At 46.2% G+C, this 67,578-nt stretch overlaps 1 long non-coding RNA gene across 1 annotated transcript; it reads right to left on the reverse strand.

Annotated features, from left to right (window-relative positions):
* Positions 1-10,815: 10,815 nt before the first annotated feature.
* Positions 10,816-59,516, reverse strand: LOC112444863 (uncharacterized). Its single transcript, XR_009493394.1, has 2 exons — positions 31,889-59,516; positions 10,816-17,065 (listed from the first exon to the last, which is right to left on the reverse strand). It is a non-coding gene; the product is annotated as an uncharacterized lncRNA (long non-coding RNA).
* Between the last annotated feature and the right edge of the window lie 8,062 nt (positions 59,517-67,578).

The raw sequence follows: 67,578 nt of genomic DNA on the forward strand, positions 1-67,578 counted from the left end.
CGTATGCTGTCTGCCCAATTCTGTATCTTTGGAGAAATGTCCTTTCACCTTTGCCCATTGAAAAAATGGTTTATTTTTTGTTGTTGATTTATGGGAGTTATTTACATATTCTGAATATTGACCTCTTATCAGATACATGGTTTCAAACATGTTTTTCCATTCCATAGGTTGCCTTTTCACTGTTGATTGTGTCTGTTGATGCACAGAAGGTTCTAATTTTGATGTAATTCAATTTATCTGTTTTTACTTTTGTTTCCCCTGCTTTTGGTGTCATGTCCAAGAAACTGTTGCCATGTTGAATGTTATAAAGTATTTATTGTTACTTTATTTTAAAACTACTTACATGGTCAGCCTGTATTTATGTAATAACTTTTTAGTCTATTTTACCACTTGATTTACCATTTGTATTTTTTCTTTGACCATTTACCATTTAAAATTTCTATATTGATTTTTATAAAGATCATGAATTCCTTGTATAGTTGGGAAGGGAAGCTTTTGCCAGTGATTATCAAACTTACTCTCATTTTTTCCTTTTATTGTTGTGCTTAGAAAGTATTATACAAAGACATTTTAAAGATTGATGTAACAAGACTAATAATAACAATGAATTAAGACTGTTGGGTTTGCTTCTGATTACTTTTTCTTTAGCAGCTAAACATGTGTGTACTCCCACCTTACAGTAAATGCTGTCCTCCATTTAAGGAGTTATGTATCCAGCCTACTTGATGTCTCTAAACTAATTACACTGATAAAGTTGAATTATCAGAGTTGAATTATCAGACTTCAAGTAAATACTGTCATCACTCTTTTGTTCCAGGTCTGTCAGTATTAGCTTCTTGTCATTATCTGCCTGAATCTGCTTCTCAAATTTTTAGTCTCTAGTTTTTGTTGTTTCTAATCAAATGCTTTGGATTGTAATGACTTAGTGTTCATTATAAAATCTAGTAAGTGGAAGATATGATACTCCTTAAGACAAGACTATTCCTTCTCTTTGTTGGAACTTGAGCAGACAGAACTGGGCTAATCTTTGGTTCGAGACATAAAACATGGCTGTCGTTTTTTTGGTTCCATGATGTTTTAATGCTGTGGCAAACATTTCTGAATCTTCTAGTATATAACTAGGACTTGTAGACACTGACTTTGGCCACCTGTGTGGTTCTGCTCGTTCCCCTTCCTGCCTCCCTCTAAGCCAAAGTGGTTATGATCCTGAATACTAAGTTTTTCTTTTACTTATTCTTTTCTCATCTAACTTTGGAAAAAGGAAAAAACTTACCTAAATGAACTATAATTTTCATTTTAGTAGTTTTTAACTTTATAGAAAAAGTATATAAGTTTCTGGAATTTTCTCATTTAATGATGTTACCATTCATCCTTTACCTTAGTGTGTAGTTGTTTTGGAGCCTCTCATGTGACTATATGGACATAGTTAATGATTCCATTTTTCCCATTGTTTTTTATTATGGTCAGTGTCATTGGATAAGTGGTAGGTGGATGCTCTCTTATACAGAATTAAAGTTTGACTAGGTTGTCATTTCCAAACACCACCCCCTGACCCCAGCCCCTACCACCTTGAGTGCTGTTTCCTGCTAGACGTTTTTCTGTACACTTTTATCCACATCTAATATTAAAAAATCTATGTAAGTGGTAAAATACTGTTTTATAGCATATATCATTACTGACTTGCTTTTTTCACTTGGCAGTAGGGAGATTCCCATGAGTACGTGTTGAACTGCCAGCCTTGTATTAAGCTGCTGGGCACTAGTCCTTCACTTGGACGTTCCATGGGTTATTTAGAGCTTCTGCTGCTGATGGATATTTACACTCTTTCCAGTCCTTTTGGATGCTGTGTGATCATTGTCAGACACACCCTGTGTGCATACACATGAATGTTTCTCAGAGTCGGTACCAAAATGTCAGACGTTGTATACTCAATTCTGCCCCGTTCTCCAGAGTGGGCGTACAAATGTGCTTGCCAGAGTGTAGTGCGTATGTCCATGTCCTCTTAGACAGTCTGAAGAGCAAGCTCTGAAATTCCTGCTAGATGCTGTCTTTGATCTGTCGTGTTCACAGTGACCCACTGAGACTCTAATGGGTACAGTGGACTCCTGTCATCTGTGGGTTTACATTTGTGGGCTTGAAGCTGATGGAGGTGCCAGATCCAAGGCATATCATCATTGGTAATCTTCTTGAGGTATAATTTTGTAAATTATTCATGTCATGAGGCTGCTGAGAGTACCCAGCCGAACACTCTCCATCCACGTCACCCTGTGGCTTTGTTCTCCACTTGTCTGCATTGCAGCAACTCTCGAAGGGACCAAAACCTGGAAGATTTAGGTAAGTTCGTGGCTAATGTCACTATACTGTGTACTGTATAATGGATGGGACTGTGGAGTGTATGTTTGTGGCAGAATTTATATTAATCCCTTTATAAATCACTGGTTTTGCATTTAAATTTTAAACACTGTGTAAAAAAACATAGAAGATGTTTCTCTGTAGTTCTTCTCCCAAGAATAGTTACTAATAGAAACTTCATTTATTGTCCTTCAGAGATTTCCCCTCTGTGGACATACAACAGTTTTATCCTATTATCTGCTCAATCGCAAACATGTGGTGTGACTGTTCTGCAACATCTTTATTATTTTCATGATTCTATAATATTTACTTAATCTTTAGTCATCTTAACCATTTTCCTGTTGATGAGTTTTTAAGGTGGTTTCCAGGGTTTTCTGGCCTACAAACAGTGCTGCAGTGAGCGTCTGACAAATACTTTTCTGTGCATGTGCTATGCCAGCCCTCGGGTCATGATGCTGCAGGAAGCGTGAGTTCCAGGCACACCTGCTCCAAACGCCCTGCGCCCAGCTCGCCTGCCCTGGTGCTGTCCAGGTCTGGGGCTCACAGTCTTGTGCGGTGGGTTGAGAGTTTCTGCTGCCCAAGTAGAATAATGCTGGTCTTCTCCTAATGTGCTGTGGAGTTCAGTTGAAACTGCTTGTTCATACCAGATTTTAACTGAAGATGGTATCCGACTTTTTAGCACAAAACAAGGACAGGCCTAACAAACCTCAGTCTTTTCCAGTGTTCTTCCCCTAAGGTTGAAAAACAAACTTCTAGAAAAGCAGTTGTGACATTTGCAAAATTACCTTATGCGTTTGGTCTGTTGAAACCTGACTGGCCGCTGTCTGTAGGCATTTCTCTCCTCAGGGGAAAGAGGTGTGTTCAGGTGAGGCACAGTGTGCTCCCTGTCTTCTCAGCGCTGCCTTGGCTGCTTTCTGGTTTAGGTGCATGCTCGCTCTCCTCTGAGAGGCCACCCGATGGCGGGAACACAGGTGTGAATCCCTCTGTCTCTCACTCTCCTTGTAGGGTCACGAGGAGTTCGGGATCTGTCCCCCAGCCTTGTTCTCTCCTCGCAGCTTCTGGGGTGATTGCTGCAATGTCCCCCTTACTCTTCTTTCGATGTGACAACTGTGTGACCCGCCGTCTGGGTGTCAGATCCAGGCTCTGCCTCTGCCCTGAGCTGACCCTAAGGGCAAAGACTCCTCTAATTCAACTTAAAGGTGTAAAAAATGTTCAAAGTAAAACCTGCACATGTTAAAATCCAAACCCATGAGAGTTACTGTGATGTGTTTTCCTCTAACCCCGGCCTCCCTGTCCCGTAGAGACTGCTATTGTGGCCAGGTAGTTGCTGGAGTTTTCTGGAGAGCTCTTGTATGCACTTTGCTGTGAGGCCCTGATAAACCACAGGCCCTGTGTTACTCCGCGTGGTTCAGATAACGGTGCACTGAGCTCACTGTGCACCTGTGCTCTTGTCTGCCGTGGGCACTCCAGTGTCTGCGTGCAGGTCCGTGTTTGAATTGCCCATTCCCCTTTTGAGGAACAACTAAGGTTGTTTCCAGCAACTTTTACTGTATGTACATCTATGCTAAGTGTCAGTTTCTATGTGTTTCTATGTACATGGCAGCTATATCTGTGCCGTACGCTTCTTTTGAGGGAAATTCTGGCCCGTAGTTCTTCCTTTCCAAACATGAGGGAGCCATCAGCTTACACTCCAGGAAGGCTGTTCTGGTTGACCATTTCCTACACCTTTACTGACACTGTTCTTGAACTTGGTTATTTGTCTGTGTGAAAAGTAAAAACAGTTATTTCATTGCAGTTTTGATTTGCATTTCTATTGGGGTGTGTACTTAGGGAATTTTAAGAGCTCTTAGGGCTCCCCTTGTGGCTCAGCTGGTAAAGAAGAGCTCTTAACATATTAGTTAATAACCCTTTGTGATTTGTTTGTCATTTACCTTTAGATTTTATGCTTCTAGATTTTTTGGTGTTCAAGAGTTTTAAATATATTTAAGCTTTTTTATGAGTGTTTTCTTTTATGACTTCTGGATTTTATGAGAGGAAATGGCAACCCACTCCAGTACTCTTGCCTGAAAAATCCCAAGGATGGAGGATCCTGGTAGGCTACAGTCCATGGGATCGCAAAGAGGTGGACACGACTGAGCGGCTTCACTTTCTGTCTTTCAGAAAGACTAATCCAGCTCAAGATTATTTTTTGTTAAACCTTGTGTTTTACCCAGTTCTTTTAAGATTTTATTTTTATTTGAATCTTAGCTCCATCTGGACTTAATCTTGTCATAATGAGTGACTGGTAATCAGCCTATCATCCCTCCATGACTTACTGGTTTATGTACCTGTTCACCATTTATCTGTCCATGTTCCAGTTCCAGTTTTCAATACTGTAGTTCTGTGCCTCATTATACGGTGAAGATAGGCCCGCCTCATTATTTCACTCCCAGATTTTCCTGGGGGTTCTTGCCTGTTTCCTTTTCCTTCCGTATGATGTCTTCACGCTGTTGTCTCCCTGTGCGAGGATAAGGCATGTCCTCCTGTTTACTCCCGTTATTTTGATTTGGGTCCATAGGATGTGGAAAGCTGTGGTCCATTAGACTGATCTTAATCTGTCTGTTATTAATATTTTCATGACTCTGTAACGGTTACTCTCACACATTTGTATGACTATTTTAGCCATTTTCTTCCTGTGTGTCTGGGCGTCCTAACCTGCTTCGAGAGAGCCCCCAGCAGCCACCCTCATGACCACCCCCATCACAGTACTTACATGTTTTTCTGCTGGTCTCTGCTGAGCCTAATGGGTACTTGTCACTATTGAACTGACGATGTCCTGTTCAGTGGACTTTACAGGTGAAATGCTCCAAAACATACTGCCAACAATGCCAATAGCTTTCTGCAGACCCAGCGTGAAGAATGAATTGGGCATGTTCTAGGAGGTGACCTCCTAGGAAGGGAGTTCAGCAGGAGGGTTTGCATTCTGAACCTCTGTCCCTGTGTGGCTGACTCCTGTCAGCTAGGATGATCTGTGTACCCAGAATGTCAAGGGGAATTCTGTCCTGGAAAGCAGCGCCTGACCCTGAACTGCCTTTTTCTCCTGTCAACGCCTGACAGACTGTTTACAGAATGTCTTGCATGCTTTCCTGCCTTATCAGAGTGGTTATGCAAACTAGAATTTACCATTGCTTTAGCGTCTCAAGGCCGCCATCCACAGCCATGTTGTCCTGTCTGGCACACGGCAGTTGATTTGGGGTCTGCTTCAGTGGCCTGTTTGTCCCCTCGCTGACCACCCTCCCCAGCGCAGCCCTTCCTCAGGGTTGGCCCACCCCTCCTGTACCAGACTTGCGGTGTCTGTACTAGGGGCGGACTGGAGGTGACTGGAGGTGAGACAGCCAGGCCTTCCCTTCAGTTATTTTACTGTTTCACCTGTGCGTCAGTGGTGGCCTGCGTCTCTTCAGAGGTAATGTGTATGGGTTTGTTTTTCAACCCAACACAATTCTGTTTTCTGATTATGATTTTTTTCTCATTTACTGTTGAAATACACCAGGATGCTTTTCTTTGTCTTGGAAGATGTCGTTGTGCAGAAACCTGATTGTTTCCTTAGGGGAATTTCTTACTGGTGACATTACTGGCTCAGTGGGCATGGCCAGTGTGAAGGCTTTGGTCTCACGTTTCTGAGTGCCTTCTTGAAAGGCCAGCACACTTCAGCCCGGCCCTGCCCTTTTCTTGGCAGTTTAAGCCAAACTGATAGGCAGTTTAAGCAGTGTCTTAGTGTTTTAATTTGCACATATGACTCTGTAGGGCTGAATATACACTATCTGTGTTTGTTAGTTGGTCTCTCCATCTGCTTTGTGCTTCACTTTTATTTTCATCGCTTCCTGAGAATCCTTTTTTATGTTGAGGACATTTACTGTAGATAACTACAAAATGTTTTTAAAGTTTGTAATTTGCTTTTTAAGTTTACATCTTGGATCTTGCTGTTGGTTTTAAATTTTGTAACCAAATCTGATTTTATCATTAGGGTTATGTACTTCGGCGTCACTGCACAGCCTGTGAGATCTTAGTTCGAATCCAGACCCCTGCAGTGGAAACGCAGAGTTGTAACCACTGACCTACCAGGGAAGTCCTTTTTCTGGTTCTTTTTTGGTTTCATTTTTGACATTTAACGTTTTACTCCATCTAGAAGTTTTGGTGTACCGTATGAGGTAAGAATCTAATTTAGATCTTTTGAAATGGTTAACAAATTTTCCCACACCTTTACTAAATAATTGCTCTCTCTACTGATTTGTTAATTATGGGCTAAATACTCTGAATCTGTTCATGAACTCTTCAGTCTGCTCCACTGATGTCTTTCCTTGTGCCAACCCAATGTTTTAAGTATTTAGCTTTATAATATCTGCTTTAATATAAGTAATACAGGCCCCCACCATTCTTTTTTCAAGTATTTGGATTTTATTGGAGTTGAATTGCATTTATATATATATGTTACTGAAACTTCCCGTTTAGGAACTGGCCTCCCTGTTACTTCAGGATAGGATGATTTTCACCTCTCTTGGGAATTTTAGACTTCATTCAAATTAAGCACGTTTATAAAGTATGTTCCTAGAAGTATTCTGTATTGTGGTTGGATACATTTTCCTATTAAACTTTCTGACTATGGTAGCATATGGTAAGACTGGTTTTATGTATTTTATAAACAAACACATTGAACTTCATTACTAGAGCCGGTTGAGATGCAATATAGCATCTTGGCTAAAAGTGTGGACTTTTGAGTTGGGTGACCCTACTTTCACGCTGGGCCTGCCTCATTTCTGTGTGACCATCTCTCTGCCTCGGTTTTCCCATCTGTACAGGGAGGGGAGTGCTAATCGTATTATCTGTGGAGAAGTGGGATGAGGACTAACGGAGCAATGTAAGCTTTGTGCTTGGTGCTGGCCTGCCATGGCATGAGCACTGTTCAAAGTGGTTTCCAAGTAACTAACGTCATCTTTAATCATATTATCCATATGATTTATTCCGTTTTCATGCTTCTCTCCTGTCTTGTTTGCATTGGCTGTAATTACATTGTGATCCTGTTCCCTTCTGAGCCACCCATTAGCAAATGGAGGAGGCCACGCAGGCAGCCCACACCAGGTTGCCCAAGGGAGTGATTGTTCTGCTGGTGGTCCTCAAGGCGAGTTGGGGTGATCTGCTGATATACATTTTAAATTTCAATATTTATGTATTTTTTTAACATGTACTTGGAAATTCCTTGTTTTCCACTTGTGGTAATACAAAGTTTCCTTTTAACTAGATTTATTTTTCCTTTTTTAACTGAAATATTCACAGTACCGTAAAATTCTTGCTTTCAAAGTGTATGATTAAGTGGGTTTTAGTATGTTCAGTGGAGAAGGCAATGGCACCCCACTCCAGTACTTTTGCCTAGAAAATCCCATGGACGGAGGAGCCTGGTAGGCTGCAGTCCATGGGGTCAATAGAGTTGGACACGACTGAGCGGCTTCACTTTCACTTTTCACTTTCATGCATTGGAGAAGGAAATGGCAACCCACTCCAGTGTTCTTGCCTGGAGAATCCCAGGGATGGGAAGCCTGGTGGGCTGCTGTCTATGGGGTTGCACAGTTGGACACGACTGAAGTGACGCAGCAGCAGTATGTTCAGTATGTTGTGAATGTGCTGTGTGTTCACATTAGTTCACATGCACTAATGTTCCATTTCCATTATCCATTTCCAGAACGTTTCATTATTTCAAACAGAAGTTCTCTACCCTTGCAGTTTCCCATCTTCCAACCCTACCCCCCCGATCCCTGGTTCCTTTATTACACTCTCTGGCTCTGTGAATTTGCCTTTTCTTGATACCTTGTATAAGTGGAACCATACGATGTTTGTCCTTTTGTGTCTGTCTTATTTAGTGTGGTGTTTTCAAGGTTCATTCATGTTGTGGCAGGCAATAATATTTCTTTTTGTGACTGAGTAATATTTCATGGTATGGATATACCATATTTGTTTATCCATTCATCAGTTGGACATTTGAATTGTCCCACCATTTGTGCAATTAGAAGTAATTCTTCTGTGAACATTTGTCTACAAGTTCTTGTGAAAACACAAGTTTTAAGTTCTCGTGTATACCTAGGCGTGGAACTGCTGGTTCATACAACAACTCTGTTTAACTTTAACCAGAGTGTTTCTCAGTGGAGCTATGCTGTTTTACATTCCCATCAGTAATTTACGAGGGTTCCAGTTTTCCCACATTCTTGCCAACACTTGTTCTTACCTTTTTGGTTGTAGCCATCTGAGTGAAAATGATGGTGGCATCTCATAATTTTGATTTGCCTTTCTGTGATGACTGATAACGTCAAGCACATTTTTAACGTGTTTGTTAGCCACGTGTGTATCTTCTTTAAGGAAGTGTCTATACTGATCCTTTGCCATCTTTTCAATTGGGTGTTTGTCTTCTCATCGTTGAGCTGTGAGTTCTTTCTATATTCTGGATGCTATACCCTTATCTGATATATGATCTCCTCATGTTTTCTCCCATTCTGTAGGTTGCAACTCTACTTTCTTGATACTGTCTTTTGAAATAAGTTAATTTATATTTTAAAAGTTAGTTGATTTAAGTGGGGGAAATAGGACTGCTGTATTCAGATGTGGCAAAAAGATGTGTGAATTACGGTTTGGGAAAGTGTCTTCTGTGAAACCACAAGCGTTTGGGGAAAAAAAGAGTGTGAACCTTAAATGAGAAGTAAGTGAATGAGGAGCACCGTCCCTCCATACTGATGTCAGCGGGTTCACTGCTAGATGCACTGGGATCATTTGTTAGTAGATTATGAGGAAGCTTCTATTGTATTTTTTAAATCAGTGATAGGGATTTATTAATGTCTTTTCTGCATCTTTTGAGATGGAGCATCAGGGTTTTCTCCTTGCATTTTCTAATGATTAAGAATTAATGGGATGGTAAGCCCTCCTTTGACTTCTGAAACAAACTTTTCCAGGCCTGGAGCTCTATTTTGTTGACAGAAATGAACCAGAGGGTCGACTTTGACTTGGGGCCTTGCCAGGCAGGCAGGTGTGGGGATCTCAGGAAAGGCAGACATAACTTCAGGGCATTGGTTTGAGCTCAGCTCTGATAGCTGGTCCCTGTTCCCTGCTTTGGTGCTTATGGGCACATGCTTTTGGCCAAATTCCTTAAATTCTTAAAGCCAATTTCCTGAGAATGGGGGTAAAAACAGTGCATCGCTCTCCAAAGGTGTGAAGCTGAAGTGAGGGGTGCATGTGTGAAGCTGAAGTGAGGGGGCGGCGCCACCCTTCCTGTCCCTTATGACAGAAACACCTAAGGATAGAAAGTTCCCAGCCTTCTCTTCCCAGATCGCACACAGTGGGGTGTTTGCCACTTCTTTGTGGAGGTTGAGTGATTCTTTGAAAACTCAGTCCTGGACTAGTCAATATTTCTATCTGATCATACACTTTTTAGGTTTATTTTCTAAGAAAATCACGTCATTCATATGTATTAGTGTGCAATATCCTTTTACATTTTATTTACATTTTAATATCCTTATGAGTAGTTTTCTTCACTTTGTTCTTTGTTTTAAATGAACTTATTGCTGACTGTGCTGAGTCCTCGTTGTCGTGCACGGGCTGTCTCTAGCTGCGGTAAGCTTGGGCTGCTCTCTAGTTGCCCGCGCAGAATCCTCACTGTCAGTGGTTTCTCCCGTTGTGGAGCCCCAGCTCCAGGGCAGGTGAGCTCAGCAGTTGTGGAGCACGGGCTTAGCTGTCCGGTGGCATGTGGAACCTTCCTGGACCAGGGATCACACCTGTGTCCCCTGCAGGTGGACTCCGAACCACTGGACCACCACGAAGTCCTTCACTATGTTCTTCCTACTGGTTTTTCTTTTTCTTGAATAGTCTTTTAAGAACTCTATTTTATTGACCTTTCCAAAGAAGCAGCTTTAGATAAAATAACCAGTTCTACTGCTTTCATTTTGTAATTCATAAATTTCTGCTTTTATTTCATTCTTCTCTCTGGCTTTCCTTGGACTTTGTTCTGTTACTCTCTTTCTAGAGTCTTGCATACCTCATTCACTCATGTTCAGACTCACACACTTTCAACAACGGAAGGAGGTGGAGAATGGCACAGGGTGGCTGTGGCCTGAGGTCCTGCTCCAGCCCTGTGGCTCTGTCATCCCTGTGACCTTGGACAGGGCCCTCAACTACTGGGCTGTGGGGCCTAAGAGAGGCTACTGATGCCACCCAGGAGGATGTACCAATGCCAGCTGGTGGCTGGGGCCTGGCAGACACACAGGGAATTCAGCAAAGAGAAGCAGTGAGCTGCTGTCGCCTCCTTCAAGCTTTGACTTCTAACGTTCATCTCCATGGCCAGACCCTGAGCTGGTCCCCAGGAACACAGGTAAACATGACGACTGGCCCTGCCTTCATGGTACACGTTGTTTTTTAACTATGGTAATCAGGCTGTGGTTTACTGAATGGTTACTTGAAGAAGTGACGAGAAGTAGTTCTAAACACTACTGCTTTTTTGAATCTATGGCTCCCTTTGTTCATTGCTTAAAGTGTTATTTTTATAAATGTTCCACGGCACTCAAGAAGGTATTCTCTGATACGTTCCACATTCTGGATCAGTCCTTCTGTGTGTTTTTTGGTCTGGTTCAAATCCAGTCTTTTTGTATGAGGAATGTGGTTACACTCTCAGCACCTCTTCTGGTTCTCCTCACGTCCCCCAAGATGGTTCAGCAGCTCTGTTCTCTGTGTTTTGCTGCAGCATCATTGGAACAAGATCTGCCTGTTTGACTGCTGCCTGCTTGGAATTCCCTTTGTCTGATGTAGACAGGGCAGACCTTCACCCCACCCCACCCCCGGCCGGGCCATGTCTCATTTGCATTTGACTGAAGTACCTGTGGAGAGTATTTTCAACTGGAATTTGAAACTATTTTTACGCCTTTCTGCCTATGTATGTGTGTTCACTTTACATTGTTAAATTGGTGCTATTTTGCTTTTTCCACTTGAGGTCACGTTGTGGGCACAGTTACCCTCTGAAAGCATGCACCTGCTCTAGTTGAGGCCCCTGGGCATCCCAGGTGGGAGACTGTTACTGGTGCCTTGTGAGCCACAGCAGCTGGGGCCCAGCATTTTGTGATGACAGATGACTGTCACAGACGCCTTTGGGCAAATCCCTCATGGCCTTGCATTCCCCACTGGAACCCCAAAGGGAAGCAGCAGTTGCCTAGTGCTCCTTGCTCACTGCCCTGTGCCCCCCAGATGGCTCTCAGTGGCCAGTGACGCGCTTACATTTGCTCACTGACTATGAGTGTGTGGTGGTTTCTTGACACCACCTTAATTTCAACCCTTTAGTCGGTGGCACGTTTCCCTGTGTAGATCACCCCCTGGGTTTCCCAAAGTACAAACAGTGAGGGCCTTGTCACTAACGTGTCAAATTAACTCTTTGCTCATCTTGCAGAGTGTGTTTTGACTACCCCCATTTCTGGGGCCTTTTAAGGTCAGAGCTTTGTTGCTTCTTCATCAGGTTGGGACTTAGATGGCCATGCACGTCTCTCTCTCTCCTGCTGCAATAAGTAAGTGCTGCCTTTTGTTGTGTGTTTGGGGGGGGTGAGTTGAAGGAAGGCTGTGAGGGGAGATGGGCTAGAGAGAGGGAAAGGGACACAAGGGATGTGGGTGAGGGGATGGAGGCTCGGGTCACAGGCCTGGCTCTGAGCCCGCCTGGTGGGCCCCAGGCCTTGGGGTGTGGGGTGTGTGTGAACGGGGTCAGCTCCGCTCACACCTCTCAGCCTGATGTTTGTGGCCCCGAGCAGGTCTGGGTCCTCTCTGAGCCTCTCAGCCTTTCATCTGGACTTTGCAAAGGAAGGGGCTTCTGAGCTTCTCGGGGCTGACAGCAGGGGGCCAGGAGCCCTCTCCCTTTGAGAGGCCGGGGCAGAACTTCTGGATGAAGATTACGGAGCTGGGAGGGGTGCACCCACTGGACCAGTCGTGGGCCCAGGGGAGGCAGAGCCTGGCCTGGGAGCAGTGGGTGCTGCGGGCAGGGGGCTGAGAGGGAGAGCTGCGGGAGGTGCTGGCCAGGGTCCACAGTGAGCCCCTTGTACCTCTGGACCCTGGAACGCAGGCCCCACTGAGTCGGTGAGAGGAGAGACTGGTGGGGACCCTGTGCTTCCGACTTCGTCTTCCAGTCAAGGCAGTTCCCAGGAGGGATTCCACAGATGACGATGGCTGAGACGGAGGACAGCAGGCGAGGCAGGTGGGCATGTCTCTGACCCCAGGCAGCCGGGGCACAGCAGACCTGCAGGACCGTTGGCATTGGTGCTAGGCCTGAGTGCTCAAGTTTCCCCTGGCTCTTAGATTTCCTGTTGTGATGAAAGACTTAAGATTTTTGTCTTTCATCCTAAAAGTAATCTGCATAGAGTTAAAAAATCAAGCCATGGAAAAGCTAGAAAACAAAAGTAAAATTCCTTTCCCTCACCCATCCCAGCCCTACTACGCAGAAGTGACTTCTCAAGTGTCTCAGGGTCTCGGAGGTTTCTGCACCCATACACATCCTGTCACCGCTGGCCCTGTCCTAGAAGCATCAGGATTGTAACTCGTGGGTGGGTTTGCCCGTCGGATGTCACGTGCTCCCGGACGCTGTGCAGCGCAACACGACAGCAGACACATCTCTGTGAAGCTGAGGGGACGCGTGTCCCCTGGCTGTGCCTGTGAAAGGGGTGTCCGGGGAGGACTGAGCCTGGGGGACGGGGAGCACGGAGCCGCCGCAGGTGTTTCTTTTCCTAGATGCGGCTCATGGCCGCATCCAGGTTTTGCTTTTCACCTTTGAGTCTGTGAGAAAATGAGCAGGAAAAAGCAAAAGGCGCTGGTGGTGGCACGCCTGGCACTGCTGGGCTGGGGTTCGAGTCCCTGCAGCGTCCCTGCTTCCTTCCGGCTCCCCACTCCAGGCCCTTCCCGCCTCATCAGGCATCATGGTCCCCAAGGAGAGAGGTGTGGGGGTGGGGCACCCAGGGCCTCTCCCAGGAGCCCTCCAGCCCCGCTCGGCCCCTCAACCCCTGGAGGGGCCTGGCTGAGACAGCAGACATGGAAGGTGGCTGGAGCTCAAGGGCTCTACAGGTTGCAGCCCCCCTCCCCCAGGCCACGTGTGGTGGGCGGACGTGGAAAGGGGAGGACAGCCAGGGTGTGCTCCCCACCTGGCCTTATCCACCCAGGGCTCCTGGGATCAACTCACCACTGCCCTCCTCTCTGCTTCTGAGGGCCAGGAAGGGCTGGGTGGACAAGGTAGGCCTGGCCGAAGTGGGCAGGTCGTGGAGTGGCCCTGGGGAGCGGGGCCTCAACAATAAGCAGGCCTCGGTGCAGAAAACGCAAGAGGGGCCTGAGTGGCCCTGAGCCTGCACTCTCCTGGCACCTGGGACTGGACGCAGGACCCCAGGAGACCCCAGCTCAGGACCCAACAGGGGTGGCTATGATCCTAGGCAAGCCCCAACACAAGCTGACATTGGGTGCCTCGTCTCTCAGCCTCAGAGTTTCCCTCTGCCCGTCCCCTAACTTTGACCAGCTTCCCTCATTCCCACCTTGCAAGAGGTCAAGAGGATCACAGCCCATTTTGCTGGACCTGATGCTGACAGTCTGCACCTCGGAGCAGGGCTGCCTGGGCTCCAGTCAAACCCTGCGATTCCCGAGGGAGCCCCTGCCCATCATTGCAATAATCTCTCCCTTTAACAACACGCATCCCATAAAGAACAGCTGGAAGCAGGAGGGGAGGTATGCCAAGTTGGCCTGGGACACAGGGCTCTCGGAGCCCAGTTTGAACACCAGGCCCCTGTAGGTCTTCTCAGCTCAAACTCCAGTCACATGATGGGACAGGTTCTCCCAGGAAGCCGGGCTCCCATACCTGGACAAGCCTGAGGCAGACACAGGCTGCAAGCCTGGAGTGGGGTCGGGGGAGGGATGGGGGGCAGAACTAGGAAAGAGAAGGGTGCGGGCCAGCCAGCCTTGGTTAAAGAATTCCTTAATAAGGGGCCTTGGCTTGGGCCTCCTGAATGAGAACAGTGGCTGCTTTGCCATCATCTGCAATGCCTCAGCCCCTTGGCAAGTTCTGGTGACAGAATCCCTCTTTGGAGATGGTGTTTCTTGAGGGTGGTAAGAGGAGACAGAGGAGGCTATGATCCCAACGAGCAGACTGTCCAGGCCTGGGTGGTGAGATCACCATGTCCACCAAGGTGCCCATCTATCTGAAGCTTGGCAGGCGCAAGGGCAAAAAGAAGCCGTGGGACCTGGCTGACAGGCTTATGCGCATGCATGAGCAAAGGCACAGAGGCACCAGAGTTAATGCCAGAGGGGAGCCAACACATGGCAAAAAGAACCTAGGTCTCCGAGTCCAACCTAGCCTGTGAGAGTCAGTTTCCCCATTTCCAAAATAGAGTCAGTGATACCTGCCTTGCAGGGTTGTTGAGAAAATCAGGGCTAACATTGCTTAATTTGCATGTGTGCGTGCATGGTCAGTCATGTCCGACCCTCTGTGACCCTATGGACTGTAGGCTGCCAAGCTCCTCTGTCCAGGGAATTCTCCAGGCAAGAATACTGCAGTGGGTTGCCATGCTCTTCTCCAGCAGATCTTCCCGACCCAGGGATCAAACCCATGTCTCCAGCATCTCCTGCAATGGCACATTTACCACTGAGCCACCAAGGAAAGTGTAGTGGGATTTAAACTCAGGTCTGTGAGAACCCAAAGCTGCCATGTCTGAGTGAAGAGAGGTTCTGAAGTGGAAGAGACTGGTGGGGGCATCACAGCTGGTCTACCACCCTAGAGTCCTACCACCCAAGGGCACTGTCCTTCAGGCCCATCTCTGGGCCAGCTCTGTAGGGCCCAACACCACCTGGCAGGGCACGGGGCAGGGGCTCAACCATTTTCACAGGGGACTGTAGGGACAGTTGGCCTAGGAGGAAAGCCCACCCCGTCTTGAGTACCACACCCACTTCCAGAGTTTAAGTTGCCTCCTGCTGGAGCTGGGTTAGGATACACGCTCCCACCAAGCAGAAGAGCCAGTGGCCCCACAAGTGAAGCGAGAAGGAAGTGGACACCAGCAGCTTTCCCACACACTGCCTGCCTACTCCTGGTGGGTCTCTATAAATACCCTTCCCTGAAGGTACTCAGAGCCTGTCTTCTGCTGCTGATCCCTCCGTGGGTTCCCACCTCCACCCCTTTCAGGGCAGAGCCTGGTTCCACGGATCCAGTCACTGTGCTCTCTCAGTCACAATTCCAGCATCTCTCCCCAGCTTAGAGGCCCCTTGAGCTTGTCTGTAATACAGGGGACACGAATGCTGGCTGCTTGGCCGAACTTCAGAAGCCCTTCCCTAGGGGCCAGGAGGGAGCCGCCCTTGGCCAGCATGGTCCCCTTTACCTCACTGATGTGGGTGATGGGCATCAAACCCAGCGGGGGAAGCCCTCCACGTCCTGCTGTGGGCCAGGGGTAAGGTCAGGCAGGCCTCGCCAGGGGCACCCTCCAGACAGCAGTCTAGCCTTCTCGGTTCCTAATCCCCTATCCCTGAAAAGGCGGAGACCAAGAAGTCTGACCCACCCACTGGCCGAATGTCTCTCCCTCTCCTCATCTAGAGCTGCTGTGGGAGGCTGCTGGGGGCAGCAGGAGCTCCATAAACTAGCCCTCAACCACAGATCACACCATGACAGCATGATTAGGCAGGCCTTGGGTCTGTGTCTGAAGCAAAGAAACAACCACCTTTCTCTCAGCCACTGGCCTCCAAGGATGGGAAGAAACCCAACATGTGAAAGGAGAGCATTCCAAGTAGGAAGCAAGGCGGCAGGGGCCTGGAGGTAGAAAAGCATTGGGTTCAATTTGCCAGGAGTCGGGGAGACTAGTGGGCTACAAACAAGGTTGGAAAAAGGGTTGGGCTCCGATGTGTCTGCTCCTCCGACCTGTGGGACTCGAGTAAGGAGATGCATTTGAAGAATTCTGAGGCAAGTTTTAATTACAGGTCTAACTCAAGAGGCTACTTATCTAGTCTGTGCCAAACACTGTTCTGAATATTTTATAAATACGTGAACTTGGGACTTCCCTGGTGGTCCAGTGGTTAAGATTCCAGCATCTGCGACGTTCCACAGCCCGGCAGGGTGCCAATTTTCCAGCTCCTCAAGGCCGGACGAGAACTGAGGACGCCATCTTGGGCACGCCCTCCGAAAGCCGTTGTGCGCCCAGGAGGATGCCTGCGCCCCGCTGTGGATCGCAGGGGGCGTGGCGAAGAGGATGGGGGTGTGGCCTCAGTGGAAGGCGTGAGGCAGTGATGCAATGCGCCTCTAGTGGCGGCTGGGTTCGTGCTCCTGCTCTGCCTCCGTTGGATTCCGTTTCCACGGTTACGGCGGCCTTGCGAGACAGTGTCCCAGGTAAGATCTAGGTAGAACTGAAACATGAAACCTGAGAGACTGAAGTCTTCAGGGCTCCGAGGAATGGGAAAGCAGTGCCTCACCCTGGGTCTCAGGAGGCCTGGCTTGCCCGGCACATGCCCCTTCTGTGGCTCTCTAGGATGCTATCTGGTCCACAAACACCCATAAGAGCCACGAACTGTCCTGGATTCCCATACTCCTTCCCCTACCTCGCCCAGCTCCTGACTTCACTATTCTCTATCCTCCAGTCGCCAAGATGCAGCTGTTTGTCTGTGGCCGGGAGCTGCACACTCTTGAAGTGACCGGCCTGGAGACCGTTGTCCAGATCTAGACAAAGATAACAGAGTATCACCGAGCCATCCGCCCTTTGCCAATCCTGTGGCTCCCTAAGAGAATACTCTTGGCTCTCCCTTTCCTTCCTCGTCCCATGTAGCCTCCCTGGAGGGGCTCACTCCTGAGGCTAAGGGTGTGCTTCCGGCAGATTTCCCCTCAGAATGAAGCCCCCCTGGGCCAGTGTGGGTAGAAGCCCTGACTACCCTGGAAGTGGTGGGCCGCATGCTAGGAGGTGAGTGGAGCTACAGAGGCCCCAGACTGGTGCCCAGAGGGTGTTTTTGACCCTTAGGTTTATTTTGTTTGCCCTGCACAGCGTCTAACATTTTTTGTTTTAATTTACAATATCTTAATGAGCCAGCTCATTTTGTGATCAAATGCAGTGCTGCTGCTGCTAAGTCGCTTCAGTCATGTCTGACCCTGTGCGACCCCATAGACAGCAGCCCACCAGGCTCCCCCGTCCCCAGGATTCTCAAGGCAAGAACACTGGAGTGGGTTGCCATTTCCTCCTCCAATGCATGAAAGTGGAAAGTGAAAGTGAAGTCGCTCAGTCGTGTCCGGCTCTTAGCGACCCCATGGACTGCAGCCTACCAGGCTCCTCCGTCCATGGGATTTTCTAGGCAAAAGTACTGGAGTGGGGTGCCATTGCCTTCTCTGGATAAAATGCAATATCTGGCTTCAAAAATTGGGAAGATCTAGTGACAATAACTTGTGTTATCAAATACCAAGAGTCTGCCCTACCTGACTAAGGGCTGCTCCCCTTGGAAGGCTCTCCAGTTTGCTACAGTCCCTCCTCCTCCCTGTTACTCCTCAAAACGGTGTCAGTTACCATTTTTCAGCAGGTTTGTGCTGCTGCTTCTCTCAGAGAAAAGAAAAATGAGCTCTCTTTTTGTATCTCTATCAAAAGTGGGACAATGAAAGATGGATCCAGGGCATTGCATGTTTCAAGAAAAGCGGGAAGGAGCCTATTTTTTTTTTTGGAAGTAAAGAATAGCCCCGTGTGTTTAATATGCAACCAAACCTTGTGTCAAAAGAATCCAACTTAAGACACCATCATGAAACAAACCATAGTAAGAATTTTGACTGGTACACAGAAAAGATACATGATGAAAACCTTCATGAGCTCAAAAAAAAGACTAAACTTTCTACAGCATTTATCATCAAATACAAATAAAACAAGTGATGCTGCTATGAAGTGCAGTTACATAAGCGAAAAAATTGCCCAGGCATCAAAACCTTTCACAGATGGTGAGTTTATAAAAGCATGTCTATCCAGTGCAGCTGAAATCATGTGACCTGAACAGAAGCATTTGCAAACGTAAGTTCTACATGGAAACACTGTTGCTCAGCAAGTAAAAGATATGGCTGAGAACTTACAGGATAAGTTGTGAGAAAAAGTTAAATCATTTGTGACATTTTCTATTGCAGTTGATGACAGCACATACATAAATAATATGAGCCAGTTAATTATATTTATCTGCAGCGTTGAGAATTTTGACATCACTGAAGAACTTTTGGACATGGTACTTTATGACTTACTCAGCATCTGAAGATGACTTATTTTTGCATGTTTAGAAAAGTCTCAAAAAGTTTGATGTTGACTAGTCAAAATTAGTAAGTGTGATCACAATGGTCCCCGTGTGATGGTCTGTAATAACATCGGGCTTGCTGTAAAACTTTAATGCAAGTCAAAATGTTTTTGCAAGGATGCAGAACTTAAATCCATTCACTGCATTATTCCCCAGGAATTGTTTTATACTAAGAAGTTAAAACTAGAACATGTCATGGATGTAGTCATTAACACAGTGAACTGGATACACTCTCATGGCTCCAGTCATAGATAATTCAGTGTTTTGCTTGAGGAATTGAATATACAATATGATAATCTCCTTTACTATACAAAGGTAAGGTGGCTTAGTCTGTCATGGTATTGAAGAGATTTTTTGAATTGATAAAGGAGATAGATTTGTTCATGTCATCCAAGGGCAAATCCCTTCCCCAGCTCACCAGTGAAGATTGGATCAGAGGTCTGGCCTTTTTGGGTGACATTACAAACCATCTAAGCATTTTGAATACTTTTCTGCAAAGACGTTCACCAAATAGTTACACAAATGTATGATAGTTTGCTCTTTCCTAGTAAAACTGAAACCTTGGGCTACTCATTTGGAGTAAACAATCTGGCTCACATTGAGATTAGTTTACAGAAATGAAAGTTATGGTTTAATCTACATCTCCAAAATTGTAGAGTTGAGCATTGCATCCCAAAAAAGATTCTTTTGATTTCAAACATTATGAAAATCAGCTCACATTGTTTAGCTCACCTTTCTTAACTAACGTTGATAGCTTTAACGAAGAATTACAAATGGAAGTTATTGAACTGCGGTGTGATACAGTACTGAAGACTAAATATGATGGCATTGGGGTACCAGAATTCTACAGATACTTGAGCAAGAGTTCCCCTAGATATAGAAACCATTGTGCAAAGATTCTGTCCATGTTTGGAAGCACCTATGTCTGTGAACAGCTATTTTCTGTCATGAAATTGAGTATAACTAAATTTTGCTCCCAGTTAAAGGATATAAGATTGAATTCAGTCCTACACACCGAACTTCAAAATATGAGACCAGACCTTGATATCTTGGTGCAGAAAAAAAAGGTGTCAGGTTTCTGGTTCCAAGTCAAAGGAATAACAGATAATGAAAGAAATGTTTAATAATTATAAGATCTCTATTTTTAAATGTGTATTTCTAAATTTTATCTTTGAAATATCTAGTATTATAAATTTTGTATGTTATGTGCTTATACTGTGTTTAATAAAAAAATTAAGTTACCACACTTATTTTTTGTGTTTTTCTACTGGTCTCACACCTTGAGCAAAATGTACCTGAGTTGTAGAATTTCTGTGGCTGTTTGAATGAAATTGTGGCTGTTATTAATTTTTGCCTCTTAGCCCCAGATTTATCCTTCATTGTCTGCTCTCCAAAAACAGATCTGGGCCTTTAAATATCTTTCCTTTGACACCTGGCATGATGTTAAGCTTTGTCGGTAGAGGGCACTGGACACGTATTGCCAAAGAAAGGAGTTTTCCTTTCTGGTCTGCTCACTTGGCAGGTTCCTGCAGTATGGATGACGGATGGCAGGTACCAGGCTCCTGCAGTGCCCAGCAGTCAGCAGCCCCCAGGAACCAGCGGCCTCCCCTGCTTCCAGCAGTTACATAATTGAATCCTTCTGCTGAGACATTTCCCCATGAACAGCTTTCCCTAGTACCCTAGAGGGCAGATTTCCAGCAAATTCTTTCACTGTGACATAGAAGCTATTTCTCTGTTATTCCATAAGCCTGAACCATACCCTATCCAACCAGGTGTGAATTTTAGCCCTGCAGTGGGAAACTTCTTCCTTGGGCACCTATTTCAGCCCCGGGGGTAGTGGCTGCTTCTTGGACCTGCTCTTTCTTTAGAGTTTTCCTTATGCCCATTGTAGTTAATTCTTTATATTAAATTGTCCCTGTTCAAGTTACTGTGTGTTTTCTTTCTCCTGATTGCACCCTGACAGACTCAGACCCTATTTTTTCTTATCTGTCTTGGGATTCCCCCCAAATAAGACTGGGTTCTGGGCAACAAAGAGGCCTTTGCCTTTGTCTTTGCCTTTACTTGAGTCAGCAAGTCACCTAACAAAAAGCAGATGTCCCTGGGACCTGTAACACTTAATTAGGCAGACTCTTAATTATGTTTATAATAGTTGGTTTTATCTGATAACTATTATACCTCAACTTTAAGCTGATTTTTTTTGGGGGGGGGGGCTATGCCACATATCTTTCAGGATTCTAGTTCTCTAATTAGGGAATGAACCCAAGCCATGCCAGTGAAAGCATGAAGTCCTAACCATTGGGCTGCCGGGGAATTCCCTAAACTAATTTGATAACAAGAAAAAAAAAATGATTGAGCCAATTCAACAAATATTTGTTGGCAATATACTATATGCAAGACCCTACTCTGAGTGCAAGTCAGTTCTGTCTTTTGTTCATTCCTTGACCTTGATCTGGTTACCTTGTCCCTTTGAGCTTTACCTTTATTCATAAAATGAGGCTATTACTGCACATATTAGTTTTCTGTTACTGCATTCAAGTTATATCAGTGTGAAATGGCTTAAAACAACAAATATTATCATACTGGTATTTCTAGGTCAGGAATCTGGGAGTGGCTTAGCAGGGTGGTTTCAGCGAGGGTCTCTTAAGAGTTTGCAATCAAATTGTCAGCTGGGCCTGCAGTTCTCTGAAGGCTTCAGCAGGATGAGAGGATCTGCATCCAAGATGGCACACACATGGCTGTTGGCAAGAGGCCTCAGTCCTTGGCCACCTGGGCCTATCTGTAGGGCTGCTCACAGCATGGTGGCTGACTTTCCTGAAGCAAATGGTGTGAAAGAGAAAGACACAGTATCTTTATAACCTGATCTTGAAAGCGACACACCATCGCTTCTGTCTTATTCTGTTAGTCACTGTATTTATCATGTATTTTATTTTCTGTGTTCTGATGCTCTAACATCTGGGGCCGTGCTGACCCTAAGATTAGCCAATCCCAAGGGATATAAACTAACCAATCAGAGCTTATACCCACAACCACCTCCTTTGTCAGGCTCTAACACTCTAGGCCACTGTCCGTATATACTAATCACTTCAAGGCCAGGCATCAGACAGTCCCTGTGACTCAGAGCCTGATGAAATTATTCAGAGTTACCAATACTAAACCCAGCCGTTCTGCCTTGCCCATTCCTTCCTGCAGAAAATACAGTGAAGGCTCTCCCTGTGGTTGCAGTCAGCTATCAGCTGGGGCTGCAGTCAGTCTGAAGGCTTAGCTGGGCTGGATGTTCATGATGGCAAACCAGCTGTGGTCCTGGTTTAAGCTGGGAGCTCCAGTTGGCTATACATGAGCTCTCCAGCATGGCAGTCTTGGGGGGGTTAATAACGGAATCTGACACAGTTGATGTCTCCCTCCTCCAAAAACATATCCAAGTTGCTTCCCTTTCACCACACTGGCAACTGTTTCTCAGCCTCCTTTCTGATTCTTTGTCACTTCCCAAATTCTAAATGTTATAGCTCCTCAGGCTCTGTTGTTTTTCATTTACACTCCCTCCCCTGACGCACATTCCTCTTATTCTCCTGGTTTTAAATGGGTGTTAATGTGCTCCTAACTCCCAAAGTTGTACCTCCTCCTAGACCTCTCTTTCCTAACTCCAAAACAGAGCTGCTGATTTTTCTCTTCAAAATCTCCTGCTGTGGTTGATGGCGGTTCTGGTATTCCTACTGCTCAGACTGAAGACCCTGGCCTTCTCCTTTGTTCCCTTCTTCTCCATAGCCCACAGCCATTGAAACTTGTTCCCTGGGTTTAGAGACTAGAATCCCGAGTGACCTTGGAGAGAGCCCTTTGGTGGTGTTATTAGGGGCAACATCAAAGCTGACACTTTCTCAGAACTTTTAGACTATTTATTCAGTAGGCATTGACTGGTCCACTGCTGTTGTAAGATTGTGCTTGGATCAGGCAGGCGGGCAGGGTACTACATACCCAGTAGGGGGCTTCCTGCATCCCAAAAGGGAGTCTTGAAGGCCGCTGAGCAGTTAAAATTAATAGGGAATTCCCTGGTGGTCCAGAAGTTAGCATATTAAAAAGCAGACATGACTTTGCTGACAAAGGTCTATATAGTCAAAGTTATGGTTTTTCCAGTAGTCACGTAAGGATATGAGAGTTGGACCATAAAGAAGGCTGAGCGTCAAAGAATTGATGCTTTCGAATTATAGTGCTGGAGAAGACTCCTGAGAGTCCCTTGGAGAGCAAGGAGGTCAAACCAGTCAATCCTAAAGGAAATCAACCCTGAATATTCATTGGAAGGACTGATGCTGACGCTGAAACTCCAATCCTTTGGCCACCTGATGCGAAGAGCCCACTTATTGGAAAAGACCCTGATGCTGGGAAAGATTGAGGGCAGGAGGAGAAGAGGATGACAAGGATGAGATGGTTGGATGGCATTACCGACTCAATGGACATGAGTTTGAGCAAACTCCAGCAGATGCTGAAGGACAGGGAAGCCTGGCGTGCTGCGGTCCATAGGGTCACAAAGAATTGGATATGACTGAGTGACTAAGCGATAACAAAAACCAGAAGTTAGGACTCACTGCTTTCACTGCTGTAGCCTGGGTTCAGCCTCTGGTCGGGAACTAAGATCCTGCAAGCTGCATGGTATGGCCAAATAAAGTAAAAATAAAATAAGCAAGAACATAGCTCTTGGAATCCCCACCTCACAGCTTCCTGATTTCTATTTTACGTATATTTGTATCATGTGGGGTCTGATTTCCTCCAAAGCCAGTGCGTGTGTGTGTGTGTGTGTGTGTGTGTGTGCACGCGCTTAGTCACTCAGTCGTATCTGACTCTTTGTAACCCCATGGACTGTAGCCTGCCAGGTACCTCTGTCCATAGGGATTCTCCAGGCAAGAATACTGGAGTGGCTTGCCATGCTTTCTCCAGGGGTTCTTCCGAACCCAGGAATCAAACCAGGGTCTCCTGCATTTTGCAGGCAGATTCTTTACCAGCAGAGCTACCAAGGAAGCCTGCCAGAGCCACTAAGAAACAACAAATTACCATGAGTAGCAGGATTGCTGCAGGTGGGCAACGGGCTGCCAGACTCAAAACAGGGAGAAATTAAAAAGAAGAATTCCAAAGGTCCAACTGCAGAGGCCGCTTAGTGAAGGACAAGCAGCCTGGCACACGTCACCAGGGGCCGATGAGGTCAAGACTGGGGAATCCACAGACCACCACCGGAGGGCCTGGCCTGTCTACTGTCACAGTCTCGCTGTGTGACCTTCAGTGAGTCACTGAACTTGTCCTCAGTCTTTTAGTTTTTGATTAGAAATATTAACCTTTGTCCTGCCTATTTAATTAGAAAAAAAATTCACTGTATATATACAGTTAAAATGCAGCATAAATACAGGGGTTATTATAAGACACTGGACAAGGTACATGAGAAAACAGAAAGAGTCTAATGTTTATTGACCACCTACTTTGTGCCAAGTACTGATGCTTTGCTTCTGTGCTTTCACTCACCCCCAAAAAATACCCCTTAGTGTAGCTATTATTGGTATTGTTGTTGTTCAGTTACTAAGTCGTGTCTGACTCTTTGCAAACCTATGAACTGCAGCACACCAGGCTTCCCTGTCCTTCACTATCTCCCAGAGGTTGCTCATCCATTGAGTCGATGATGCCATCCAACCATCTCATCCTCTGTCATCCCCTTCTCCTCCTGCCTGCAATCTTTGCAGCACTGGGGTCTTTTCCAATGAGTCGGCTCTTGAGAGTCCTCTGGACACCAAGGAGATCAAACCAGTCAACCCTAAAGGAAATCAACCCTGAATATTCACTAGAAGGACTGATGCTGGAGCTGAAGCTCCAATACTTTGGCCACCTGATGCAAAGAGCCATCTCATTTTTGGTATAGTTTTATTTATTAAAGAAAAAAAGAATACAGAGGAAATAACTAGCTTTTTAAAAGTACACTGCCAGAAAAGAGCAGCAACTAGGCCTTCATAAAAGACGAAAGGCAACCTCCATCTTCAGGTTCAGCTGGATCTAGCAACAAATGATAGAATCAGTAGGTCAGGAGTTCCTTGGTGGCCTAGTGGTTAAGCTTCCTGCTTTTACTACCTTGGCCCAGGTAGAATCCCTGATGGGGAAATGAGATCCCACAAGCTGCATTTTGCAGCCAAAAAAAAAATAAATTGGAACGATACCAAGCACAGGCAAACATGTGAAGCCACAAAAATTCTCATGCTCTGCTGGTGAGACTGTAAAATAACACAATGGAGAATGATTTTGCCATTTCTTATAGTTAAACATATAATTACCATATGACTTAGCAATGAAAACATATATCCTCACAAAGAGTTTTACACACAAAGAATGTTCAGAGTGGTCTTATTCATAAAAACCCCCAAATGGACATCCTAAATATCCATCACAGATGAATACATAAACAAATTTCCGTATGTCCATACAATGGAATATTACTCGGCAACAAAAAGGAGAGAACTACTGACACATGTAACAACATGGCTGAATCTCAAAAATATTGAAAACAAGCCAGACACAAAAGACTTGCCTACTTTTTATGATCTTATTTATAGAAATTCTAGAAAGCCGCAGCTAAAGTAACAGAAAGCAGACCCGTGGTTGCCTGGCTGGGTGGTAGTGGGTAGACTGACAGCAAAGGGACACAGGGAACCTCAGGGTACAACAGAAATTTCTCTTTTTAAAATGTTTATTTTAAAAAAATAAATAAAAAATAAATAAATAATAAAATGTTTATTTTATTTATTTATTTGGCTGTACCAGCTCTTAGTTTTGTCCCTTGGGATCTTTGATCTTCATCTTTTTGTTGTGGCATGGGAACTCTTAATTGCCGCATGTGAGATCTAGTTCCCTGACCAGGCATCACATCCAGGCCCCTTGCATTGGGAGCACAGAGTGTCAGCCCCTGGGCCACCAGGGAACTCCCTACATTTATATTTCAGCAGGGCTCAGCAGGAAAATGAACACGCTAGAACCAGGCACACTATACAAACACGAGGCAAATGAACAGAGCCAGCTGCAGAAAAGCCCCCTGCTACCCACACACTGGGTCTGTGTGCTGCCAGCCCTCCTGTTACAGAGCTTGGAAAACAAGTCAAGGTCACTCTGTCCCCATTTCTAGCGACGGCTGAAGGCTGGGCTGGGCCGAGCGCCTGCTTGCTGTTTCCTCCCACTCCAGCCTTCATCTCCTAAACTCACACTGAACTTCAACACCCAGATTCCTGGGGCCTCTCTCCTTGTCCTCTGATCCCCCTCTGCATTTCTTCTGGCCTGGTCTGACTCTGTTTTGCTTTGACCCTGACACCAGCTTTTCATGTATTGATTTACTGACTGCTCTGGATCTCTGCTGCTCCTCGCGGGCTTTCTCTAGCTGTGGTGAGCAGAGGCTACTCTCTAGTCACACTGTGAGAGCTTCTCATTGTGGTTTCTCTTGCTGCCAAGCACGCGCGCTCTGAGCTCAGGCTCAGTAGTGCTGCACGGCCTTAGTTGCCCCGAAGCATGGGGAATCTTCCTGGACCAGGGATTAAACTCGTGTTCTCTGCCTTGGCAGGCAGATTCTTAACCCCTCAACCACCAAAGAAGTCCGACATCAGCTTCTCCCTTCACTGTCCTGGGGTCTGATGAATCCAGTACTTGGATAGCTTTGAAATACCTCCTTTAGCGTCCTTCCAGGTATAGCATTCCACAGCAGGAGGAAATCACAGTGAACATCCTTGTTCAGCCAGTTTAACAAGCATTTTCTGTTCCTTCTGTACAATACAAACCACTGCTAAGTGACATGAGAAGGCTGGTCTGAGAAGGAAGTCTCCTGGAGGACAGCAGAGCCTCACAGTGGGGAGCCTTGGAGAGCCCTGGGGCCAGCTCTGCCCCAGGCGGAGACCACCTGTGCATTTTTCAATAACCTAATACAATAAATACCCTTTTTTGCTTAGCGCCTCTTAAGCTGGTGTGGAAGTTTCAGGTGAAACTCAAGGAGGTCTGGGAGACCTTGACGTGGGCCCTAGTGCGCTAGTGCTGACATGCCTCAGGTATGCGATGTCAGGCAAGTAATAACGGGATGAGGGCATGTCTCTTGAGGGGAGAAAAAAGACCAGTCCTAGACCTGACTCGGAGAAGGCAATGGCACCCCACTCCAGTACTCTTGCCTGGAAAATCCCATGGACGGAGGAGCCTGGTAGGCTGCAGTCCATGGAGTCGTGAAGAGTTGGATACGACTGAGCGACTTCACTTTCACTTTTCACTTTCATGCATTGGAGAAGGAAATGGCAACCCACTCCAGTGTTCTTGCCTGGAGAATCCCAGGGACGGGGGAGCCTGGTGGGCTGCCATCTATGGGGTCGCACAGAGTCGGACCCGACTGAAGCGACTTAGCAGCAGCAGCAGCAGACCTGACCTGCTGTGGGGCAGGAAACGTGAACTCTAGACTGGCTTCTACTTCCTCACTGAGCTGTCTCTGGGCCTGTGTTTCCCAAGGCTGTGGAGAGGCTGAGGGAGTGAAGGCTCGGCCTCCATGTCCCCTGCCCAGGCTGCCAGCTGCACCACAGCCACCCGCTCCTCAGAGGGCAGTGTGCACTCCCCCAGGGGACTCTTGGGGTCAGAACTCGGACTCGTGACTCAGAACAGATACATCCACTGCCAACTGACGCGATGGGAGAGGCAGGGGAGGCCAGGCTGCCTTGCCTACTAGCTCCCACTCATCTCTGTGACTGCCTGTCCCCAGCGCCAGCACACTGGGAAGCCCCTTCAGGGTTCAGACTTTTCCTCTGGGCAGCAAAGAGGGGCTCCTCCGTGGCCCCCGCTCTGAGGAGCACAGGAGATTCACAAACTGGACCTTGCTGGTTCCTTGGGGCTAGAACTTGAGCCACAGTCTGGTGGTTCTGACCATGGCTCCCCGCACCCCCACCCCCCACTCCCCCCAGCCTCCGTGGGCCTCAGTTCTGCTATTTAGACATTATTTTCCCACCAGCAAACCAAGTTCCCTGCCTGCAGTGTCCTGCCCAACTTATCCACCAGCTCATCCTTCCTGGCCTAATTAAAGCACCACCCACTCTCGGAAGCCTCTTCCAAACTCGTGACCATGACTATCTCCCTGACGCAGGTTCCCAATGCGCTGGGTGCCTCAGTTACAGCGTTGGCAGGCCCACGCGCATCACAACTATTTATAGATGTCTTCAACTCCCTGGAAGGAAAGCGACTCAACCCCCAAAAGCAAGTTCTAGAAATATGCTTAGGAAGGTAAAGAAACCTGGGAAAAAACAACGTTGTGGCCTTCGGTAGGGGGTGTGTGTGTACTTTTACTTCTTGCTTCATACATTTCATCGTTTATAAAATTATCAATATTACAAGGCTGTAAATATTACAACCCTTGAATTTGTTAGAAAACAACATCTTTAATAACATTCTACATGAAATGTCACATACTTCTTACATGTATTCCTAGGTATTTTATGGTTTGTGTTGCCATGTTAGCACTTAAAAAGAATAAGGTAGGTCTTATGTGCCAAAAGAGATTTTCAATTCTAGTTTTGAGAAAAAGCAGGCTGCAAAATAATTTCTTCAGAATAATACCTTTTATAGAAGAAAATCTCCAGCCATTAAAATGATATTACATTTGTATATATGTATATGTGATATACACATGTATCAATTAGGGTGTAAACATATTTGTATAGCTATATATACATATATGTGTGTGTGTATATATATACACACAGTACATTAATATATGTATGTCTGTATATATACCCAAACAAGAGTGTATATATATTCTTCACACTGATATATTTGTGTTATATATATGATATCTATGTATCATATATATAAACAGTTGTCAACTTTAGGACAGGTTGAGGGGGACACAATGGTTCAAGGGGTTTTGACAGCACTATTTAAATTTTGTAACAATAAAGTGGTGGATATTTCTAAATAAACAATAATATAAATACATCACAGGATGCAATCAGGAAGCCTGAGGTGGGAGAGGCGTCATTTCAGCTAAGCCCATGAGACACTTCAACAAAGTTTAATTGGCCCTGGCAGCTGAGTCCGGTTGGACATCTTGGTTAGACAGTTTCTGGAAGAGTCACAGTATATAATTTTCAAAGTTAAAAGCATGACTCTTAATATAGGGTATGTGTCAAAGATTACTTAACGCCTTAAGGAAGGTACCCGTATGGGGGAAGAGCTAGTTCAAAGAGAACTGGCGAGACGGAAGTATCGAGAGGCACCAAAAGCGAAAGTGCTGGAGTAAGGCTCTGGGTTACACACAGACTGGCTGATGACCTACAGGGGTCACTGTTACCTTGGGGGTCATCTTCTCTACCTGCCAGAGTTATTCACAGCTTCGCAGTCTGCTTAACACCGAGTTGGAGCTGACAGTCATCCTTTTGCCTTTTCAAATTCTGACTTTTTTTCTTAACTGCAGTGTTGCTGCGAACCTCTGTGGATCGCAAGTTTTCTCAGAGCGACTGGTCTGTGCTGGGTGGAGAGTGAAGTGGCCACACTCGGTGGCAGCACTCTAGGCTACTCTAGGTCTGGGCCACTGGAGCTCCTGTCTTGAGAGAGCAGGAACCAGGCAGCCCTCTGCCTAAGGTCAGGGAGCCCTGCAGCAGGACTCTCACACTCATGTCTTCAAGGAGGCTGCAGGGCTGAGCTGAGACTCAAGGACAAACTAGAATTCACCAGGACTGGGGCAGGGGACAACTGGGTGAGCCAGGAACACAAGGAGAATAAACCGAGAGAAGCCAGGGTTTACTCAGGAAGGCTGGGGTGGGACAGGACCAAAGACTGGTTCATCAAGTTTCCTGAAGGCAGATGACCTGGGGCTCTGGGGAGGAGGTATGCGGCACAAGGGAGAGGCCCTGGCCTGGGGAGGAGGCCGCTTGTGGGTGCGGGGAAGGGGACTGTGGAGGAGGCCGACTCAGCAGGTGAGGCTCAAGTGAGGAAGCAGGGGACCTCAGGCTGACAGAGGGCAGCCCTGCCTCACCCTGGGGCCTTCCTGTACCGCCCAGAAAGAGGCCCAGCTCTAGGGTCCTTCGAGAACCCTTTGGCCCCTGTGCTCCTGCCCCAATCACGTTACCGCGCCTTTGGATCAAGGACCACAGTACCTGCCCGACACTGTGCAGACACCAAGATGGGCCAAGCCGATAGGAAAAGCAGTTCTCAAAGGCCCAGGCCCACCGGGACCCAGGAGTTCCCGCCCCATAAGCCCCTCCTTCCCAGCCAACTCAGACACTGGCCAGGCTTCAGACATGGGGCCACCAGCAAGTGGCAGACCAGGGAACAGAGGCGAGGGGACCATGCAGTTCAGAGGGGGCCCGCCCCGCTGGTGCCTGTCTCAGCCCCAGCTTGCACGGAGGCAGGTTAGACACGACAATAGATTTTCCGGAGGCTCAGAGGTAAAGAATCCGCCTGCAATGCAGGAGATGTGGGTCTGTGGGTTCCATCCCTGGGAAAGATCTCTTGGAGAAGATCCCCTGGCAACCCACTCCAATATTCTTGCCTGGGAAATCCCAGGGACAGGAGCCTGGAAGGCTACAGTCCAAAGGGTCGCAAAGAGTCAGACACGACTTAGCGACTAAACCACCACCACCACCACCACCACCACCAGGGACTCCTAGAAGCCGTCCGGTGGATATTTACTGGGACAGTCAAGGGAGGAGCCACTCTGACTGAACCACCGGAGGATCTGGTGGGGTAGGGGCCTGGCTAATCTGCGGACATTGTGTCTCTCCCCGCCCAGAGATCCCCAGGCTGGGTGGGTGAGAGGAGCCCAGGCCCCTTCTCTGCCCAGGGTCTCTGCCTGGGCCTTACCGATTGGGAAACCTGGTGCCTTTGCACGTGCACTGCCCTCCCCCAAACCCCTCTTCTCGCCTTGGTGAACGCTGGAGCCAGCGCTACACCCAGCTACAAAGCAGCACACCCTCCGGAAAGCCTTCTCTGCGAGCCTCTACCACCAGCTCCACTCTCAGCCTCACTTTCAGACCTCCCTCAGACGGGGGACCCAAGCGCGTGCTCGGGGCCTGTCACTTGTGCGAAAAGGCTTTGGGGCTGGGGAACCGCACAGGGCTCCGGGTGAATGGGCGGGTCACTCGGCCTCTGGAAATCGGGTGTCAAGGGACTCTGGGCAGCGTGGAGGGGGGACAGTGATGGAAGGAAGGAGGGGTGTGGTGCTCTGGGGCTCTGCCCGCCCCAGGTTGGGGTGGGGGGGGTGGTGGTATGCAGAACTGCAAACCAGGCTGGTGCCTGCGCTCCCTCTTCCCCTCCCCTCCTCCTCCCCCTCCTCTTTCCCCCTTCTCTCCCCTCCTCCTCTCCCCCTCCTCCCCTCTCCGGTCCTCCTTCCCCTCCTCTTCCCCCCTTCTCTCCTCTCTCCCCTCCTCCTCTCTCCGGTCTTCCTCCCCCTCCTCTTCCCCCCTTCTCCCCTCCTCCCCTCTCCTCTCCTCCTCCCCTCCTCCCCCTCCACCCTTTCTCCCCTCGGGGCTCGGGTGGCAGCCGTGGGCTGAGCTCACTCGGCTGCAGTGACGCGCGTGCTCCAACTGTGGCCCCCGCGGCCCCGCCTCGGAACCGAGCGGGCGAGGGCGCCCGCAGCTGCGTCAGCTCCGCCGCCCTGCAGACGCGGGTCTTCAGCCTGAGCTCCGCGCCGGGGAGGCGCAGGGGTGGGCGCTTCTCAAGTCTGGGGGCCTGGGAGGCATGACTGCGTGAACGACTCTGGCGGCTGCGGGGACGCAGAGGGGTCTAGGGGACTGAGCCAGCAGTCTCCGTGTGTATTGCTTTGCTGGACTTGACTTCCCACCCCAGGTTATTCAAAGTTAACCTCACACCGCCCTGGGATAGAAGGCTCTCCTAGGTCCTCACCAGTCCCCAAGGTGGGACCCCAGACCAGTGGCCATCCAACAGGGCCAGCAGGTTCCTCCCAGTAATAAGGAGCTCACTAACTATTACTGCTAAGAAAGATCTTAACAACCCCTGCCCATTCATTCACGCCACAGATATTTACCAAGCACCTACTGTGTGGCAGAGGCTGGGCACTGGTTTAGATAATGAGGATTAATTTAGCGCTGATAAAATAGAGCCTTGTGGTTGATGTTCCAGGATTCTTCTGTGTGGATTGCTTCCCCCTGGAAGCCCTCCTAGCTCTGCCCTCTGAGTTAAGCCCCTCTTCTTTGCTCTAGTAGCCCCCAGCCTCCCCCTTCATCAGCACCCACCATACCTCCACCTCATTAATCCGGAGAAGGCAGAGCCTCTTCTGGTTTGGACTTGACCAAGGTGTTTAGTGATGACTGATGCACCAACGCCTGGTGAGAGCTGAATCCTGAGCTTTGAGAAATCCCCACAGCTTCCAGCTTTGTGCTCTGGAGTAGGCTGTCCAGGGGAAACCGGGTCTTGCCTTGAAGCACAGACCCTAGAGCAGGTATCCTGACAAACGTGTGGTACAGGAAGCCAGGATTGCAGGGGTTGCCTGTCTGAGGTGAAGCCCACAGGTCAAAAAGCCTGGGGCCCCTACCCACAAACAAGGAGGTAAGCATGTGTTTTCACACAGGTGGTGGTTGGAATCTAGGAGCAGGGAGGGTGGCTGCATATTTCACATTCATTGGCCAAGGGCAGATAGCTATGTCGTTGTTCAGTCGCTCAGCCATGTCTGACTCTTTGTGACCCCGTGGACCGCAGTATGCCAGGCTTCCCTGTCCTTCACCATCTCCTGCAGTTTGCTCAAATTCATATGCATTGAGTCCGTGGAATCATTCAACCATCTCATCCTCTCTCATCCCCTTCTCTTCCTGCCTTCAATCTTTCCCAGCATCAGGGTCAGGGTCTTGTCCAATGAGTCTGCTGTTGGCATCAGGTGGCCAAAGTACTGGAGCTTCAGATGGCCATGCTGGGAGACTTCCCCAGGGGTGAGGGGAAGGAACCCCCTCTCCCCATTGCGGAACAGCCCATCTCCCAGAGCTACATCTCTGTGAGCCTGACTTCCTCTGTCCACCCTTGTTCTTCCTTATGGCTGAAATTCCTCTCTCTCTCCTCAAGGCTAGTTCATTCTCATCCTTTGACTTGCTGCTCAGATGTCACCTTCCTGGTCTACCCTATCTAAAATTGGTTCCCTCCTCTGGTTCCCTTTATCCCATCACTTTACCTTTTTCAGAACACTTACACTGCTGCTTACTGGGATTGTTGCCTCACTCCTCCGCTAGAAAATAAGCTCCCTAAAGGTAGAAACCTTGCCTTTCATCTGCCTTATTCCCATTAGATGTGCCTTGCATAGAGGGTATTTGTTGAACGAATGAAGTTCTGTTCTAGAATCATAAAAAGAATGAAGCTAGAAGTAGGGAAAACCAAATCCTGTTCTGATACTAATTTTTAAATTTATCTTGGGGACTTCCCTGGTGATCCAGTGGCTAAGATTCTGCACTCCCATTCCGCATACTGCACAATGCAGGAGGCCTGGGTTCGATCCCTGGTCAGGGAACCAGATCCCACATGCCGCAACTAAGAGCGCAGATGCCACAGCTAAAGACCCCTCAGACCACAATAAGGACCGTAGATCCTGAGTGTCACAACTGAGACCCAGCACAGCCAAACAAGGAAATATTTAAAATTTTCTCTTTATACCTACTTTTTACACAAAGGACTGGAGTCAGCTTTTAAATATACAGTGAGCCTGAGATAGGTAGGTAGCTAGATTGAAAAGTCAGGCAGAGAAAGTTCAGGCAGGTTTAAAAGACCAGGGTAAAGGCCTTAGAGTCCTTTATCATTGCCAACTTTGTGCCTCACTTATAGCTTTGAGCTTCCTGAGAGCTAAAGGAAAAGGGAACAGTATTTATTACATGATTTATCTTGTCTATTAAGAGTTTCCCAGTTCCTCAGGGAAAGCAAACTTTTTGTGGGTAGTTAATATCTAAGAAGTTTCTCACATAGGCCTTCAGATGGGGATGCTCTCGACAGCAGCGTTTCGAGCTGAAGGCCTTGTTCGCAGAGCATTGCAGCATCAGCAGTGAGCTGGGTGCCAAGAACGACTCAGCACATGCAGTGCTGCAGTGTGGACAAAGGGGTTTTCTGGGGCTCTGGCTAGACCCGGGCGTTGGGTGGGGGGAGGGGTGTGAGGCCTCGCATCAAAGAGGGATGGAGGGACACAATTCCTTTCTAAACAGTGTGGCTCTCATTTTTGGGCTTACACGGTCAATAATTTTATTTTCAAATTGGATGTTTTCAACACCAATATTGCTACTGATATCAATAAAATATTCCTGTTTAAAAAAAAAGAACCCAAATCGGATCAAGATCTAATCCCCTCTTTACAAAAACTGCAGAAGAGACAGAAGAATATGTCTCACCATACCACAGGGGTATAATCAGCAAAATCTACAACGTGGAAAATTCCAAGGGCCAACAACCTAGATTCCTCACCAAATAAACTACAAGGGGGAAAAAAAAAAGTGGGGAAGGGAAACCTATAGAATATAAAGAGAATCTTAAGAGACATAATCAAAGGAAATGTTTGGACTCTGTTAAGATCTTAATTGAACTCAGTTCAATTCAGTTCAGTCACTCACTCAGTCATGTCTGACTCTTTGTGAACCCATGGACCGCAGCACACCAGGCCTCCCTGTCCATCACCAACTCCCAGAGCCTACTCAAACTCATGTCCATTGAGTTGGTGATGCCATCCAACCGGCTCATCCTCTGTTGTCCCCTTCTCCTCCCGCCTTCAATCCTTCCCAGTATCAGGGTCTTTTCCAATGAGTCAGTTCTTTGCATCAGGTGGCCAAAGTATTGGAGTTTCAGCTTTAGCATCAGTCCTTCCAATGAATATTCAGGACTGAGTCCCTTTAGGATGAACTGGTTGGATCTCCTTGCAGTCCAAGGGACTCTCAAGAGTCTTGAATACCATAGTTCAAAAGCATCAATTCTTTGGTGCTCAGCTTTCTTTATAGTCCAACTCTCACATCCATACATGACCACTGGAAAAGCCATAGCTTTGACTAGACGGACCTTTGTTGGTAAAGTAATGTCTCTGCTTTTTAATATGCTGTCTAGGTTGGTCATAACTTTTCTTCCAAGGAGCAAGTGTCTCTTAATTTCATGGCTGCAGTCACAATTTGCAGTGATTTTGGAGCCCCCCAAAATAAAGTCTGTCACTGTTTCCATTGTTTCCCCATCTATTCGCCATGAAGTAATGGGACCAGATGCCATGATCTTAGTTTTCTGAATGTTGAGCTTTAAGCCAACTTTTTCACTTTCCTCAAGAGGCTCTTTAGTTCTTCGCTTTCTGCCATAAGTGTGGTGTCATCTGCATATCTGAGGTTATTGATATTTCTCCCGGCAATCTTGATTCCAGCTTGTGCTTCTTCCAGCCCAGTGTTTCTCATGATGTACTCTGCATATAAGTTAAATAAGCAGGGTGACAATACACAGCCTCGACGTACTCCTTTCCCAATTTGGAACCAGTCTGTTGTTCCATGTCCGGTTCTAACCTGCTTCTTGACCTGCATACAGATTTCTCAGGGGGCAGGTAAGGTGGTCTGGTATTTCCATCTCTTTAAGAATTTCCCACAGTTTCTGTGTGTGATCCACACAGTCAAAGGCTTTGGCATAGTCAATAAAGAAGAAATAGATGTTTTTCTGGAACTCTCTTACTTTTTCAATGATCCAACAGATGTTGGCAATTTGATCTCTGGTTCCTCTGCCTTTTCTAAATCCAGCTTGAACATCTGGAAATTCACAGTTCACATACTGTTGAAGCCTGGCTTGGAGAATTTTGAGCATTACTTTGCTAGCATGTGAGATGAGTGCAATTATGTGGTAGCTTGAACATTCCTTGGCATTGTCTTTCTTAGGGATTGGAATGAAAACTGACCTTTTCCAGACCTGTGGCCACTGCTGAGTTTTCCAAATTTGCTGCCATATTGAGTATAGCACTTTCAGAGCATCATCTTTCAGGATTTGGAATAGGTCAACTGGAATTCCATCACCTCCACTAGCTTTGTTTGTAGTGATGCTTCCTAAGGCCCACTTGACTTCTCATTCCAGGATGTCTGGCTCTAGGTTGGTGATCACACCATCGTGATTATCTGGTGATGATAATCATCAGATAATCTTTTTTGTATAGTTCTTCTGTGTATTCTAATCATCTCTTCTTAATATCTTCTGCTTCTGTTAGGTCCATGCCATTTCTGTCCTTTATTGTGCCCATCTTTGCATGAAATTTCCCTTGGTATCTCTAATTTTCTTGAAGAGACCTCTAGTCTTTCCCACTCTATTGTTTTCCTCTATTTCTTTGCATTGATCACTGAGGAAGGCTTTCTTATCTCTCCTTGCTATTCTTTGGAACTCTTCATTCAGATGCTTATATCTTTCCTTTTCTCCTTTGCCTCTCGCTTCTCTTCTTTTCACAGCTATTTGTAAGGCCTCCTCAGACAACCATTTTGTCTTTTTGCATTTCTTTTTCTTGGGGATGGTCTTGAATCACTGCCTCCTGTACAATGTGTAACTGAACTAACAAACTGCAAAACAGAGAGAGAGAAATTATATATCTGAAGACTAATATTTAAAAAGCACATTATTTTTTAAAGTGTGGAAATGCTCATCTGGTTATATTAAAAGATCTTTTTTTATTTTTTACATATGAATTTATTTGATGTCTGTGATTTGTTCTAGAATAACCCAGGGTACATGTTTTTGGGAGACAAAAGTGGCAAGCAGTTAGTAATATTGAACCTGCCTAACCCAGGAATTCTTCAAACTATTCATATTAGTTTTTTGCATGTTTGAAATTTTCCATAATGAGACATGTTTAGGGAGTCCCCTGGTGGTCTAGTGGTTTAAATTCTGGGCTTTCACGGCCATGGCCCACCCAGGTTCGATCTCTGGTCAGGGAACTGAGCTCCTGCAAGCTGTGTGGGGCAGCAAAAAAACAAAAAGCTGAAAAACATTTTTAAAAATTGGATATGTTGGGCTTCCCTGGCGGTCCAGTGGTTAAGATTCTGCCTTGCATTGCAGGGGACACCAGTTCAATCCCTGGCCCAGGAAGACCCCACATGCTGTGGGGCAATTAATCTTGGGCGCCACAGCTACTGAGCCGCCTTGCTAACAACCGAAGCCCGAGAGCCCTAGAGCTTGTGCTCAGCAATAAGAGAAGCCCAAGCACTGCGACCAGAGAGTAGCCCCTGCTGCCACAGTTAGAGAAAGCCTGAGCACAGCAACAAAGACCAGAGGAGCCAAAAATTCGGATATGTTGACAAAAGGTTAGCCTTTTGTCAGTTAGCCAACTTTTACCAAATAAGAACATGACAACGAAATAGCTCCCATCTGCTATCATCATCGTTTCATAAGAAGAAGGACTTTATCAAATCAAAGATGCAGGAAAGGCTGGATCTCTGATAAAGGCCAGTCAAGACGGAATGTATTTTGCTTTCTGCAAAAATCACAGCACACTACCATGGGCCAGTGCTGGGCAGTGGGCTCCAGCTCAACCATCCCTCCCAGACCTTGTGTTTTTCAAAAGTTGAGGTCTAAGCCAGTGGCCAGTCCATTGGCGCTGGACTTGTCTGCTCTGTGTCTTGGGAAGGCTGTCACCTGTCTCCTCTTGGTCAATTTCTCAAAGAATCTGTGTATTTAACCTAGAAAGGCCCTCAGAGATCTGGTTTAACCTCTTATTTTTACAGATGGGAAAACTGAGGCCAAGAGAGCAAAAGTGACTTGCTAGAGGTTACACAAGACAGAATGACCTAATAGCAGAGCCCACAGTTGAACCCAGGACTTTTGATTCCTGTGCCAGTGTCCCCTCCACCCACTGTTTTACCTTCTTTGATTGACTCACGTTGTCTTTGTCTTCATTGCAGCTGGTGCCTGGGAAGATAGCTACATGGACTTGCTACCAAACCACCAGGCTTTAAATCTTGCCACCTGCTACTGTGTGACCTTGGGTCTACCTGTCTTCTCAGGGCCTCAGTTTCCTCATCTGAAAATGAGTGGGAACTGTAATAATGATCCTCCCTTCTAAGGCTGCAGTGAGGATGGAACTGGGCATGAGCAGTGCCTGCCACAGAGAACAGTGCTCGGTGTACGGCAGTTGCCTATGTTTTTACTTCCTGCGGGGATGATGAGGTCCACAGATTTAGTGTGGAGAACATGTTGCTGGCCAAAATCTTGGCTTTCTCTACCCACTGAAGCCGAATAAAAAATAGAATTTGGAGGAAATAGAAGGTGGCTTTAATTCTCAGCTGCCAGAGAGAGGAACACAGAAGGGTTCATGCCTCAAGAACTGTGCCCGCCCCCCCCCATAAGGAGTCTGCTGCTGCTGCTGCTAAGTCGCTTCAGTCGTGTCCGACTCTGTGCGACCCCATAGATGGCTGCCCACCAGGCTCCCCCGTCCCTGGGATTCTCCAGGCAAGAACACTGGAGTGGGTTTGGGTTGCCATTTCCTTCTCCAGCGCATGAAAGTGAAAAGTGAAAGTGAAGTTGCTCAGTCGTGTCTGACTCTTAACGACCCCATGGACTGCAGCCCACTAGGCTCCTCCCATGGGATTTTTCCAGGCAAGAGTACTGGAGTGGGGTGCCATTGCCTTCTCCGTATAAGGAGTCTAGGGGCTTATATAAGGCAAGGGCTCGAAGTCAGGGTTCGGTGATGAGGAACAAAGGTGATAAGACCTTGATTTCTTCCCCTTGCATTCTTTCTAAGACAGTCATGGTTTGGCGTCAGTAACCTAGTGATTGAGTCTGGTAGTTCAGTGGCTCTACAGCCTCCTTTCTACAAGGGGAAAGCTGTTTTAAGGGTAAACACCAGATACAGGATGTATTTAGCATGGAGTCAAAGGAAAAACTGAATTATAGCTCCTGCAGAGTTAGGGAGCAGAAAAGCAAACTTAGTTATAGACATGTAGAGTTAGGAGCAGTTAAAGTTAAAAAAAAAAAAAAAAAAAACAACTAGGAATGTTCAGGCCTGCTCACCCTTTTCTTTATCTATTTTGTTCTTGGGAAAGAGAAAGAGAAAAACCCATTCCTCTTTTTTCCTTTTCACTGCAACAAGCAGGCAGGCTTTTAACTTAGATTCGTAAGATGTCAGAGCTAGAATGGGCCTTCCAAGGTCCTCTACAGAATTCTTTTACAGAAAGAGAAAGGGAGTCCCTGGGAAGCTATGTGAACTGCTGATCGTCCCAGTGGCAGAACAGTAAGTGGACTTCCAAGGGGCCCCTGGGTCCAAAGCCCCTGGCCCAAGGCTCTGGGCTTTGCTAAACAAGTCAGTAGGGCCCCCAACTCCACTTCATAGGGTTGTTCCACCCTACACTAATGTCAACGCTCGTCAATTAAAGACACACGGTGAGTGCACAGAGCTTTACAGTTTACAGTGAGCATTTGCAAACTTAAAAAAAAAAGAATCACTAAGTTGTGTCTGACTCTTTGTGACCCCATGGACTGTAGCCTACCAGGCTCCTCTGACCATGGGATGTCCCAGGCAAGAACACAGGAGTGGGTTGCCATTTCAGTCTCCAAGGGATCTTCCTGGACCAAGAATCAAACCCGCATCTCCTGCATTAGCAGGTGGATTCTTTAGCACTGAGCTACCAGGGAAGCCCATTTGCAAACTTACTCCAGCCCTAGAAGATAGGGTGTCCTGAATGAATACTCCATTTCACAAAAAGAAAGCAGGGTGGACTGGTAACCAAAGCCATAAGTAGAGGCTCAGAAATTCCTTGACTACTGGGGATGATGAGAGTATTCCCCTTCAAAGAAGATGCGTAAGTCAGTGTAAAATGGCCGCCACTCCTTCTGCCTTTGGAAAAGTACTTCAACTACAAAGAAGTCAAGTGTCAACTCCTAAGAGAGCAGAAAGGAAAGCAGTTGCTATGGCAATATCTCTGGCAGCCTATTTTCCATCTTCCTCTGGTTCAAAACAACAGCTTCCAGCAGGTTCCAGCAGTGGCGTGGGGAAGGTCTAACTCCAGCCCAGTAACTGCACTTGGCCAATCTCCTGCTAGATTTTGGTGGCAAGAGAATGTGGCAGCCAATGAAAAGGCCTGGAGCTTGTGTCATAGGCCTTGAGCCAGGTTGGAATAATCAGAAAGCAGGCACACGTGACCGTTTCCATGGTGACCACAGTTAGCAACCCAGATGGCCCTGTTTATGAACACTGGAAAATTCCACCCAGTCTCTGGCCTGATTTTGTTATTTTCTCTGCCTCCTTCCTCCTCCAAGGCAAGGATGAAGTCATTGCAGTGTTTAACCCCTTCCTGAGATGTGCCTGGCTCTAGTCAGACCTGGGAGTCTGGGAGGGGGCTACCTACTTAGTACAGGAGTGGGGGGAAGGAAGGTGGTGACGGCCACCATTTACAGGGTGGATCATTTGAGCCAGGCACTATACTAAGCTCTGGACATCCTCACAACTCTGAGAAGGGGGTACTACACAGATCACCCCTATTTCACTGAGGAATAAACTTGATTCAGAGAGGTTAACTTACTTGCCACATAACAGGGCATAGCCAGCAATGGGGGAGCCAGGCTGAGACCAAGTGTGTGGGACTCTCAAGGCCACTCTCTCCATGACCCCTCTATAAAGGCCAACGAGTTTTAGAACCAGATGGGGTGCAGAGGGGGAGAGATTCATGATCTTCTGGGGGACTGAGGGAAGGTGACTTTCGACTGAATGGAAGAACAGGGAGGAGACACCTGCTTGGCTCCAGGACACCCATGTTGCTGGGTTGGGGCTGAGGGCTGGTGGGCATGGCTGCACAGGCCCCAGGGAAGGCTGTGGCCAGGACCCCGGGCTGAGTCCCCATCATTCATCCTCTCTGGGATTCAGATCGGGGTGGGGGTGGAGTGGGGAAAGAGGTCAAGTCTGTAAATATTCGTGCTGGACTCCTGCTGGGGAAGTGCAGGCTTGGGCTGGGGGTGGATCCTGGGGACCAGCAGTTGGAACCTGGGGTGAGCCTCTCAGAGTCTCACCAGCTGGAGGACACACAGGATGGTCTGTGTGGATGCTGTACAAGCTGTGTGCACCACTATTTTGAGCTGAGGCAGGGCTATAGGAAGACTTGGACTGTGCTTTCAAGGACAAGTGATAAACAGCAATAAAAGTCATAGACCATGGCTGAGGGTAACAGATGAGTCACTAAGCAAAGGGCATGATCACAAGAGTGCTGGGGAGGTCACTGGACAATGATGGCCATGGGTGACCGAAGGACGGATGGGCCATTCAGCAGGAAAGGCTTCCCGCAGGAGGCAAGGGGCCTTGATGTGGCTCCTAAAGCAGGGGCTTCCACTGGCCGGGAGGTTGGCCCGTGTCCTTGAGGGAGAGGTGGTAGGATGTCTCATGAAACTAGGAGACTGATATCAAGTGGGGCTGGAATAGAGGGGACACAACTGATTTAGTTTTATGGCCCAGGTTCAGGGTGGGGCAGCTGCTGACAAAGATCTGGGAGAATGAGGAAGGGTGACCCTTTGTGACCTTGATGGTTTCTAGCTCCCAGGTTTGTCTCTGTCTTGGGCCTCAGCTGAAGTCTTTGCTTTGGCAGAAGAGTCATGGAAATTTCCACCCATATACTTTTCCCAGTACTGTTCTTGGCTCCACCTTCTTCCCAAGCTCTGCTGTGTCTAAAGTTCTTGGGTTTTTGCAGGCTGCAGGCTGAAGAGGCCTGAGGCAGCCTGAGACTTGGTGACACCAAGGCCCGTCTGGTGTGGACGTGTCAGAACTGCAGTCATGCTGGGCACTGTGCTGCCATGGGTCGCCAGGGCTGGCCCCCAACCAATGTTCCCAGGAGCCCCAGGATTCCTGCCTTGGGGGAAGGCAAAAGGAGAGAAATGGCAGCTTCTATAACCATTTTATGGTTCTTGAGCCAAGTCACTCTGTCGGGCATGCCCCGCCCCACCCCCGCCCCGCCCCTGTACACCTCCGCCACGCCCCTGGATTACAGGGCAGCGGGGCTGAAACAAGCCCAGGGGCACCTAAGTAGTGGGGGTGCACCACTTCCGCTCCCCAGAAATTATCTGGATGCTCTGATTTCTTAGGGGGAGTATTTTGTTTGTCCATTTGTGGAACTCACAAACAGAAGTGACGACGACGTCTGTGGAGAGTGGGGAAGACACGGGAAGTTCTCTCTTCCTTCTCCCCTCCTCCACTTCCCTCCTCTGGATTCTAAGCTGCGCCCCATCTCAGGTTAGCTGCACCCCAGCAGCAGCAGCTGGGAATGCAGGGGCCAGAATGAGCTCTGGCCTTACAGAAACAAGTTTTCAAAAGAAGCCAAGGGACATCTCTGTGGAGTTCCTGCCCTTTGTCCACAGCCAGGACTTGTAGGAGGGATGGCACAGACCCATCTCTCCTGTATCTATGAAGAATGAGCCTCCAGCAGTGACATTCCATCCTCCCTGCCAACCAGGCTGCAAACCCTGGAGGCCCTTTGACCCTCTGAAGAGAGGGGGACGTGTTACCAAACACATACTCAAGCAGGAAAATATAGGCTGTGTTGTGACAGAGTTACTGCGGGGTGGTGATACAGGATGACTTCAGATGTGCTGGTCAGAGAGGCCCTTTCCCAGGAGTGACGTCTGGGCAGGGTGATGAGAATGTCATCTGAAGAGAGAGGGAGGGGCATCCCAGGCAGATGTGTCACTGAGAGTAGGGAACAGGCGTCTGGACTCACAGATATAGAAACAAACTAGTGGTTACCCGTGGGGAGAGGGAAGGGAGAGGGGCAATACAAAGGTGGAGGGAAAGGGTTATTATGGGATTATATGAAGTCACGTGTGTGAAATTGTTAAAAAATTATTTATTTAGCTGTGTCAGGTCTTAGTTGTGGCTTGTGAGAGCTGTTAGTTGCAGCGTGTGGGATCTAGTTCTCTGACTAGAGATCAAACCTAGGCCCCCTGCATCAGGAACTCGAGTCTTAGCCACTGGACCACCAGGAAAAACCCCATGTGAAACTTGAAAATTGTAAAGCACTATAGAATTTACAGAATCTTTCTTTTAATAAACATCTATTGAGTGCCTGGGCTTCCCTGATAGCTCAGCTGGTAAAGAATCTGCCTGCAATGCAGAAGACCCTGGTTTGATTCCCGGGTCAAGAAGATCCCCTGGAAAGTGGGTACTCCAGTATTCTTGGTGGCTCGGCTGGTAAAGAATCTGCTTGCAATGCGGGAGACCTGGGTTCAGTCCCCCACAAAAATAAATAAGGATGAACATGAATGCTTAAAAAAGTGGGGGGACTTCCCTGGAGGTCCAATGGTTACTGCATTTCCACCATAGGGAGCACAGATTCCATTCCTGGATGGAAAACTAAGATCCCATATGCCACACAGTGTGGCCAAAAAAAGGAGGAAAGAACATGAGTCTGGAAAGGGTGCTGAGGAGGAGGCCAGGGTGGGGAGCCCAGAGAGCCTCTGCAGACCTATACCTGTCTTGTTTCTCTTGTCCCATGCCACCATCCACCCCAATCCAAGCCTCCATGACGTCTGGCCCAGGCTGGGACGATGGACTCTGGTGCCCTCCCCTCTGTGGCCTCTCCCAGCTCAGCCACCTTGCAAAGAGCAGCTACACAATACCACCCAAAGCGAGGGCCTCTCCCAGCTCAAAAGCCATCCTTCTGTGCAAAGAGTCGAGTCTCAACTCCCTCTCCAGGTAACTCAAGTCCTCCCAGACCTCGCTTCTGTCTCCCCGCCTGCTCCTCTTGCTTTCTAGTGAGCTCCCATCACCTAAAGGGCTTTAAGGTCCATTCCGCCTCAATTGCTGCAAGCCTCTACTATTACATCAGCCCTGGATAAAGACCCATGGTGCCGTGGCTTCAGTTTTTATCTGGCATGTGCTGAGGAATACATGACTGAGCATGCACACAGGCACGCAGGCAAGGTTCCTAGAGCTTCGTGACCTCTACCCCTATTTCATGAGACTGGTCTCTGCTGGATGTGGGCCACAGCTGTGTGGAGAAAGAATGGACACCTGTGTGTGTGTGTGAGTGTGAGTGTGTGTGTGTGTGTGTGTGTAGGAGGGGAGGAGTGTTTTCTAGCCTTGTGCTGGGTGTGTGATGCTAACACAGCATCTGTCTGGACCTCAGCGGGTGATTGAACACATGCATGCTGCCCACTGGGAAGCTTCACAGTCCCTCCAGGCTATTTTGGAAGGTCTGCTCTCAGGCCTCAGAGGATGAGTAACCAGAGTGCCCCCAGCACAGGTTAGAGCTAGACACAGCGACTCCTACAGTGAGTCCTCCAGTGAAGCGATAGTGAGACCTGCCCTCCGCTCTGGAGGCCAGAGCTCCATGGACACTGAAGACAGCCTTCCGGTGCCGCCCTCCCCCCACCGCTGTGGATCACTCTGTCTAGAAGTTCTGCAGTTTCTTGCCCAGGACAGCTCAGTGCCATTTTACTCCAGCCTGCTGGGCGATCATGTTTGCGTCACATCTGAAAGCATTTTGTTCCTATCAAAGCACATCAAGCTTTTGTCTAATCACTGCCTTCTTCCTCACCACCACCCTCCAATACTTACACAGTGCAACAAAGTGCTGGAAACTTCAGAGAACCACTGAGCTCACTTTATAAAAGTGTCCCTGGACTGGACATTCCTGGATGGGGGCCAAGTTATCCTTTCACAGCCCCTCCCTGGCTGGGTTACCCATCCCTCTGCACTTACTGGGCATCTACTGTGTTAAAAAAAACTATTCTGTTTTTTTAATTTAAGGATTCCCTGGTGGCTCAGGGGGTAAAGAGTCTGCCTGCAATGTGGGAGACCTGAATTCGATCCCTGGGTCAGGAAGATCCCCTGGAGAAGGAAATGGCAACCCACTACAGTATTCTTGCCTGGAAAATCCCATGGACAGAAGGGCCTGACGGGCTACAGTCCATAGGGTTGCAAAGAGTCAAGACACGACTGAGCGACTTCACTTTCACTTTCAAAAGAGATACTATTCCAATGTATTCATTTAATTATTATTTAATAGACACATTTTGAGCTTCTAGTCTGTGCCAGGCACTAGTGATGCCAAGAGAGACAGCCTTGGCCTCAGTTTTCTCATCCATCCAAGGGGTTAACAACAGCATCTCCCTCACAGGGTGATCGTGAGAACTGAAAAGAGAGGTCCACGGAATGCGTATGGCACAGTGCTCAATAAATATTACAGAAAATAAAGCTGCCACTGGATTTCCTGTCCTGCAGGTGCACCAGGCACAACGAAGGGACTGAAGAAAGCTGGGAGACCCTGTTCTCTGCCTAGGGAGGGGGTCAGTAGACCGTCTCCACTCAAGGCTAGCCAGGACAAGAGCAGAGGCCACAGGGAGGGTGCACAGCCTAGGAAAGGAAGGTCTGGAAGTTCTGGGTGAAGCCGGTGAAGGGCCCTTAAACTGGGGAGAAACAGGGTGAAACAGAGCTGCCTTCTGCCTCTTGTTGTCATTCTGTCCTCCTACACCCCATGATGCTACAGATTGGCCTTCCGGAAAGATCCACAAATAGGCTGCAGGGCCCAGGGCCAAGAACATTATGTGGCAAATAAAGAGGGAACTAGCAGCATGTTCTTGGACTGGAGATGAGAAACCTCTTTTTCAAGATACTTTCGCCTATATTCTCCCCCAGAAAGAGGATTCTATCTACACAGAACTCTTCCACTATGTCCTACACTTAAAGATGGATTCTTTTCTTTTCTTGTTTTAATTATTTATTCGGCTGTGCTGGGCCTGAGTTGCAGCATGTGGGATCTAGTTCCCTGACCAGAGATCAAACTTGAGCCCTCTGTGTTGGGAGCAGAGTCCTAGCCACTGGACCACCCGGGGAGTCCCTGGATTCTTTTTACTAACTTTTATTGAAGTATAATTGCTTTACAACGTGTGTTAGTTTCTGCTGTACAGCAAAGTGAATCAGCTACGTGTTTACATATACATGCCTTCTTTTTTGGATTTCCTTCCCATGTAGTTAGTTCACCACTGAGCACTGAGGAGTTTCCTATGTCATACAATAGTTTATTAGTTATCCATTTTGCACATAGTGTTAACAGTGTATATATGTCAATCCAAACTCCCAGTTTATCCCACTCTCTCGCCCCTCTTTTTCCCTTGGTATCCATACGTTTGTTCTCTACATTTGTGTCTCTATTTCTGCTTTGCAAAAAAGATCATCTGTACCATTTTTCTAGGTTCCACTATATTTCTCTTTTTTACTTCACCCTGTATGACAGTCTGTATGTCCGGTCACATTTCTGCAAATGTCACAATTTTGTTCCTTTAAGATGGCTGCTTTTCTGAGGAAGATAAGAGGAGAATGTTTCCCTTACTCTTCAGCCTAGTTATGTTCAGTGCCTGAGAGAGAGAGGCTCAGGCTGTCTCTTCCCAACAATAGTTTGGGGAAGGCCGATGACACAGCCATTTTTAGTTTCTGTAACTTGTTTTTGCTAGAATTGCCCACAGTTCCCTGTGAGGTAAACTATGTGTCTGGTGGATTTCAGTGGTTGATTTTAGATTTTCTCTGGGTACGTTTTTAGCTGCCCAAAATCCCCTAGAAAACAATGACCTCTCTTTTGCATAATGGAGCTCTGAGCTGCATCCATCTCTGTGGGATTTTCCTACAGTGTGAGTAGTCTGCTGTGCAGAGAGGAGGGAGCTAACTTTTGTGCAGTCATCATTCCAGAGATCAGCTTGGGGAAGGTGGGCAGCAGAATGGCGCTGGGAACTGCAAATTTCTTGAGTCTTTAGAAAACAAGAAAGTTGTTCTCCGGGATGGGGGTTGGGTGGGGATTCCCCTTGCCTTTTATTGCTGACCGCACTTCCCTGGTGGCTCAGATGGTAAAGCGTCTGCCTACAATGCAGGAGACCCAGGTTCAGTCCCTCAGTCGGGAAGATCCCATGGAGAAGGAAATGACAACCCACTCCAGTACTCTTGCCTGGAAAATTCCGTGGACGGAGGAGCCTGGTAGGTTACAGTCCATGGGGTTGCAAAGAGTCGGACACGACGAGCGACTTCACTCTTTACTTTATTGCTGACCAGCATTTCCAAAACTGTCTCTGGCAACAAAGGATTAGCTAAATAGCACGAGCTTAGAGGAAATACAAGAAAAGAGGTGTGGGGGGTTCCCAGATATCCCTGAAGACCCACTCAGACTGGCCTCTGAACCTTAAACCCAGAAAGGAAAGGCCTCAGAAACTTCTCTTGACTAAGCCCCACTGGCCTTATTAAAAAGAGGAGGTGGAGCAGATTCTAGCATTCTTTGGAGGTTTCTGGCCTGACGTGACTCTGGAGGATTAGGTGACAGATGCTGTAGAGGCCTGATTCTAACTTTTCGCTACTTTAGTCCTTTTCAGTGCCCCACCTCCTTGGAGCTACAGCCAGGAGGTCTAAAACCTTCCATGCTCCCGTCTCATCTCTTTGTTTACTGCACTTGATAGACTCCGCATCATCATTCCTTCCTCTCATCTCCTCATTTTACACGTAAGAAAATTGCCACTGAGAAGCTACTTGGGGTAGTACCCAAGGTCACATGCTGCCAGGAGAGTAATGGCCAGAAACCAGAACCAGGAGCCTCCTATTTTTAGCCTGGGCATTTTGAGGGTGCGGTGGGAGCACAAGGTGACCCATCAGCTGAGATGGATTAGCCCTCTTATACCTGTGCCCTTAGGCCCAAATAAAGACCAGGTTTCAGCCTGAGGTAGAGGCGAATAAACAGGGTTTTGAGACCAGCTGCCTTAGAATGTTATGAAGTAAAAGGAACATGAACGAGGGCCAGACAAAAGATGCCTTGAAGAAAATTTAGTTTTGTGTTAAAGAGAGCCTTGGTTCAAAAGAATTGAGAGAAAGGCTCATAATCAAATGTATTATCTATCTCCTCACCAAAGAAAATGGCAAATTTAGGCCATCTTGTTTAAATTATCTTACAGAAAAAGAGACTCACCATATCAAGAAGAAGAAGAAGGAATTAGTATTTTGCTAAGGAGTATTTTGGAGACCACTAATTTTGTGAAGCAAAAGCTAGGAGAGATGAGGGCAGTAAACCTTCAGGCCTAAATAGTAAAAAAGAGGGTCAGAGTTCATAACCTCTAAAATATTTTTTACTTACCAACTGGGGAAAAAAAGGTAAGAATTGTCTCTTTGGCAAGCCATACCTCTCACCGAAGTTTCCTTCATTCAAATCTCTTTCCCCAAATTCAGGGGGAATTAGCCAAATACAACACAGCCATTCTCACAGTATAAGCAAAATGCTACACCTGTGTGTAAGGAGAATGGAAATGACTAGTTAGCTATGTCCAGTTCAGTTCAGTTGCTCAGTCGTGTCCGACTCTTTGCGACCCCATGAATTGCATCAGGCCAGGCCTCCCTGTCCATCACCAACTCTCGGGAGTTCACCCAAACTCATGTCCATCAAGTCGGTGATGTTAGCTATGTTAACAGCTACTTAAAGCACTTCAGGGCTCTTATTTCAGTGGCTCCTGAAGAGAAAGAGTGGGCGAGAGATCGCAGACAAGACGGGGGGCCTAGGTCTCCCATTCCCACCAAGCTCTAGAGAAGGGCAGTCAAGGAGACTGACAGGAGCCCTGGGAGAAGGGGGGTTAGTAGTAAGAGGGAGTGGGAGAGAAAGGCAAGTGCCATGAGATTGGAATTCTTAGATTCAAGAATAACTTCTGATACTAATTAGCTGTGTCTGATTTTAAGCAAATCCCAAACTCCCCAGGCCCCCAAATCCCCATTTGTAAAATGAGGTGACCCAACTCAGTTTTTCCTCCTTCTAGTCCTAAAAATCTACTAAAAATTTTCCAGTCCCTGAGCAAATATCAAAACTGCATCTGAGGGGAACCATCGGCTTCTCTGTAATATTCCACTCTTACAGGGAAAAAGATTGATTTAAAAAGTACAGCTTCACGAACATCATTTTAATTAGCTGCTTAAGCTAGCCCTGCTTTATCGGGGGGGAGGGGGGGCGGCTTAGTAAAGTTATGAGGTTAGCACAGGGTACAGAACTCTCACTTGCTAAAGGCCCCCAAGCTTGCTCCCTCACCCTTTCACAACCAGTGCCGTTTGTAAGAACCAAAGGGGTTTTAAAAATACAGATTAGAGACGTTAAGAGGCCATCCTAAGCTATACCGTGCCAATGGACTCCGTTTACCCCTTTTGGAATGTACTGCGTAAACATCTGCACACGTTCTGGAATTAAAAACTCTGGAGTTAAGAGAGGGTCAAAGAGTGGGGTCACCCTGTCCTGGGGTCTAGGTTTTAAATCACCATGTGCCCTGCAGCGTTCCACTTTATCTCACCACTGCTCTCCTCAAAAACAACCAACACCCTCTTCCAAAAAAAACAAACAAAAACAGGCAGCTGTTAGGTCAATCTCTGAGACCCCTTCTGTTTCAAGCAACCCAGATTAACAAAATCTGGTGACAAACACTCAAGGGCTGTTACAATAAACAATTAAAGAGGAAGGATGATGTGCCAAAATTTTTAGTTAATGGATGACTTTGCGATAATGGAATGACAAAAGACGGAGGACGTGAAAGATAGGCCATCTGGGCTGAAAAGGAAGGCAGGATCTCCTGGAACAGAAGAGGAGCCCACGCGTGGTGAAAAGTTGGAGCGGCGGCCAATAAACCCCCAACCAGGGACAGCTGCCACCCTCCCCCACGCATTTCTCTAGGCTAGGCATTGGCCTTGGGGGTGGGGCGCGCGTGCGCAGTGGCGCGCTGCGTCAACAGCCACCGCCACCGCCACCGCCCCGGGAGGCGGCCGGGACCGGTTGGAGCCGGTTAGAACCGGCAACACCGCCCGCGAGTCGACGCCTCACAAAGGGAGGCGGCTCACGGCCAGCATATCCCTGCGCCGTGCCGGCGTGGGGTGTGGGGATCGAGCCCCACCCCTGGACTCACTGGCCGAGGGTTTTGGAGGTTATACTTATCCCGCTTGGCCTCTCCCTGGTTTCTTGTCGCCGCAGTCGCTTTAGCTGCGTGGAAGGCGTGTCTGGAAACCACCGGCGCCATTGTCTTTTCTAAATCCTCAGCCCTCGCCCGCGAGACAGGTCCCCCTTGCAGTCGGGAGAACTGAGGCATGTCTTCAAACGTCGGAGACGCAGCAGTTCTCCTTTCCCGGTGCTTCCCTCGGATTTCCCTTTTGGTAGGACAGAGAACGTGTTTTTAAAATGGACTACTGATTAACCTGGACAAAGAAAAGGCTTTGGGTTTGGGAAAAAGTTATTTCTCTTTGTGCTCTACTTTTAAAAGTCTTAAGGGAATCAAAATGGAGATAATACAAAATTTGGGGAGGGGGGAAAACCACAAAAACCTAGTAAACCCTTAACTAAAGGTTCACAACATTTTAGAACACGTTCCTTCCGCGAGTGGCAGCCGAAGGTCTGTCTTTGACAGTGAAACCATTGGCTTTTCCGGATACTTGAAACAGCACACGTTTGGAAAGAACAGAAAGTCCAGGCCATGTCTAAACAGGCTACCAAAAGTGTAGGAGTCTAGCTGGTATTTAGTAAATACAAAATCAACAACAAAAGCCAAGTAACAAGCCCACCATTGTGTTAAGCCCTTCAGATGGGTCCAGCTCTATTGCAGGGGACAACAGTAAACGGTGACTGTTGAGAGATTTTCCGGAAGTGGATTTCTACAATTAGTAGAATTCTTAAGTGGATAACCCGGAGTAGCTGTATTTTACGAATAAAAGGCCAAATGAGCCGGGTGAGGTATAAACATCAAAACCACCTCGCAGGACCTGAGACCGTTTTTGTGTTTTTTTTTTTGGGGGGGGGGGTGCCTCCCAAAACTTTACGGCTTCTAAAATGGCTGCGGTCTGTAGTTGTGAGGCTGAAGTTCGGTTGCATAATGGAAAGGAAGGCCGTCAGGAAACTTAACCTTCTTTCCAAAACCACTGACTTGTACCCAATGTACTCCAAGGAAACACGAAAAGTATTTTAAAACCTACTAGAAACATTCCCACGTAACGGCGCTTAGTTTTTATGAGCTATTCGATGTTTATTTAGATGTGCTTTTCATTGTTTTTGCCCAAATTTTCAGCTCAAATCTATTTGCTAATAAGTACAAGGTACAGGGCTTGCAAGCAAGTTGGATAAACTGTTAGGAAAAATCCAGAAAGTTTTGTAAATGAGATTCTATTTTTACCTCTTCAGAGGAACTATTTTTGCTTTCCTCACAAAGGCGGCGGAGGAGTATTGAATACCGGAGGTGTGAGCTGTACTTGTTCTATAAATACTCCGCTGCGGACTGTGCGACAGGCATTGAGGCAGCGAGCGCAGAGATGGCTTTAGGGATGGAGATGCTGCTTGAGGAGCCCGCAGATAAGTTTTTCTATTAAAAAAGATAGGCGTTAGTGTATTTCTTTAGGGATTATAAGTAGTGAAAATACGGAGATACTGCTTTGCATTAAGTTCTTAGATAAATTTTAGGGAAAATATGAAGACTTAAAGAGTAGTTGGAGAAAGGAAGAGGGAAGAAAAAAGATAATTTTAGAACCTGAGGGAGGTTAAGAGCTGAAATTTTTTCATGGAGTGAAAAATTTAAAAGAATTGATGAGCTAGGACTGCAATGTCTGGATTTTTTTTTTAAAGCCTTAACTTGAAGGGCAACCTTTTACCTTAACATTAAAACGTTGGGTTACGTAAATCGAACCTAAACGTTTTAAAAGGTTGAGTTGTAGGTGATTAAAATACTACAAAGGCCATCTTAAGATTTAACTGAAGGTGGTTTCAGAAATAATGCCTTCAGATTCACGGCGCAGTAAAAATGGCGTCATTTGAAGCCTGCTTGATACTAAGGCTTTGTTTGGCTAAAGTTGACGGAAATATTAGGAATGGTAGGAAAGAAAATTGGAAGTTTGAAGTGGAAAATTCGGAAGACAGAAGTACAGGAAGGTGAAGAAAAAACTAGAGAAGATAAGAGATACACGTTTTAGAAGATAAAACCTGAGCCTAGTAAGTAGGCAGAAAAAGACAAATCTAGGAGAAAATTGAAAATACGGTCGAGTGCTTAAGATAGAATGAAAAGAAAGCTATTGGACGCAAACATACAAGATAGACGTCCAAAAATTTAGATAGTTCAAAATCAATAATGTTGGATAAATTACAGGAACAAAAACTAAGGAAATTTTTATAGCCAATAAGAATTTATTGTAAAAGCCCATCAACTTATTTCTGGTGGTGCAAAAGTTAGATCTCAGAAGATGAGGGTTTTTTTTTTTAAAACTACTGTAGACCAGGACCAACTTAGAAGAAAATCCGGAAACTAGGAGAGTCAATTTAAAATCTCAGCAAAAAGTTACTGAAGGGGACTGAAGTAACTTAAAAGTTAAGAATGTATTTGGGAGAGTTAAAAATCTGAAAGGCCTTAAATGCGGTAGCGTAGTTTCCTTTGGAAAATGTAAAGGACTTTATAAGTGAATTAAATTGAAGAGCAAGAATAACCATCGAGTTATTGGACTTTGAGCTAAGATGAATGTTTAAATCCTGAGGACTAGGCGCTAAATAACAGCTGACGCAGGTGCTACGCAGAAGTGGATTCAGTGAAGCTAGGAAGACAGGAGCGGCAGACAGGATTCGGAGCCAGTGTTGGTGAAAACTAGGACTGAGGAGCCAGCGGCAGTTCGTGAAGATAGGAAAGAGAAGCCCGGGAGCCAGTGCGACTTGGTGAAGGAAGCTAGGAAGAAGGAGCGAGTCCTAACGATTTGGAGGTGAAGCTAGGAGAGGATTCCAGGAAGGAGGAAGCCAGTGCGGTGTGGTGAAGCTAGCGTGCGGCTTGGCTTGGCAACCACGCGGAGGCGGCGAGCAGGCGGAGTGGAGGATAGATAGAGGATCCTAGAGCAGCAGACCAGTGTACGAGCCCCGCAGGGAGAGCCAGTGGTGTGGTAAAAATCCGTGAAGTCGGCACTATCGTGGGTTTTTTTTCCTCCTGTAACTCAGTATGGTAATATCTCTTATTAAATTTTCCTAATAGTAATGGGGGAGTTGTGTACTTAAGCATAAAGGGGATTTTATTACGGGGATGTAGGCCGGTTTTCGGGTGTCGTAGGTTTCTCTTTTTCAGGCCTATTTTCTCATGCATCTTGTCTGGAGCTTTTGAGGGCAGACTTCAAGGCCCGGAGGAATGGTAGATGGCAAGTGTTCTTGTTTTTAACCAATATGAGGGATGTCCTGAATTTGGTAGAACAACTGTGAGACAACTTCAGCAAGCTTTGTAAACAGGTTTTATATTCAGTTTGGGGGTAATGAAGCATTTCAGTTTCGTGAGTAGAGGGCCTACTTTTCTTTCCTCACCCTGTATTTTAAAAGTCTTCTAAATATGTAGTTTCGGTGTATAATTCTGGGCGGGGGGAGTTTTTTTGGGGGGGGAGCAAAATATGTTTTGAGTTCTTTTCCCTTTAGGTCTGTCTAGAATTCCAAAGGCAAATGACTCGAGGTAACAGGCGAAAAGAAAATCCAATATCAGGATAATCAGAACACTGCAGGTTTACAGTTATAGAAACTCTAGCACAAGCAGCTTTCACTTTGAGGTCTGTGGCGCAGCTGTCCATTGGAGTAATGGCTGGTAGTTTATTCTTTTTTTCCCCACCCCTTTATTAAATATTTTTATAAAGTACGTAACTGGTTATTTTTACTTAAATATTTTGGGGTGGTGTGAACAGGGAAGAGGGTGGGGGAGAAACTTTTTTTTTCTAAGATTTTCCACAGATTCTATAGTACTATTGACAATCTGAGTTAGAGAAGGATTGTACTGCTACGCTGTTTGGCACCAACACCTTCAGGGATTGGAGCAGCTTTTTTCCTTGGAAGAGTATTCCCAGTGAAGCTGAAATGTACAGCCCAGTGCAGCTTTGGTTCATATTCAGTCATCTCAGGAGAACTTCAGAAGAGCTTGACTAGGCCAAATGTTGAAGTTAAGTTTTCAAATAACGACTTTTAAGATACCTTTATTAAAGGGGAGGGGCAAATTTTGGCGATTTGTAGTTGGCAGTGGCTTGTAATGATTGGGATGGGGGGGGCGTGGGTTTAGGTAATTGTTTAGTTTTTGATTACAGATAAACTCATGCCAGAGAACTTAAATACTTAAGGTGGAAAAACTAAAGAAATCTCAACTTCCAAGTTGGCAAGTAACTCGAAATCCTCTGGTTCTGTTTTGCCCCAATTTTTGAATTTAACAGATGGGGAAGTTGATGACGATTCACTGGATTTAAAAGAGTAGGGCTTGGGAAAGGAAAATGACTGGGGGTTGGTCTGGCCCTCTGCGCTGACTTAGATAAAAACTTGGGGAATTTTTTTTTAAATGGTAAAGTTCGGATATAGTGTGTGGTTCTCTCTTGGAATATTTTTCAGGTGATTTAATAAAACTTAATACTACTATAGGAGCTTCAGAGCAAAGGAGGTGGCTTAATGATCCTGAAGGGATTTCTTCTGGTGGTAGCTTTTGTATTATCAAGTAAGATTCTTTTTTCGGCTGTATATAAGCAAGATTGTTTGGTTTATTCTTTTCTTTTTTAGCGTAGGAAAAGTTTGTTGTTAAGGTATGCTTCAAAATTATTGTTAATTGTATTTTGAATTTACATCTAAGCCTTGTAAATCATAACTGATAAGAGGGGGTGGGCTTTTGTTGATGAGGGAGGGGAAACCTTTTTTTTTTGTAGACTTTTTTCAGATAACATCTTCTGAGTCATAACCAGCCTGGCAATCTGATGGCCTAGATGGAGAGGGGAACAGCTCCTTGGTGAATGATAAGTAAAGGCAGAAAAGATTGTATTTCATACCTACATTGGGGAAAAAAGCATAACCCTGAGATTTTCTTCTGATGAACACATTGTCTGCACATGCAAAAAAAAAAGCAAATGAAAACTACCAATTTAAAGTTAATGGAATCTACTACTATAAAGTTAATGGCTTATCAAGCTGTATCCACAAAAATAATGAATTGATGAAAAATAAAAATAACGATACAATGAAGATCAAAATGTCAATCTCAATACTGCTTTTACAAAAGCAGAATTAAAAAAGCGAAATGAAAATAGCGCTACATATTAATCCTGGAAAAAAAAGAAGCTGAAATAATTGAAATGAGTGGGATCAAGTGAATTGAGAGGAGGAAGAGGCTGTGCTGTTTGCCAATCTTTCGTTTGCCTCAGACAGGTTTTTCTTCATTATCAGAAGAGTTGCTTCATTTCATCTGGGAGCAGAAAACAGCAGGCAGCTGTTAACAGATAAGTTTAACTTGCATCTGCAGTATTGCATGTTAGGAATAAGTGCTTACCTTTGTGAAGAGCTGTGGAAGTCCTAGGTCCCTTACCTAAGGGATTCCAGGATTGTGAGGCATCGTCCCATCCAGCCTTTTAAAATTAGACAGGACAGCGTTCCTGTGGGCTTTGATGATGGGACAGCACATTTCATTCAAGAGGCAAGTAATTCCTTAAAGCCTCTTGAGATTAGCAAAGATAATGTTTATAAAACTAAGAACATTTGTTTAGCCTTGAATCTGACAGCCCTATTTAAGGGATAGTATTGTACTGTTAAGAATTCAGATTTTGTTAATCTTGCTAAAATTCAAATGTTACGTGTATTGTGCAGAAAACCATTAAATCATTCAAAATAAAATACTTTTATTTTTAGAGAATGTATGCTTTTAGGAAGCTGTCTCCTTATTTAAATAAAACATTGTTTGTCTGTAGTTAGTGTTGGGGCAATCTGGGGGGGGTTTCTTCTCATCTTTCAGAAACTTTGTCTGCGAACACTCTTTAATGGACAAGATCAGGAAATTGAGCAGAAGAACGAATTTAATTTAAGGCAGGAAAAAATTTTGTCCTTCGTAAAAGTGATGAGCATTTAATAATTCCAGGCACATGGCAATAGAGGCCCTCTAAATAAGGAATAAATACCTCTTAGACAGGTGGGAGATTATGATCAGAAGAACAGGTAACTTAACTCCTACAATGTTTGCAGAAAGTCAGGAGTCTGTCTAGTGGTTAAACTAGAGTAATGGAATGTACTGTCCACATTTCCAGTTTGCATGTTAACTTTGCTTAGTCATCTCATCTGGTGTTAGCCAGTGTTCACACTGTTGGCCTACTTTTTAGATACCTGGTGGGGGGGTGGTTGGTTTTTTTTTTTTTTTTTAAAGAATTTTCCTTTGCAGAGGCTTCATTTCATCCTTCGTGAAGCTTTTCAGGATTTTGGCTTTCATGTAAACGCTTGGCTCTGCCTTCTGTTCTCCTAGGGAGTGTTTCAGACCTTGCAGTGAGTTTATCGGCATATTTAAGTATAAACATTTTTCCCCTTGAATTTGGAGGGAAGGGAGGAGAGGGTGGGGCTTACTTGTTTTAGCTTTTTTTTTTACAGACTACACAGAATGCAGTTGTCTTGACCTCAGGTCTGTGTGTTCTCTTGGCAAGTAATACAGTACTGTTCTGATCCGCTGCTATTAGAATGCATTTTGAAACGACTGGAGTATGAGTCAAAGTTGTGTTTCCCCCAATGCTTGGAGTGGAGTAGTGATTGTTAAAAGAAAATCCAGCTGAGTGATAAAAGGCTGAGTGTTGAGGAAATTTCTGCAGCTTTTTAAGCATTCATGTTTGTGATTGGAGCGGAGTCCCTTTTGCTGTGCTTTTTTTTAGGTAAAATGCTTTTTGTTCACTTCTGGTAAGGGGGTGGGGAGGGCACTGAAGCCTTTAGTCTTTTCCAGATGCAACTTTAAAATCAGTGACAAGAAATAATTCCAAACGAGCAGCACTCTTGAAGAAATTTAACTGGCAAGTGGAAATGTTTACCAACAGTTCAGTGGTCTTAGTGCATTTGTTTTTGTTTGGGTGTCTCTCTCTCCTCCCCTGGTCTTAATTTCATATACAGGAACATTCAAAACAACAGACAGACGTATGCGAAAGGCCAGAGAAGCCAGACCCAGTAAGGAAAAATAGCTTACTTACTTTTAAAATAATAAACCAAAAAACACTGCATTTTAAATGTGGGGATTGGGAACCACTAGTTCTTGCAGATGGTATTCTTCAGACTATAGAAGGAGCTTCCAGTTGAATTCACCAGTGGACAAAATGAGGACAACAGGTGAACAAGTTTTTTCTATGTCTACATACCAAGTCAGATCTGTATGAGTAAACAACAATTCAGTGTTAAATGACCTTTCAGCTTTACGCTGGAGTCAACAGCATGAGCAAGTTGTTTGTTGGCCTGGGGGTGGAGGGGTGAGGTGGGCGCTAAGCCTTTTTTTTAAGATTTTTCAGGTACCCCTCACTAAAGGCACCAAAGGCTTAAAGTAGGACAACCATGGAGTCTTCCTGTGGCAAGAGAGACAACAAAGCGCTATTAACTAAGGTCAATCAAAATGGTGTCGGCCTCACAGCCCCATCTTCTGTTAGAAATGAGGACTTGACTCAACCCCCTTGACAATGTGCATTGAGGCTCTCTGGGGGAGCGAGCATTTAAAGGAATGCTTGAGTACCTTGTATATATATCCCTGTGCTTGTCCTAATATTTAATTTGGCTGTTTTCATAGCAGCTGTTAATGAAGCCTGAACTTCAAGTGATGCTTGAAGGGGAGGGAAAGGGGGAAAGCGGGCAACCACTTTTCCCTAGCTTTTCCAGAAGCCTGTTAAAAAGCAAGGTCTCCCCACAAGTGACTTCTCTGCCACATCGCCACCCTGTGCCTTTGGCCTAGCGCAGACCCTTCACCCCTCACCTCGATGCTGCTGGTAGCTTGGATCCTTGTGGGCATGATCCATAATCGCTTTTAAGGTAATTGCCAAGGTCTTCCGGTGGGTTGCACTACTAGAAAAGACCATTAATTTACCTGTCAACAGGTAATATTTAGACCACAACTAAAAAGCTCTTAAAGTGTTGTAAATGTGTGGCATTATCCAATGACTTTAAAAAAACATTTCAAACCAGTAAGTGGAGAAATAGCATCTAAGAACTGTCATATTGGGTGGGAGAGTACATTTATGAACTGAAAAGTGTTTTGGCAGTTGAGAGGGCTGTTGGGTGGGATTGCAAAAATTCTCTGCTAAGACTTTTTCAGGTGAACATAACAGACTTGACCAAGCTAGCACCTTAGCTGAAGCAGATTCTCCAGTGCTCTTCAATAGGGTTATTGATAAAGGTTTTTCTTTTCCTGAGAAAACAAAATCTTTTTTGTTTTCTCAGGTTTTGCTTTTTTGCCTTTTCTTATCTTAAAAAAAAAAGCAAAAGATGCTGGTGGTTGGCACTCCTGGTTTCCAGGACGGGGTTCAAATCCCTGTGGCGTCTTTGCTTGACTTTTACTCTCCAGACTCTACTTCCTGTCTCTCAGGTGCTAGGCCTTAGAATTAGGGGAGGTGGAAGATAATAGTGTGAAACTCTGCATTTGTGTTTACATGACAACGTAATGTAACTACCATGCATCTAATTTGCAGATATTCCTCATGCAACTAGTGATTGGAGAAGCCTGTTTTGAAAAATTGATTACACATATCAATAAAAATTGAAAAAACTTCACTGGTGTGATTCATTTATGTATATACCAAACTTCTGTTCGTGAATAGAAAATGGATGTTTTGTGAGTGTTCTGCCTGGTTCCTGTATAAGTATATGGTTCTGTCATGCAGCCCCATCTCCAGGAAGAGCAGGGATCTACAGAGGAAAGGGGTGAAATGGGTGAGTGACCTGAAAGACACTTGTTTAAAGAAACCTACTTTCTGCTGCTTAGCAGTTGCCTGTAAGCTGGATTGGGATAAAGAGAAACAACTGGGGAACATGGGGAGGAGAGGTGTTACATTGATTCTATCTAAGTAAGGCCAGTCTAAGAGCTCTGACAGTAGGTGACTCGCACACAATCTTTTAAAGTTGTCAATTCCCAAGCTACAAGTTGAGTATGTGGTCACGTGTCCTGTGGAATTCCTGTATGTTCAATTGCCAAGTCGTCCCCAACTCTTAGCAACGCCATGGACTGCAGCACGCCAGGCTTCTCTGTTACTGTTTCCCAGAGTTTGCTCAAAAATTCCATCGAGTCAGTGATGCCATCCAACCATCTCGTCCTCTCCCCTTCTGCCTTCATTTTTTGCCAGTATCAGGGTCTTTCTAGTGAGCTCGCTCTTCATATCAGGTGGCCAAAAATGGCCTGTATACCAGCAGATAATGCCTCATTTGCAAGTGAAATACCCTCATGGTCCCACCCATTCTCTAAATCCCTAAAATGTCCTAGCTCAGATTGTATTCCCTGCATAGGTAGGTAAAAGGCTCCCAGTAAATCTGGCCAGTGAAACCGGGTTATAGGTCTACAGGTCTCCCAGCCTTGGCTATACCCTTGGCCCAGTGGAGGGCAGTGTTAAGTTACTTGGTTGTTTCTGACTGCACTAGCCCACCAGGCATCTCTGTCCACGGAATTCTCCAGGCAAGGATACTGAAGTGGGCAGAGGCTTTAGCAAATGAATTTCTGTCCTGTACTTCTGAACTCAAGTTATGTGTTGCAAATGGAGAAGCAAGCTCTGGGACACTGGCAAGGCGGGAGTGCTGGAATTTGAACCCTAACCTTCAACACTTCAACTCTATGGTCTACTTAAGTGCACGAATGTCCTCACATAATTATCCAGGGACTTGCCTGGTGGTGCAGTGGATATAAATTGGTCGGCCAATGCAGGGGTCATGGGTTCAATCCCTGGTGCAGGGAGATTCCACATGCTGCGGAGAGCAACAACCTACACTCTAGAGCCCAAAAGTCACAACTGCAGAAGCCTGTGCACCTAGAGCCCACTGTAAGAAGCAGCTCATGCACCTCAAAGAACAGTAGCCCCTGCTGGCTGCAACTAGAGAAAGCCAGTGGGTAGCAATGAAGACTCAGCACAACCAAAAATAATTTTTTTTTAAAGAATCAACTGTCCAACTATATGTAACAAGGACCTAGCTTATATAGCACAGGGAATATCTTGCACAGGCAATATCTTATAATAACCTATAATGGAAAAGAATCTGAAAAGTATATAATGTATATGCAATTTATATACACATATATATAATCTTCACTTGCTGTTCACCTGAAGCACAACATTGTAAACCAAATACACTTGAATTAAAAAAATAACTGTCCAGTGGGTCAGCAGCAATCTAATCTCCAACACGGTCCCTGGGCTTGGTTAAGTACCTATTCTGAATTGATGCCATTCCAGTACCTTATGGAGAAGTCTTTGTTCTTCCAGAGCTGTATTACTCCCTGGAAGGACTTCCCCGGAGAGCAAAGGAGAAGAGCGGCTAGGGATTCACCAGGGGCTACATGGTTCCTGGCACTGCTTAGGCTCAAAATTGGCCAGGATCGGGAAATGTCAGTGCCAGGGTCAGCAATAAGAAGGGCCAGAGAAGCAGGCCGGAAGTCATTTCCTCCTTGGCACAAAAAGAGAATACAGAAGGAGGCCAGCATAAAACTTCTGAAGGCTATATCCAAGTCAAGGGGCTAGGTCTCAATAATATAAATGAACCCCCAGGCAAGTCTTTTATATACCCCTTCAGCTTTACCAAGGGCTTTCACACTGGGCTTTTTGGTATTTCATTATCCTGATAATTTCAGTAGTTCTGTGGGTGCCTAATAAACATGAGTATTGGAGAAGAAAATGGCAACCCACTCCAGTGTTCTTGCCTGGAGAATCCCAGGGACGGGGGAGCCTGGTGGGCTGCCGTCTATGGGGTAGCACAGAGTTGGACACAACTGAAGCGACTTAGCAGCAGCAGCAGCAGCAGCGAGTGAGATAGCTCCATTTTGTAACCTCTCCAAACTTGTCCTGAAGTCTCCCAGGCCCAGGGATAGTTGGTTTGGACTTGGGAAATAGATTTCTGACCTCAGTCAAAGGGTGCAACTAGGAGAATGAGACTTGGAGAGAGGGCAGGGTATACGGAAAGTGAAAAATGGGGGTATCTAGCTGGGTTGCTGATTCAGATGCTCTGAAAATCTAGGAGATGTGTCAGATCCTGGTGTCTTGGCTGGCTCTGACAAGTTGGCAAACCGGGATGTCATGTGTCCTTTCCAGGTCCTTGCTTTCCTGCTGGTTAAATGGAGATAATGTCCTGTCTACCTGCTATGGTAAGGACAGCTAGCCACAGGAGATGCAAATTTATGAAACTGGAAATGAGTGTGCTTTGCCACCATCTAGTGGACTATAACAGTATTGCACATCCTGTCCGTGGAGTGTTTCTTAATGCTACCCTTGTTCGTTCAACAAATGTTTATTTTTATTGCTGACCATTTAGGTATGACCTAAATCAACTCCCTTACGATTATACAGTGGAAGTGACAAATAGATTCAAAGGATTAGATCTGATAGAGTGCCTGAAGAACTATGACCAAAAATTCAGGACATTGTACAGGACGTGGTGATCAAAACCATCCGCAAGAAAAAGGAATGCAAAAAGGCAAAATGGTTGTCCGAGGAGGCCTTACAAATATCTGAGAAAAGAAGAGAAGTGAAAAGGGAAGATATACCCATCTGAATGCAGAGTTCCAAAGAATAGCAAGGAGAGATAAAGTGAAAGTGAAGTCGCTCAGTCGTGTCTGACACTTTGCGAACCCATGGATTGTAGCCCGTGGAATTTTCCAGGCAAGAGGACTAGAGTGGGTTGCCATTTCCTTTTCCAGGGAATCTTCCTGACCCAGGGATCAAACCTGGTCTCCCACATTGCAGGCAGAGGCTTTACCTCTGAGCCACCAGGGAAGCAAGAACACACATAGAACTATACAAAAAAGATCTTCACGACCCAGATAACCACGGTGGTGTGATCACTCACCTAGAGTCAGACATCCTGGAGTGTGAAGTCAAATGGGCCTTAGGAAGCATCACTACGAACAAAGCTAGTGGAGGTGATGGAATTCTAGCTGAGCTATTTCAAATCCTAAAAGATGATGCTGTTTAAGTGCTGCACTCAATATGCCAGCAAATTTGGAAAACTCAACTGGGGCCACAGGTCTGAAAAAGGTCAGTTTTCATCCCAATCCCTAAGAAGGGCAATGCCAAGGAATGTTCAAACAAGTGCACAATTGTACTCATTTCACATGCTAGCAAGGTAATGCTCAAAAATCTTTCAAGCTAGGCTTTAACAGTATGTGAACCAAGAACTTCCAGATGTACAAGCTGGATTTAGAAAACGCAGAGGAACCAGAGATAAAATTGCCAACATCCATTGGCTCACAGAAAAAACAAGAGAATTCCAGACAAACATTTACTTCTGCTTCATTGACTACGCTAAAACCTTTGACTGTGTGGCTCACAACAAACTGTGGAAGATTCTTAAAGAGATGGGAATACCAGACCACCTTACCTGCCTCCTGAGAAACCTGTATGCAGGGCAAGAAGCAACGGTTAGAACCAGACATGGAATAACAGACTGGTTCAGAATTGGAAAAGTAGTACGTCAAGGCTGTATATTGTGACCCTGCTTATTTAACTTAAGTGCAGAGTACATCACGTGAAATGCTGGGCTGGAAGAAGCACAAGCCGGAATCAAGATTGCCGGGAGAAATATCAATAACCTCAGATATGCAGATGACACCACCCTTATGGCAGAAAGTGAAGATGAGCTACAGCCTCTTGATGAAAGTGAAAGAGGAAAGTGAAAAAGCGGGCTTAAAACTCTACATTCAAAAAATGAAGATCATGGCATGTAATTCCATCGCTTCATGGCAAATAGATGGGGAAACAATGGAAACAGTGACAGATTTTCTTCTGTTGGGCTCCAAGATCACTGCAGATGGTGACTGCAGCCATGAAATTAAAAGATGCTTGGTCCTTGGAAGAAAAGTATGACAAACTTAGACAGTGTATTTAAAAGCAGAGACATTCATTACTTTGCAAAAAAGATCTGTATAGTCAAATGCCAGGGTCCAGCCCCAGCAGGATCCAAGGATACCCTCAGGATGGATGGCGTGGCGAGAGAGATGACACGGGTCTTATAATGGACTGGAACCTGATGGTCCGGGGTTGAACAATAGAGAAGAAAGAAGAAAGAAAGAGGTTGATATTCCTTGGTTTACACAGAAAGCCAATAAAGTCCCTGACACGGGACTTGCTCTGTTCACAGAGGCCTCAGGCGCCCTCTCGATGGGGCGAAGACACAGAGCGCTTTCTCGATTGGGTCTTAGAAGCCCAGGCAAAAAAGTGAACTCAGAGAGCCTCTGTGCTCCAGGGAATCAGCCTGAAAAAAAAAGGAGAAAGAGAGAAAGAAAGACACAGAGAGGAGAGCTCTGGTGAAATGGGATCCACAGCTTTATTTTCAAAAGGAGCTTTTATGCCCTGAGTTACACATTTCCAGAAGTGAAAGATACAAAGTCATGCAGAGTCAGCTCAACATTACATCAGTTTCACCTTCTTTGGGACCAGGATGTTTTCTGCATACCTTTTCATTTACAAGGGCCTTTGTGTTATGTGGGAGAAGGCAATGGCACCCCACTCCAGTACTGCTGCCTGGAAAATCCCATGGATGGAGGAGCCTGGTAGGCTGCAGTCCATGGGGTCGCTGGGAGTCGGACACGACTGAGCGACTTCACTTTCACTTTTCACTTTCATGCATTGGAGAAGGAAATGGCAACCCACTCCAGTGTTCTTGTCTGGAGAATCCCATGGATGGAGAAGCCTGGTGGGCTGCAGTCCATGGGGTTGCACAGAGTCGGACACGACTGAAGCGACTTAGTAGTAGTAGTAGTTGTGTTATGTACATTATCTTCTGGCCCTGTGGCCTGCCAACATTTTATGACTCTTTCCTGATAAAGGTTGGTCAACCAGAAAACTTGTTTTCTCTTTTAAAGTGTTTTTTCTTTATTTTTCCAATCTGCATCACCCTCAAAAAAGTACTAAATAAAGTTACATTTCATAGAGCAAAGGTATAATGGGTTACAACAAAGAAAGAGCTCATTAACTCAGGGTCTTATGTTGCTAATGTCAAGGCTACTACTTGTTTTTCCTACATTTCAACTATATTAATTAATGCACTCTCAGGCACACAGTGGGTAAGGGATGTGGAGACTTGGCAGCAAGCATTGGCTCAACAATGAAACCCTTCATGAGTACTATCTAATAATTTTTCATCTCTCAAAGGACTCTATGCTCATTAGGACTTTTAGAATGCTTAGGCTTCCCGTGCCTTTCATGGTTGGGGAGTTGTGAGCAATTATTTGCGTTAGTTGCAAGAGTATGGATAAACCTGTCAAGCAAGCTAAAATGAATTGAGATACTCCTTTCATGCCCAGGAGACTTATTAATTAGAGCCCTAAGTTGATTTTTTTCAGAGAAAGGTGGTCGGGGACAGCCCCCTGCTAATGTCAGAAGAGTTGGTGAAAGGCATAATATAGTAAACAGTAGACAGACAGACTTTGGTTTTGGGGTAGATGCTCAAGCAGGTCCAGGGAGTCCCTCGAGTCCTGATCCACCTTGCCTGTCAGGTCTCTTCCGCATGACCTTGTCATGGGTGGGATCTCCCATGCTGGCTCCCGGCAGTCAAAGCTATTGTTTTCCCAGTAGTCATGTATGGATGTGACAGTTGGACCATAAAGGCTGAGCACCAAAGAATTGATGCTTTTGAACTGTGGTGCTGGAGAAGACTCTTAAAGAGTCCCTTGGACTGCAAGGAGATCCAACCAGTCAATCCTAAAGGAAATCACTCCTGAATATTCATTGGAAGGACTGATGCTGAAGTTGAAACTCCAATACTTTGGCCACCTGATGCAAAGAGCCAATTCATTGGAAAAGACCTTGATGCTGGGAAAGACTGAAGGCAGGAGGAGAAGGGGACGACAGAGGATGAGATGGTTGGGTAGCATCACAGACTCAATGGACATGAGTTTGAGCAAGCTCCAGGAGATGGTGAAGGACAGTGAAGCCTGGCATGCAGCAGTCCATGGGGTCACAAAGAGTTGGACATGATGGAGCGACTGAACAATAGCAACAGTATTCCATTGCATGGATATCATCATTTGAGTCTTTTCCCATTTTTTCTAATTATGACTAAAGGTGTTATGAACGCTGCTTACAAGTCTCTGTGGATATAAATTTTCCTTTTTCTTGGTATGTTGTATGGTAGGTATATAAGTAGTTTTTAAGAGATTTCCAAACTATTTTCCAAAGTGGTTGTACCGTTTTGGATCCTCACCAGTAGTGTATGAAAGTTCCAGTTGCTCGATATTCACCATCATATGGTTTGATCATATCTTTAAATTTTAGCTATTCTCATGAATACGTAGCGATATCTCATTGTGATTTTAATTTGCATTCTGACTCTTGCTCATTGGAAGGGATGCTATGGCAAACCTAGACAGCATATTAAAATGCAGAGACATCATTTTGCCAACAGAGAACATATAGTCAAAGCTAGGGTTTTTCCAGTAGCTGTGTACAGATGTGAGAGTTGGACCATAAAGAAGGCTGAGCACCAAAGAGTTTATGGTTTTGAACTGTGGTGCTGAAGAAGATTCTTGAAAGTCCCTTGGACTGAAAGGAGATCAAATCAGTCAATCCTAAACGAAATCACTCCTGAATATTCATTGGAAGGACTGATGCTGAAGCTGAAACTCCAATACTTTGGTCACCTGATGCAAAGAACTGGCTCATCGGAAAAGACTCTAATGCTGGGAAAGATTGAAGCAGGAGGAGAAGGGGACGACAGAGGATGAGATGGTTGGATAGCATCACCGACTCAATGCACATGAATTTGAACAAATTCTGGGAGATAGTGGAGGACACAGGAGCCTGGTGTGCTGTAGTGCATGGTGTAGCAAAGAGTTGGACATGAGTTAGCACTGAACGACAGCATGACTAATGATGTTTAGAATCTTTTCGTGTGCTTACTTGCCATTTATATATTTTCTTAGGTGTAGTGTCTATTCATGGAGAAGGCAATGGCACCCCACTCCAGCACTCTTGCCTGGAAAATCCCATGGACGGAGGAGCCTGGTGGGCTGCAGTCCATGGGGTCGCTAGGAGTCAGACACGACTGAGCGACTTCACTTTCACTTTTCACTTTCATGCATTGGAGAAGGAAATGGCAACCCACTTCAGTGTTCTTGCCTGGAGAATCCCAGGGATGGGGGAGCCTGGTGGCCTGCCGTCTATGGGGTCGCACAGAGTTGGACACGACTGAAGCAACTTAGCAGCAGCAGCAGTGTCTATTCAGGGTTTTTGGCCAGTGTTATTGGGATGTTTATCTTTTTATTGCTGAATTGTAAGAGCTTTTACATTTATCAGGTTTAAGTTCTTTGTCAATGTATATTTTCAATATATTTTCTTTCAGTATGTGCCTTGACTTTTCATTTTTTTGTAACTGTCTTTTCAGAGTGGTGGTGGTTTAGTTGCTAAGTTGTGTCCAACTCTTGGAACTCCATGCACTGGAGCCGGCCGTGCTCCTCTGTCCGTGGAATTTTCCAGGCAAGAACACTGAAGTGGGTTGCCATTTCCTTCTCCAGGGGATCTTCCTGACCCAGGAATTGAACCCAGGTCTCCTGCATTGCAGGCAGATTCTTTACGAACTGAGCTACGAGGGAAGCCTGTGTTTTCAGAGTAGAAGTTTTAAATCTTCAACAAATCACTAATGTGTACAGTAACATGGAGAAATTTCAAAATAATTACATTGTGAAGAAGAAGCCAGTTTTAAAAAAATACATACAGGGAATTCCCTGGCAGTCCACTGGTTATGACCTTTCACTGCCAAGGGTGCAGTTTCAATCGCTGGTTGGGAAACTGAGATCCTGCAAAGTCAGTGACACTGTCAAAAAAAAAAGTACATACAGTCCGGTTCCATGTATACAAAATTTTTCAAAAATAAAAACTAATCTAAAATAACAGCCAAGGAATTCCCTGGTGGTACAGTGGGTAAGAATCTGCCTGCCAATGCAGGGGGCACAGTTTCAATCTCTGGTTCGGGAAGATCCCACATGCCTCTGAGCAATGAAGCCCATGTGCCACAACTACTGAGCCCAGGGGCTGCGACTACTAAAGCCCGTGAGCCCAGAGCCTGTGCCCCGTAAGGAGAGAAGCCCCCACGGTGAGAAGCCTGCACCACAATGAAGAGTGGCCTCCACTTATGCAGCTGGACAAAGCCCTCACATAGCAACAAACATCCAGTGCAACCGAAAAGCATAAGAGAAATGATTAAAAAAATAAAACAGCTGACTAGGAGTTACAAAGGAGCACAGGGAAACCCTGGGAGTAATGAAGATGTTCATGGCCTGGATCGTGGGTTTCAAGGATGTACATTTATGTCAGAAGTTATCCAATTACGTACTTCAGTTACTTGCACTTTATTGTACATTGATAAACTGTAAAATAAAGTGCACACACATGAACTAGCATTTCTCGTTCACTTACTGTGTGCCAAACACTGACCAGATGCTGGGGATGCAAAGAGAAAGAGTGGACTGTCTTGAGCAGCTCAAGACTTGAAGTAGAGCCCTCCTTGTCACTTCCCCAAGGTTGGGCTGACGGGGTGTGTTCCAGACCCATCTCTGCTCCTTGATCCTGTTTTCACAGATTCCCTGTTAGGGTTCCCTTGCCGATTCCAGCTGTGCCCTCCTCACCGGCCTCCACCCAACCTCTGATACCCACACCCCACTTGACCGGCAGTCTTTCCTTCCCCCTACAGGAGCCACTCACACCCACACACATCTTCTCCTGTCCTGTCTCTGGCCTTCCCTCATGCCTTTCCCCCTTTCTAGAATACTCTCTGTCCTCACCAATCTCCAGGGTGAATCCCACTCCTTCGAGGTTCAGCCCCCTCCCTCAGCCCTCATCTGGGCCGTCTTGCCTGGAGCCCCCATCGTGCATGATCCCCAACCTCCTGGAGCCTGTGTCTTGGTTCCCATCCAAGCCCTACCTGGGCACCGACCCACGACCATGCTCTGGCTCACTCCACTAAAACAGGAGGACCATATCGTCCTGAACAGATGTGCATGTACACGTGTGCATGTGAGAGCCCTGGTCACAGCCCCTGGTGTTGTTGCACACTT

Source organism: Bos taurus, chromosome 29 (assembly GCF_002263795.3).
Source record: "Bos taurus isolate L1 Dominette 01449 registration number 42190680 breed Hereford chromosome 29, ARS-UCD2.0, whole genome shotgun sequence".
Classification (NCBI taxonomy): Eukaryota; Metazoa; Chordata; class Mammalia; order Artiodactyla; family Bovidae; genus Bos; species Bos taurus.